Below are 72,089 nucleotides of genomic sequence, written 5' to 3' on the forward strand. Positions count from 1 at the left end.
ATCTCCATTGATGGACCATGTCTGCTGTACATGAGAGAGCATGAGAAGATCTTTTAACAAGTCCAAGCAATGATTAGAGGGAACAAGATCCCCAAAAGAGCATTATTTCTACAAGTACACCCACCAGAGAGGCCAAAAATTTAATAATAACACGAGGCATTTGTTGGGAAGACAATTGTGGAGAATTGCAACTATCCACGAAACTGACCTCGGCACCATTGCATATTCCTGGGCTCCTGGGCAAAAAAATGCATGCCCCTTCCTGGTGAAACTAAACCAATTTGTACAGAATATCTGGACAAACGACTAGTGACATCATCATTCCAGGAAAGCGGGAAATTCAAGCTTTGCACCATGGCATTCATTTACCACCTCTTTCCCAAACAATCCTTATTTCATGGCAATTACCAAAAGATTTAAGCAAGAGCACGACTAAATTTTTTAAATGTGTAAACATCATTGCTAAATCAGACTGCACATCTGTTCTCCCCATTTACTGGAAAAAATGATGGGGAACCCCAATTTCTCTCTAGACATTCAATTTACAAGTCCAGATTATATTTCTCAAGAATGACATCAATGGCCTACATCAAAAGATCTAACAGCCTCCGTTTTATTTAAGGAGGCAATCTAGCATCCAACCTCCTTCAAACCCGGTGTGTGGTCTATGGTGAGTAAAGGGCCAGTATATAGCTTAGGCGAAAATCGATCAAAGTACACAGGACGTGGAGAAAATGACCAAGAGAGAATCAATTAATCAATTATCATAGTGAAAGACATTGTACCCTGTCAGGAAGATTCCTAGGCATGGGTAGAGCAGTGGCATATCTCTGAAGACAGGATTTCTGGGCATTTACAGATGCATCCGAGGATGATGAGCTCTCGGCCCCATCACCTTGACCCCGGCCATGGAACTTCGCAAAACGATTGATAACAGAAAACCTCTCTAGATCTTGGCATTCCACTCTCAGGTCTGAAACTGATGCTCTTTTATCCAATCTGCATGATTGGTGGGCAAATAATAAAACTAATGAGCATATCTCTGTACCCTTAGAAATTCCTGCTAAGGGAGATGCCAAAGAAGACAGACATAAAGAAGGAAAAGAAACACAGGTGAACCAAACTGCAATCATGCCCGCATAAAACCCAACATTAAGCAAGCTAAATCTACATCTGCACAATCAAGTTCAAGCATACTCAATTGTTCACATTCTAATGACCAATGTGCACTGAAACTTTTTTCAAGACGCAACATTCTAGACTGATTGAGCAAAACCTCTTTCAATTTTGTTCAGATTTACACATGATTCCTATGTCATTATTCATAGCATATTAAGTCTAAAGAAAGAGAAAATACTTGACAATTAGAGAAACATCAAAAATGTTTGAATCAGATAAGTAGACATACAGAGGAAGGGTATCTTAACATATACCAGACACCAATATTATAAAGCAGAACAGAATTCAAAGGCAGGCAAAAATGAGATTGCTGCTAAAGACACCAAAGTTTACCTCAACAAATCACTCTCCAGCTTCCTTGTTCTACTGATAAGGTCTTCCATGACTTTTGAGAAGTATTGATCACTAATCTTCTCCGATGTTTTTATCTTCTCAGGCAGGCTTAGAAGAGAAAAGTTTCTTGTTATCATACAGATTGAAGAAAATTTCCCAGCAAAAACTATCAATCTTACTACCAGTAAAAAGCATAATGAGAAAACAAAAGGCCCAGTGCATACTTATTGACCACCAAAATCGAGGTCCTTAATGGAGAATTTAGAGACAGCCCTACCCTTCAGCATTATTTTAATGAAACGACTGCTCATAAGACTCAATCTGCACCCTTACGGTTGCAAGCTCAAGAAATTTACCTTTGTACCAATAACAGCCCCTAAAAGCATGCTATAAAAACCTTAGATAATATTGAAGAAAATCTTACTGGTCTCCACTGTTGGAAGGCGCAGGAGGATCCCTTTCAGTAAAAGAGAGTGAGCTGCACGCATCTCCAAGTGTTGATCTGGCAACAAAGTATGCAGCATTCTCATAATGCAAAACAGCATCAGCAGAGAGAATTGATGCCATGGGAGGGTGAAGGAGCATCTGCATAAGCTGTGTGGTCAATATAAGCCTCCTCTTTGATCTAAGAATTGGCAGACCATCTTCTACCATTTCAACTTCATCTTCAACCTGTAATCGTAAATTAATCCATTTGAACATGAGGTAACTGAAAAACAAAAATAATAAAGGATGAATATAGCTTGTAAAGCTGCTTTAGCCATGAGCAAACCTTCTCTGCCAATCTATTTGTTGCCTGTGCCCAGTCCACTTCAGCTACACTGCAAATAACAAAGTCCACATATGTTATAATCACCAGGAAAGACAAATATAAAATTAATCAAACAAATCCAGCAAATAAAATCAAAGGAAACATATCAATGAACTTCTGCAGAGGGGAAAAAAGATAACTAAAACGAAGATCAATTTCATCAAAAAGAAAGAAAGGCACTCAGTAAATGCATAGTTTATGCCAGCCACCTGATATTCTGAAGCCTTTGAGGACAATGCATCACTTCCTTATGCCATGTTAGAAGCTCAGATATGGAACTTTTACGTTTCTTTGGTCTCATAACCACCAGACTCGCATCAGCAGAATCAGGCTGCAATGACTGAGGGGAAGAAAAATTCTCACAAGCTACTGATGGGCGGGTTGAACTCTTTTGGACTATACCAAAATGGCTAGCAGCAGCAGCATTTCCTCGCTCAATCAAACTATGAGCATGTAATGGATCATCAGGTCTTCCAGTGGTGAAAGGCAGTTCTGAAGTCTTCACAGTGACAGTTCTTTGAGCATCATGCATTCGTAATATCTGTCCATTTTTAAAGGTACCATACTGATCAAACCAGGATGGAGCCATCTGGGGACTAATCTGGGAATGTTCACCTCTAACAGAAACTTCACCGTTGCTATTAGCGGAACTCTGAGAATCATTCCGACTAAATGGAAGCACTTCCTTTGAGGGTGAATTTGTGTCATTAGTGTCAGCTGTTTTTCCTGAAAAGCTTAGCATTTTGGAATCTCCAGGAGGTATTGAAGTGTCATTTGCTGATGCATCTCTGACCATATTATTGAGTCCATAAAACTGCTGATCTCCCTGAGTAGCTACCAGCTGAGGATCCACAGAACCATCAGGACTTTTAAATCTATTCAAACTTCTATCACCATGATTGAACCCTGCATTTTCCATGCCCTGCATTTGATGCAGTAGGGAGTAATTTTGATGCAAAGTATTGTTGGGTTTTAAAGATCGGCCAAATGCTTCAATTTGTTTCCGAGTACTGGCCAGGTTTGAAAGAGATGTTTCAGTAAGATGATTCACAATAGAGTCTTTATCATGTAAAGCACTCACTGTCTTCTGGGCCCGATCATTCTCAGGTGAAGCTTGCCACAAGTTGTCTCCTTTTGGCAGTTGTTCTTTCTCAACAAAACCATGTGAATTCATCAAACAGACACCAGGTTCAGCTTGACTGCTCCCTCCAGTTTGCATAATTTGATCTTCTGGCTTCTGTGGTTGAGAGAAAGATGTGCCTGAACTGTTATGTGATTGAAGATTCGGTTTAAACATATTGGACAGAGCCTGAAAAGGCTGAGAGCCAAATGGACGTAGCTGAGTTGGAACACTGGTCCACATAGTAGGTGATGTTTTTGAAGAAATGGCGTCCTGTGATAAAGCATTGCGCTGAGGAGCTCGAGCTGGTGCAGCTTCCAGCACCGGGAATTGTTGAGCAGAATCTCTTGCATGGTTTTGGTTGTTGCTACTCGGCTGGGACATCTCAGAAGAAGAGGCATTATCATTATTTGAAGTATGCCTAGATGTGTCAACCACCAATGGTATTGCAGATTGATTAGTTTGACCTCTCTCAGAGGACTCCTCTGTCTGTTTTGGTTGAGAAGAAAATCGATCAAAAGATTCATTAACAGATTCACTGGTTGTTGCTTGTCCACCTGTATCAGTCCTGTGCTGAGTGGAAAGATGACTTCTTGAGTAAGGGAAACCAGGGGAAAAGACAGAAGGAAACTTTCTTTGAGCACTACTGCCAGCATGTGTTGAGGTGCTGCAAATAGCATTCCTCAAATGTCCATGAGAAGTTTCATGTGGAGTTAAAGACTGAAAAGAGGGTGTAGGAGCCAACCATGTAGAATTCATCGCATTTGAGGGGTTCTGAGAAGGAAGGGTGTGCTCTGGAATGAGCAACTGTTGGGATGGAGGCGCAAGTTGTAAACCAAAAGCTTGAGAAGCAGAAGATTGATTCTTCTGAACGTGAAAAGATGCATCAAGAGTTTCAGTTTCAGGCATCTCAGTAGACTGGTTGCAGTCGAGAGAACTAAAGTGCATTTCATTTCCCTGTTCCCTTGATTGGTCCACCTTGTGAAGAAGCTCCAGCATATTTTGACTGCTATAAATTTGAACACAAACCATGTACCAGTCATGTCAATGATCAAAAAGTGAATTGACAACACATTTGACTGCTAGCATGAGAAGGACACCATACAATTGGATAGTGAAGTGATTGTACAACAAATGCTCAATGAGTTTTTCATCATCAAGATAAACAGCTAACGGTGACAAAATATATTGATCAACAAACTTCAAAATAACAATAAAGGACAATAACAGAATCCAAAACATTCAACTACCTTGAAATGGTTTTATTTGGTGAGCAAACAAAACTGTCAAAGGGAGTAGACAAGCCAGGTGCAGAATCTGGAAGAATGCTTTTTGGAGGAATCTCATCTAAGCCTTTTGTTTCTGCTTGAAAGCCACATAAATGACCCTGTAAATAAGTGTTGAAAGAGATATTATTAAATAGTATTTGGCTTGTTTTCATCCCATGGAGAAGTCACGCAGCATGACCGAGAAAATTTTCTAAAAGTACAGCAGGAAAAATCTGGAATGGAACTCAAGTAGCAATCTCCAAATTACCTTCTCAATTTCAATAGAATCTCTAGCTACATGACTAGGAAAGTTTGGCTGCCCAATATACTCTTGGTCAAGACCATTTAACCTTTGAGAAAACTGCTGGGGCGTGAAATGTGAATTTGCAACATGTTTTGTTCCATATGAAGGTTCCATGTCAATATCCAGATCCCCCATGGGATGATACTGAAATTTACGAGTTCCAGATGGCTTTCGACCTATATTACTGGATGACTTTTGTTTTTCTCCAGACAAAGAAAAGGAATCATTTGCACCTAACCATGCATTTTCCCTCACACCAAAAGTGGAAGCCTGGCGGGTTGTACTGGGGAAGCTATCAGTTGAGTTTTCATCTGTATTTGAGCTCCGCATTTTGAGAGTTTCAGCTGCCCCATTTGCTAAACTACTATTTCCTGATGACTCAAAAGGTTGATCATTCTTAACCATATGAGGTTGGTACTTTCCAGGAATTTCAGTTCCTTTATGGTTCACTGACAAACCAGCATGTTTCCAGATATCAATATTGTTACTTTTTGGAAGCTGTTGACTGCTTTCTGTATCAGCCCTCTCAGTGCTTGAATCTAGCAATGCAGCAACATTATTCCGGTTAGTATCTTCTTTGTTGACCAATGGGCTTCTCATGGAAGATTTTGCACATTCCAATTCAGTAATTGAATTAGAAACAGAAGTAGCCTTCCATTTATCAGAACCATGACTCATCACCTCAAACAAGGGACTTTTTTTATCGGCATTCTGAGAATCTTGGCATGATTTTTCGTTTCCCTGATTTTTCAAAGCAGCAGTTGTGATGGAAGATGCAGAATCCATGAAGTTCCAGCCACTTGGACCACGTAATGGTTGGCCACTGGAATTATAAGATGGCATGCTCTGTTGATTGGCCCAAGGGCCTTGAATGCTCTTTGCATTTAATTCTGCATCTGAAGAATGGGTAGCTTTTCCATAAAAATGACTGCCTTCAGCAGCTGCTTTTTGTAGGAGGCTCCTATCTGAACACTTGGTTCCATCCCCTGGAAAATGTTGAATATGTCTATGAGGAGAACCAGTCTGCAACCTCTCACTGTGTTCATGTGAAGTATTGACTCCAGATTGATGAGCCCCTGGTATATTATTATAACTCACACCTGTATTGGTTTTATGAGACACGGGGAAGGGTCGGGAGTTTAAGCTAGAGGCTGATTGCAAGCTATTATCAGCCCAATTTGACTGCTGTTTGCTACTATCATTTACAGTGGGAATCTGCTGATTCCCAGCTGGAGATTCATTATTTCGGCAAGTCAGACCACTCCACTCCTCTTTTTGCCCAGTATCACCACTAGAAGTTTCTGCTACAGCAGATTGCATAAGGGCACTCCAGCTCCCACTTTGAACAGAGGGCAATGTACTGAAAAAGTCTGTTCCATCCAGCATATTGTAACCTCCGGAACCCATGCTGGCACCCCTGCCAAAGGTATCCAATAAATTATCATCTGACCCAAACAAAATCATAGCTTCAGTTGGATCAAGGGTAGCCTTGTTCTGGGAAGGAGCAACCTGTACGGCTGTTTCCTCTTGTGATGTTTCTGATGGACCAGCCAGGTCTTGCCTTGAGCAAGTTTCTTGCACTAGCCCATTGCTTTGCTGGGGATTCACTTGCTGCTGCAATTTTTCCAAATTAAATCCACTATCTATACCATGACCATCAGAAGAAGTGATCATATTCTTCCCCTTATATCCCTGTCTAGAAACCAAAGTTCCATCTTGCACATTAACCTGCTCTGGAAATCCAGTATACTGATTGCTTGGTAAGGAGCTACTGCTGCCCAATATCTGCTGCATTGAGGGCTTATCCATTTGGACAGGAGAATATTGACTTGAACTGACTCTTGTTCCAGAGATAGGGACACCATAAAGAGATTGATCCACATGCTGTGGAACCATACCCGTTAAGCTTGCGGTTGCCTGGCCCTGTTCAGGGGAAAACATATGTCCTCTAAAGGATCCTTGCATAACTGGAGGCACACCTCGCTGCGGCCAGTGTGAGCTAGCTGCCATAAGCTCAGGCTGCCATGAAAAATTCGATGTTTCATGAATAGGAATTCCATTGATCAGAGCCTGTGAGTTGCCAGCTGCCTGTTTTGCAAAAGCGGAAACCTGATTCACTGAATTCAGCTTCCTAGCATCTTGTTGCTTCTGAAGTTGCTGCTGCCTCTGCATTTCTTGCATTTGCTTGAGCATGAATTGTTGCTGTAGCAGCTGCATGTCACTAATCCCTGGCTGTTGTCTAGGAAAAGGTTGGAGCATGCCAGAATGCTGGCCACTGATTTGCTGCTGAGCTCTGAAAAAATCATAATTAACTGGAGATTCATTAAAATCCATCCTGGCCGAATTCTTCTTGAGAAAATCAGGACCATTTCCTAGCTGTGAATCAAGCATTGAAAAGCCTTTTGATGACATATTACGCCGATCAGATTCTGGGTCTACTCCCACAAAGTTTGCTTCATTCTGCCTTGACTGGAGAACTTGATGACCATGCATATAGCCATTCAAAGGTGGCTGTTGGCTTTCAGGCTGGCTTCTAGCAAACTCAGGCCCTGTATTTGAATGAGAAAAGTACATATCAAGCTGCACACTTGATGATTCACCTCCTCTCTCAGAATCAGCTTATTTCAAAAGAAAACAAGTGAAAAAAGACATAAAGACTACAAACTTTAGCGCACACAATAACTTCAAACCATAATATCCATAATCTTGGATTATAAAACGGGAAAAACCACACCTGCTTTAATACGATATAACTCTACTGGAAACCACACAGGTCACTGAAAAACAACAAACTACAATATGCATAATTAATACCTGGTTGATGTACATTGTCATTTTTTAAGTTAGAAATAAGAGATGTGCCAATCTGCCAGTGACTTCCAGCCCAGGGATTATTATTTAAGCCATTCCATGTCCCATCAACAGCCTGTGCTTGGTGCTGTCCCTGGGACCAGTTATCCTGCCCAAAGAAATTGTGGATCCTATCTCCAACTTCGTTGCCAGGCATAGATAACCCACCCCACCAGATATTCAGCAGCTTAAATGTTGTCAGAAGAAACTCGCTACCTAAAAGGAAATCAAGTTTAAATCCCTATATTCCAACAATTCCATTAAACAGAACTTTACTGCATGAAAAACTTTACAAGTACAAGTATGTTAACACCTCTTCTCAGTTCATCAATTGTCACCCAAACAGCCACGTTCAAGTCACTCAATCTCATTCAAATCTCATTCTGCATAAAATCAAGATCTGAAGCATCACAATGAAGTAATGGAAACATGTGAGGATAAGATTTGTGTGTTTGTGCATGTGTGCAGAGATCATTTTACAAATACATGCAGTCAACCAAACAACTTATTCAGGATTAAGGAGATGGTGAACTACTAACATTGAAGGTGAATAGCTGTACCATACAAACAAGTTTTACCTAATAAATTGCATAAACAATGATATCTCACAGTTAAAAATATACATATAAAATATTAAATTTAATAATCTCTTGTAGTTAATCTTTGCTTATCTACCTATAGGTAATCAAGGGAGAAGTACATAATATTTTCTTTTAAGTTCAACAATATCGCCAACAACCATCTTTACTGGAATTTGAACTCTCGACTTTTACACTCCTTTTGTTTATCAAGTAAGAGGTGCATCACTCAGTTAAACAAGCAGGTGCACAACACTGATCCTCTAGAATTAAAATATACCCATATGTCCATTCTTTACAAAGATTATTACTAATAGTAATTAAGTTTCTGGAATTAACATGACTTGCAAACAAAATGAGAAATGGAAGGTATGAATGAACACAACAACCTCAAGCTTATTTGCTGAAAAGGAACATAAGGACATTTCTTGTGGTTTCATGTAAATACAAATTTATGTCTTTTTTCTAGATAATTAGTTATGAAGCCTGTATTTTCTCCTCTGTTAGTAAATATTAAGACAGTAGTTGAGAATGCAAAATGAAACAAGAACCTAAACCATCATGAAAAACCAAGTGTAAAGATCTAGCAAGTAATGACCAGCCATTGAAGCATAACATTAAATATCTCCACTTATTTGAGTCTAAAGACCTGCATTGGATGCACCACTTAATAGAGTCTACATGACCTGCATTGGAGGCACCACTTATTAGAGTCTACATGACCTGCATTGGATGCTCATGCAATATCACTAAGCTTGAAAGGAAACAAATGAGATTGATTTCTATGGCTCCATTTGTTTTTGTAGTGCAGTCTGCGTTTTGCCCCAATCACAGATTTGAAAGTGTTTGGTTAATCACAGTCTGACTCTTGAAATTTTGGTTAAGAAAAAGCTAAATTTGTAGCTTTTCTTAAGCCTAAGTTTTCAAACAGTAGCTGCAAAAGCTACCACAACGCTAAACACACACTATGTGTCCAACAACATTTCTGAGCAAATATAAATCCATCTCAATCAAGAACTTCATAATTCAAGAATACCATGTAGAATTATTATTGAACACAGCCACATCCCTTTCCACCAATATGGAGTCATTAAACATGAAAAATTAATCACTGCCAATGTTATGGCAGTTCAGAATAAATCCTCAGAGACACCCACATCTAATCTGAAGTCTCGACACAAGAAAAGTTTTCAGGCGCTTCAATCTTTCTCAAAACCTGTATGAATTTAATATTCCCTTGGGGTGTGTGTGTGTGTAATAAAAAAACTAAGTGAATATCTCAGACATTGTCAACTAATCTAACTTCAAAATGTCACTGCTAGCTTAAAGGAGAGCTCTATAAATTTCTAAGGCAATGGGGCATTCCTGCTACAGAAAAGTGCATTCAACCAACCTACAGAAGATATCCTTCAGCAGCAAGAAGCTTAAATTCAAATTGCAAGAACTTAAAAGATGAACCTCTTCTTTCTGTTGGTTCAAGCTAGGAGATGCTTAAATTCAAATTAAAGATGAAATTAATTGGCGAGCTTCTTCTTTTCATTGATTCATAAGAGATGAATCAGCTGGAGGGAAAGGACCTCTTCAACCAAGGGCCCTAGTAAGCAGAAAACTCCCAAATTCTAATCCCAGTAAACTTCATTGACATGGATGTCCTCCCCCCTCAGAATGCAGTTGTGCAGGCGAAGGGGGCAGGTGGAACAGAAAGCTTTCTGCCATATGGCTTGATGCCAAGCATTCAATTGTAAAAGAGGGAGCTAAATCAGAGAGTTGTTTGAAGTTGGATTACAGGATTTTCTTGTTTGTCAACCTTGAACTGGAAAACTTAGAGGGGGGGGGGGCAACAGGTGAGCAAGGTGTTGCTTGCAGTCTTCCCATAGTGATTGCTGATCTTCTCATAATTGAACCTCTTTTAAGTCACTTTCCAGAACACTGAGGCTGTCGATCAATATTTTTCCAATTATTTGAAGAAAGCAATTAGAAATGTCCACTTTAAGAAGCCAAATTTACCTCTAACTAATATTTTTCCAATGGCTTTGACGTTTATTTATACACAAGAAAATTTATGTATCAATGTTAGAAATCAAAAAAGGTATCATAAGACACGCAAATTCAGATCATAACAAACCAAATGAGAATGAAAATCCCTCTCTCTCACTCACTGGAAGACAAATGCTTAACAAACATTCAAAGCCCAAAGACAAAACAAGCAAATGAAAAAATAAACCAGCAGAAACGAAACACAAAAAACAATTCCCTCTTCTTCTATCAACAACCAGACAATGCCCGAAACCCTAAATTTAAATAAAAACCTCACATTTATAGCCAAATTACAAAAGATCGAGAACAAAACAACAAGACTTAAAGCTTAGATAATCTTTTTTTAGCAAAAAAACAAAGAAACAAGCAGCAATAGAGCTGCTCATCCGCAAAGCACCAAAACCTTAGCTCATATACTGACTCAGAATTTAAGAAAGAGAAAAATAGGGTTTCTAGAGAGAGAATTAGGATCGCACTTTCACGTTGACGCCTCAATTTGAGCTCCAAATCGATCCCCCAAGGGTTCGAAACTTTCTTAATCTGGGGTTTTGAATCGAAAGAGAGATAGAGGGTTTAGGAATGAGAGCTCAGAGAGAGAGAGAGAGATAAAGTTATCAAAATAGTGAGCGAAATTTTCAACGAACAGAGGAACAAAACCGAGGTTCGGGTCCGAGGCTAGAGGTTTGGAGTCCGAAGCTGAAGGCTAAGTAAAGGAAAGCGTTTTCTGGGAGAGGGAAGAAGAGAGAGCAAGTGGAAGTGGTTGAGGGTAGAGGGGAAATTAGGTGGTCCTGCTGTTAAAATCTGCCATGCGGCAAAATAACAGGTGGAGCCCACTTCTTTTTACTGTGATTTGCCATTTCGGTTTGATGGACTTTTATGATTAATTGATCTTGACTTTTTCGTTTGTTGAAGGAAGGATTGCTTGTATTTAAACTTCTTCCTTCTTTTTGGTCCGTGGATTTGGTACACCATAAGAGGGAAAAAAAAAATTTGAATTCCGATGGCGTTTGATATGGTCGAGTTCATCTGCATTTTTTATGAAATATTCACATTCATCACCTTATCACATTTCTCGACTTTATTATACAATGGATGAAAGACGTCCTCTCTGTCTATTAATTTGAAATACAACTTTAAAAAACACAACTAATTTCAGAGCAATGTTTATATATTAGATACAGTGGCGGAGGGAGGGGGGCTGGCAGGGGCCTTGGCCCCTGCAAAGAAATGCCCCTCCCTTATAAATATTTGTGATAGAGGAATAGATTTTCTTAGCTCCCTTCTAATTTATAACCTGGCCCCTCCTAATTTTTTTGTCTTGTTCCGCCCCTGATTAGATAATTGATTAAATTTTTTATTCTAGCTATCTAGTTCTTTTTTTTTTTTTTGGTCAAGATGGCTAGTAGGCGACGCCTATAAAAGGTCCTCTCTTGTTGATTTGATGATGCTTAAACAAGTATTTTTTATTAGAAAAGGGACAATAATATTTTAGAAAAAGACTAAAAATAATTATGTGATAAAGAATGAGGATTGTAGACCTATTTTGACTTAAGGATTCATATAGTCTTTATAGCTCATGAGTCTTCTTCTTCTTCTTTTTTGTAGAGAAGAGGGGTTGGAGAGTTATATTGCCTTGATAACATTAGTGAAAGAAAATATCTCTGACACATGTATTAATATATGGATAAATATCTCTTACATATCATTAATGACAGGTCCTGATAAGACTCTTATACACATAGAGATGCAGAGATAAGTATCATTAACCTTAACATTTTATGTTAAAGATCATGAGAAAAACAAAACAAGTGGAATCTTATGTCTCAATATGTGATCTAGAAAGGTCATCATCAATTCTTTATTCATTTGGGCTCGATATGATGATAAAGTTCAAGGATGTTGGGTTTGGCAAGGCTCAACACGTAGCTGAACCTAAGGAAGTTAGGTTTGGTAGCTCGCTAGACTCACATATATGTAAGCTTAGCTCGAAGCCAAGTTTAAGGATGTCAATCTAACAACTCACCAACCCACGTGTATTTGGGCTCAACGCATAGCTGAGTTTAGGGATATTTGGCTATCACCATGCCTTTGGTCCTTTTAAACATGGGTTTTAGGCCAAAAATAATAACGTATATAAAACATGTTGATCCATCAACCCCCCCTCCCCCAAGTCCTTACATATTAAACACGCGAAGATTTTGAAAGATTACCAACTTCAATGAAAGGCTTTTTACCTAAGAGTTTAATGACCCATCAATAAAAAACTTTTTACCTTCATCATGAGATTTATTTACCCCACATAGAACTATTGGGATTCATCATGGTCAGTATTTGAAAGAGATGGTCAAGTGGTTTATTTTCATCTAAAAGATGTGTTGTCTCTTGGGTAACAAAATGGTGGCGTGCATTCAATATAGTAATTGAATAGATTTCTAGAGATTTAAGATGACATAAAAGGTCATTCATCTAATAGTGAAGGAGAAAAGTTTGTTTCATTTATAACCCTAACCGTTCTAGATTCCATTTTTTCTTATACTTTTACTTTTTCTGTAATTTTTGAAAAAAATCTTTGCTGAAAAATCCTCAGGCCATTTTTGCTATAATTTAAAGAGAAATCATTATGTTTTTTCCACCAAAAACTTCCTTTTTTATTTTAATTTTTGAAAAAAAAAGAACCTAAAAGTAGTTAGATATGTCCCTTAGAATAAGGATCTTGCTGCCTCTAGTAAAGAGTTCAGGTTCCAAGCTAAAACTAAAAGAAGTAACAAGGGAAGGAGGACAATTAGGCTGGGTCCTAGATAAAGAGGGTGAAACCCTAACATCCACCTTTGGTAGGGAGGACAGTAGTTCTCCCCACATGAGAAGTTTTTCTCCTGCTATTACTAGGAAACCTCAAGGGAGAGTGTCTCAAGCCCTTAAGGATGATGCCCTTGGCACTCTAGGTGTAGAGGATATGGAGTTTGTTAATAGTCGATAGCTAGGAGAGTACATAGCTCAAATGTCTGTCGAGTTGGAGTGTATTAGCTAGCCAATCTTGAGCTTTACCTAGGGTCACTTTAAAATTACAACCCCCCTTTTTTTTATTTACGTAGGTGTCCGGGCCAGCTTGCGCGCACCACGACTAATCTCATGGCTCACTGAACATCCTGCAAACCTAGTGAGCATGTAAGGCACCGCGGGGGTGACAGGCGTGCACGGTGAGGTTTGAACCCAGGATGCAGAGGAAGGAAACAAGTCCCTTCAACCGCTGGGCCAAGACCTCAAGTGCTAGGGCATATATGTGTTAGGGCATACCTTCCCTTTTCAAGGGTTTATGAGGGAAGTTTTTAGATACTAGCAGCTGGATCTAAGCTAGTTACACCTAATCAGTGGATAATCTTATCTGTATTTGATAAGTTTCTTAGGCTTGTTGGAATCAAGCCTAGTGTTAATGTCTTTAAGACCTATTACCACCTAGTCACTAACATCGATGATAGTAATGACATGCGTTAGTTATTTACGTTCATTAATAGACCCACAGGAGCCATGAATGGAATTCTATAGGGAAAGCTTGCTCATGTTAAGAAATGAAAGGGGAGGTGACTGATAATGAGGTATAATGGGCCAGTCAACCTTAGAGGTAGGATGCAACATATTTAGGGTTGTTCCTATTATTAGGGAGTACCTCTCCCTGAGGTGAGTTGCATCCCTTCTTTTTTGTACATCTATGATCACTACTAACTTTTTATTTTGTGCAAGACTAACAATTGAATGAGAAGGGGAAACTTTAGTAAGGTTTATAGAGGAGAGTTCACAAATAAAGTCTTCATCTCTTGACTTGAGTTGAGGCAAAGCTAGAGAAAAAAATAAAGAACAACCCCATCATTATAGTTGAACTCTCTATTCTTAAAAAAAAAAAAAAAAAAAAAACAATGATGAGAACCAAGACACTTGTAAAAATAAAAACTAGGGGTAATTGTACTCCCCTACCTAAGACTTAAGCATATCTGACCCTCTTTAAAGTAATTATCGGTGTCGATACATGGTTTAAGAGAAAATAGGTCTTCACTCCTGTGGAGCCTGGTGTTTTAGCCTTGACTATAAAGGCTCTTATAATGGCAATCCATTTGCCTCCACTTTTAGCTTTTTTGTAGAGGCTATAATTATTGGGCCTTTTAACCGGGTAAAGGTTTGAGGATATTTTTACCAACCTCACTCTTAATTAAGCTCCTTTTAGTTTTCCCATTTTAACTGAGGAGGAAAGACAAGTTATGAAGGCTATTGTTAGTGGAAGGTGAGACCTTAGAGGCCTCGAGGTGGTAAGGTAGCTGGAAAGGATTCTCACCATTCCTTCAGACATCTCAATGGTGTTTAATGAGAGCTAGAACTGTTATTTGACATTAAGTGGAAAAATAGCCTTTAATGTAAAGAATTTTCTCGTTTAACTTTTATTTGATTTTATGACATTGTTTATAATAATCTTGTTTTTTTTTAGGCTTTCATGATGTGTGCCCATTCCAAGAGTTAATGGATGGCCGAGAGGAACTGGATATGGGAAGCCATTGCCAAATAAAAGAGCAAGCCAAGCTACCCTTTAATGACTAAGGAAGGAGAAAACTAATGTGGAGGCCGAATTGAGGAGCCTTAAGGTGACCTATACATCGTTAAAGGAACAAATGCAAGGTGTTGTTGATGCAAACCTCTTAATCACTTGGTTTAACAACCCACAACGAAGATGATACAACTCCTAAAAAGCCAAGAAATTAGGTTTTCCCCTCATCTCACATTCTTTCAGCTCTTACAGGATTGGATCCAACACCAAATAAAACCAACTTGACAGCGCAATCCAAATAAATATATACAACTCAAGAAGCAATAAAAAAACATGAAAACAAGCAAAAATGAAACTACAATGATAGTCTTACGAGTAGCAAGTGAATCTATCTAAATTATGAATGAAACTGAAGACTTGAATAAAAATAGTTGGGAAGTATGCAAAAACTATGGAAACAGACACCCAAATATGTTATATATGATGAATATATATTACAAGAATGAAAACAACAAAAACAAAACAAGTTTCAAAGTTGACGCAAAAACATACTCGTTTACAACAAGTTAAGTCTGAATTTAGAATCTAAGGTAAAAGATGTTCGAATGAGCTAAAATTTGATATATAGTGCGATTTCAACCTAAATAAAAAAATATTAAATTTGAGCAATTTACGATAGGGTTTGATATGTGAATGCAAAAACATTATGAATAAGACCTAATCAAATATGTAATTGAAACCCTAAGAAAATGATATCCAATTGACCCTAAAATTAATATATAGTGCTATTAGGACCCCAATAATCATAGTTAAGTTTGAGCTATTTTTGAGTTGATTTGATCCAATTTCTCCTTGTTTGGTTTTTTTGCGGTAGGAGCAAATAAATGTCTATTTAAACAACTATTTATTTCTCTCTTTTTTTTTGAGTTTTTTTATGCTACTAATATATTTTGGATAGCAACAAAAACAAAATAACAACTATTTGCTTAAATGCCGCAAATTCAAGGAGAAGAAAAAGTTTGGACACAAAGTAATTTTTTTTGCGGAATCAACAAGAAACAAAAATTTTAGAAGCATATAACCTGATTAATCGACCAAGTTCTGATACCAAATGACGAAAACTTCTTGATCATGTAGTCAAAAAACTCATATGCTAAAATACCAATTCCTAGAAAGCCAAGGAAACCAGATTTAATATATTTTGTTTTCTTTATTATATTGACAACAACTATAAACCTTTATTTTTATTTTTATTTTTATTTTGGATTTGTTTAATTAAAGGTTTGTGTTTAATTATAAGGGAGCCTTATACAAGTACATAACTTGGGTCTATTAGGGTTTGAAGCTTTAGTTTCAGTATTTATAGCTTTCTTATCAGACGTGAAGGGATTAGACTTTTCAATAATAAACTTGTTATTTTTGCCGCAAACTTTGTTTTGTGTGTTGGTGAGATGTTATCCTTTATTTGGTTCTCTAAAGCATTGAAAATAACTTATCAAAGAACAACTAACTTCATGGTGTTATCTTTATACTTCTCGTTCACAAATCAATATTCATTAGGTAGAGATTCATTTCTAATAATGCTGGTGTCTGGATACAAGTTATCTTTGTGTCACACTCCTATCAAATCTGATTTATTTGGCTTTCCAGGAATTGGTGTCTTATAATGTGGATTGCTTGACCGTATGATCAAGAGGTTCGCATGACTGCATAATCAAAAGGTTCATCTTTTATGTTTAGTTTGGGGTTATTACCCTAAGAAGACCGTGTCAATCTCTGTCAATATAAGTCGTGCAATCATACTAGAGAGACTGAGTCAATCTCATCCTTGATGAATTGTGCAATCACATTGGAGATACCGAGTTTAATCTATGCCAAGATAAGTTGTGCAATCGTTCTAAAAAGACTGAGTCAATTTCATCCTTGATGAGTTTAAGACTATTGTCATGGGGAGACTGTGTTAATCCCTATTAAGGTGAGTTATGAAATTGCACTAAGAAGACCGGGTCAATCACATCCTCGGTGAATTATACAATTGCACTGGAGATACTGAGTTTAATATCTAGCAAGGTAAGTTATATAATCGTACTAGAAAGACTAAGTTAATCTTATTCTTTGTGAGTTTGAGGAGAGGTCCCCAAGTATTACATGGAGAAAATGAAAACATCATCACTTTGAAAAAGTTAATTCATATATAAGAAACATCTATGCTTATCCATTGACTATGGTATATTTTTATTGCCTTCTAAGGTAAAGTTAACTTGATGATTTGGGTATCCAATTTATGCAAAACTCATAGTCTTAGTTCCGTGGAGTTTCTTTAGTAGGTGTCTACATAGTTGACATACTTTCCCTTAGATAATTGCTAAAAAGACTTCATATATTTTATAATTTAAACTAACATTCCATTTTTACTTGTTAAACTCTTTTAAGCTTTTAAGGTTCGAATGATATTTATAAAGTTGAAAAAAAGGTGTAAACCAAATTTGTTTGTTTCACCGAGTTCTCAGGAAAAATAGAAGAAATTATATTTTGACTTAAAGCAATAAAAATGTTGGATAGCCTTTTAGTTCTCTTAAAAACAATACATATCCAATATTCGCATTAGATCATACTTCTTAAGCTAATTTGGAATATTCTGATCATTAAAGTAGTCTCTTCTACTCATGAACGTTATTGGTATCATTAACAAGATCATAAGAATGAACATTATTCTCCTAATTGAGTGATGTTTCAACTTTGTGAAGATTTTATTGGTTGGTATACTAGTGCTAAAAACCGACACAAATTTAACATAGAGGTCACTGAAAACCATGATAGAGGTTGGCTTTAGGTTACTGTATCGGGCTCGTCGGGCCTAACGAATCCCATAAATAATTAGCATTACCTCAATGGGGTGTCATACTTGATTGAGAAATTATCAATGCTTTGATAAAGTAGTTGAGCTAGTAGTCGTATGAAGGTCTGTGACATGTCCTACTCCAGGTGTGTCTAGATTATCTATCTTTGAAGATGATTAAAGATGTCAATTAATCAATTATAAAAGAATAATTAATGACTTTTTTTATTATTTCCCACAGACAACGTCAATGATGATGACAAAAAAATCCAAGTAACTTAGAAGCAAAGCTTATATGTTAGATAATCAATTAATCTCTTGATTTTAACAATAAGATCCATTCTTCTTGGCTAAGGTGTCTAGTAGCTAGTACCTACAAAAGCTTCCATTTGATGGATTTAAAGACTCTTCAATGCTTAAGTAAATATCTTTTTTAGAGAAAAGTCAATGATATTTTAAAGAGAATCTGAAAAAAAAAAAAAATACAATAAAAAATGGAGATTGTGAACCTTTTTTTGCTAAAGGATTCATAAGGTCTTTATAGTCCATGAGTCTTGGTTTTTTATAAGGAGGAAGGGCTTGAGTATCATCTTGCTTTAATATCATCAATGAGAGAAAATATCTATAACATATGCATTAATGATTGATAAATATATACACATCATTAATGGGGGGAAATATTCCTTATACATCAGTAATGAGGTATAAGTGATAGGTTTTTAGAAGGCTTTTATATACCTAGGGGTGTAGAGAGATATGTATCATTATCATAAATAGTTAATTGTAATGATCATAAGAAAAACACAAGCGAAGTCTTGTGACCAAATATGGGGCCTAGAAAGGTTGCCAATTGTACATTCATTTGGGCTCAACATGATGACAAGTACAAGGATGTTGGGATTGTCAGCTTGTCGAACACACATGTACTTAGGCTCAGTGCGTAGCTAAACCCATAATGTTGGGTTATAAATCTACCTTTGATCCTTTTAAACATGAGTTTCATGCAAAAAATAATGTATATAAAGCATGTTGATCCATTATATGCATACATCATAAACATTTTAATATTCAAATCCATACAACAAAAGAAATGCAAAACACATTTTAATGAGAACAATAATCATAAGGAAATGTGATTCTCAATTTTTTTTTCTTGTAAAAACATAATATAGGTTAATGGTTCATATTATAACACTTTATTTACAAAAATAGGAAGAGACAAGTACTTTATTTCATCATCATTCTTTCTACGGTTTTAAAAGTCTCTCGAACTTTTCCTTAACCATCACTTTTAATGGTAGTGTGTTTTTCTTTCCTTTCTTAATGTTTTCTTTCAATAATCCTAGATTTAGGCTTTTGCCTTCAGATCTTATGTTTTTTCTTTGCAATAACCAATTTAAATTGTTTTTTTTAACCATTATAGGTCTTTTGTTTAAAGGTTATGATTAATTTCTTTTCTTTTTTCCCATAAAGTTTAATATTTGTATGAAGTTTGTGGAAATTTTAAAAGTAAATTTAATATATGTATGTTTGTTAATGTCATAATGTGATGATATACATTTTATTCTAAATTCGTAGTATGCTTATTTTTAACATGTTGTACATGTGTTCCTTAAAACTAGACTGGCATAAACTATTTCGCTATAGGATTTCCACATTTTATGATATTTATGTTGCTTCTTAAGAGAATGTAATACACATAACTATTGAGTATTCAAGGATTATTTATTTATTATGGTAAAGCTATAATAATAACTATATATTCATTCTTTTCATTATTAATATGAAATTTTGATGTTTTATATTTTAAGTCCTTCAATTGTATGACTGTATTGTAAAATGTTTTTGTGATATTTTGATTTGAAAATATTTATGGATGGTTGTCATAACTCAATTTTGGGTTCCCCCCAAAATTATCATTTTCTTTTAAAACTAAAAATAAAAAAATTTTAAAAATAAAAATAAATTGCCAACTTGGCAAGAATATGCTGGGAAGAGTTTCAAATGCATGGAGGAACCAAACTGAGAGTTTGGACAAAATCAAGAACCTAATTATACCCAAGATTAAAAGCTAATGTAGATTTAAGGCAAATTAAATGATTATTGGATGACTTTACATAAAAAAAATAAGTCTGAGGACTTAATTAGACTTTTAGTATGCCAATTGGATTTAGTTATGAGCCCAATTAAAAAGTTAATTAAGTTTAAGAATTAATTTAAGTCAAATAAAAAGAATTAATTAAGTGCAAAGTCTTAATTAGACTTTTAAAGGGTAAAATTGATTTTATCATGGACTTAATTGTAAAAAAATAAGTTTGGAAGCTTAATTTGAGCTTAATTGAGATTATTGAAATTTTAGAGGACCAAATTTATTTTTTCCAAACTTGATTGGGTGAAATCAACGACAAAATTGCAAGAAAAAACAAAATGTAAGGGTAAATTAAGGGTCAAATTAAAGAAATTTAGAACTAATGACTTTTTTGCAAAAAAAAATAATAGTACCTACGACATCTGACATTGTTCGTCATCTTCTACCTTTATACCAGAAAAAGTTTCTTGTGAAGCCACTTTTAAAGGTCATTTAATACTTTATCTCTCATCCAAACAATACAAAAAACATTTATCCCCACCCTTAACTTTGTAGTACACCACTAGTCCTTTTCTACTTTGTTCGCAGCCTTGTAATCACTACAATAAATGGCTAAAACGTCTAAAATGATCAATTTTGATAGTCTTGTTTTGTAGTACTAGATTGTTTGTTTCTGGCTAATGGTTGAGATTATTCCTAATGAAATAAATGGCTACAAACCATGCCCAAGAAACACTCCATATTTTTCTTTCATCTCCTGTGAATAGGGGTGATTTTCATGTTTTATGCAAATAAAAAAGAAAAAACAAAAGCCAAAAAAGACTCCTACACTAGTCTAAAAAAAAAACACAACCTTCCCCTATATTTTCTAGTTTGATTACCTCAATAGATAACACCACCACCACCTTGTAAGCATTAAACATGCAAAATATGAAATAATTCATGTTTTGCAGAGGCTATGCAACTTGGTCACTAGGTTGGGCTAGTGACCAAATTATATGGGCTGGACTTATGCCCAACCCATATGGCTTGATAAACTAATTATGAAATCCAATCCATAGTAAACCTAATATTGAGGATAAAATTAAAAATAAATAAAAAAAAGCATTTTTCTAGTGAACCATGCTTTGTAAGGTGGTGTATAGTGAATTTACCTCCTCTTTTAGTCAGGCTACAAATAAGTTTCGGTTTGATTTGGTTGTTTTAGAGTAAAAACAGTTCAAACTGACAGGTTCTGGTTCGGTTTGACTTTATTTTTTTTGGTTTAGCTCGGTTTTTTATGGTTTGACTTATTTTTTCGGTTTAGCTCGGTTTTTTCCAGTTTGACTCGGTTTGGTTTTTTCAGTTTTAGGCTTATAAAACTGGAACCGAACCAAACCGGTCAATTTTTTTTCTAATCGATTTAATTAGTTTTTTTTTCACAGTTTGGTTTTTTCGGTTATTTTTTTTTTCAATTTTCTTGGTTTAATCAATTTTTTAGTTTTTTTGCTCACCCTTAGTTATCCTAGTCTCATGGGCCGTGAATAGTGTTTAATAGGTTACCCAAGTTTACTCAAGTTGTTTTTTGTATATTTGTTAATTGATTTTTTTCAATTTTATCATTCAACATTGGATTAGTTAGAATTGAGTTGCATAATATGTTTTGATTTGCTTTTTATGAGAATATCTTTGTCTCACGAGTTTTGGCATTTTAACCATAGTTAAATTATATTGGTCTCATGACCCGGGCTATAGGTCTTTCAACATCGGATTTGTTTTTTATTGGGTTATCCCCGTCTCATGACCTGGGTTGAGAGTGAATCCAATTGACTCATTTTTCTCTGTTTTTTTTAATTGATTTTTTTTTTCAATTTCATCAAATTAATATTGTATTTGATTGGAAATTAGACTTTATGATTTATTTCAATTTGTTTTTTATTAGGTTATCATAGTTTAATGACCTAGAAATAGTGTTTAACGGTTAACTCAGGTTGATTTAGCTTATTTTTACGTCATTTTTTTAATTAAAGTTTTTATAAATTTCATCGTTTAATATTAGATCTAACAAAAATGATTGATAATCGAGTTTTATAAATTGTTTTGACTTTCTCTTTATGGGGTTATTTTAGTCTCAAGATCAAAGATTCAGATTTGACATGTGAACTTGAGTTAAATCATGTTATTTTTTTATATATATTTTTTCTATAAGGTTGTATCCGTCTGATGACAAGTGTCATCAATTTGATGAATTGACTCAGATTTTTTTATATTCTTTTTTAAATTGATTTCTTTCTTAATCTCATCCTTTAATATTGAAATGGTTAGGGATTGAAATAAAGTAATTTATTTTGATTTGATTTTCAAGAGGTTATCTCAGTCTTATGACTCAAATTGTAAGTTTGACATGTTAACTTGAGTTATTTTTTTAGATTATTTTTTAATTGATTTTTTTTTTTAATTTCATCATATAACATTGAATTGATTGAAAATTAGACTTCATAATTTATTGTGATTCACTTCCTTTATGATTATTATAGTCTCATAACCCGAGTTACGAATTTTACTCGTTAATTCGAGTTGACCCACTTCAATATAATATGTTATTATTTTAATATTAAAAAAAAACATCTTGAAATGTTGTTTGGTCAAATATTGTTTTTACTAGTTGTATATGTTGTTTTTGAACCAATAAAATAAACCAGTTTACATCAGATAAATCTTTATATGATATTTTTTTTCATTAGAAAAAACATATTAGCAATATTTAAATAATTTTTTTACGTTAAAGAAAAATTTGACTTGGTCCGTAGCATAGTGCGAAACAATCATTTAGTATTATATAATATATAATAATGTTTTTAAATTTAAATTTAAAATTAAATTAATTTAAAATATAAATTGTAATTTTTAAAGGAAATGAGACAAAATAAAAACATAACGAAACTACATTTAAGAATATTAGAGACAAGGGAATTTATATTGAACAGTTGAGATTGCTCTAAAAATGATCCAAAGGCTTATACTTTATGCTATATACACATGTTCTTCTGTGTTGCCGCTGCGGTTCAGTAGGGTTTGTAATCAGAGTTCCCCAATCAGTGATTTTTAAACTAGAGAACTAAATTGGATTGTATTTCTCTGAATCTGATATTGAACATCCCTGAAAAAAAAAAAAGAAAAAAAAAAAAGAAAAATAAAGAATGTTGATGCAACTTCCTCGGTTGACAAGCTCTCTCAGAAGCCCATTCGACATCGACCAAGCCTATCTCCAGAGAAAAGTCATCCTTCAAAACTACCTCAAGAAGCCTAACAAGTATATACCAGTACTCCCCCCCCCCCCCCCTAAATTGAATTAATATTGTTTTAAATTTATGTTGATTTTTTTTTTGGCTTGATTAGTACTGCAAACTCGCTTCATGAATCAGAACTCGCGAGGAAGATTCTTGATGGATGGGAAGAAGGTAGTGTTTCTCATATAAATATTTATAGGAATTTCTTGTAATATTTGATATAATGAGATGATTTTTAAAGTTGATTGGGAATTTATGGAGCAGCCTCAACCGAAGTGCGACAAGCGTACAGGCAATTTATTGGAGGAGTTGTGGAGTTGATAGATGGAGAGGTGCAATCAGAGGAGTTCCGCGAGGTGGCATTGAATGTGTATCGCATATTTGGGGAAGAGGAGAGTGCCGACAGCAACTTTACCCAAAAGAAGTAAGAAACTTGATTCTCCAACACCAATAGAAACACTTTTGTTTTGTTTTTTTGAGTCTGTGGTGTGCATGAGTTGAGTGCATCGGATTTTGTTTATGCTTCCTAATGAGATGGTGACCGTAATTCAGCAATTGTTGTTACTCGTTCAAATGCAGGTCGAAATTGCAGAAACTTATTGGTCATGCAGTTTCAGATGCTAGGTTGCAGAAAGTTGCCGCTCTATCACAGAGGCTTTATGGTTTGCAACCAAGAAACTCTGGAGCTGCAATTATTGTAGAAAGTCATGTCATTGGGAGTGGGGATGATCTAGAGTTTGGTGCTGACCTTGCTTTCCAAGCGCCAGCTAGGTTTCTGGTAGATACTACTTTGGAGGATGGGGAAATGTTGGGTGAGGAAAGTGCTGCTCCTCTTTCTATGTTTCATGATGGATGGTATGATCATGGTGACCCGGGACAGAATCATTCCACTACTGATGGTGGAAATTTCGATTTAAGTTGGTTAAGAGATGCATGTGACCAGATAGTTGGAGAAAGTACTTCACAGCTTTCCCAAGATGATCTTCCAATGGCTATATGCCGTGTACTTGATTCAGACAAGCCCGGTGAGGAGGTACTAGTTAATAGTTATTATGTTCGTAAGCTATGGATGTCGGTTTTAGCATGGCAACCTAATTCTTATTTACTTCTTTCCCCCTTGTAGATAGCCAGTGATTTATTGGATCTTGTCGGGGATGGTGCTTTCGAAATTGTACAAGACCTTCTACTGGTATGCTAACTATTGCTCTAGTTTCGCTTTACTATCCAGTAAATCATGAAATTACAAATTACAATTAAAAATTAAATTAATGAAAATTAAAAAATAAACTAAAAGTTGTTGAGATTTTACTGTTCATGATTGACTGCACGGTCTCACATTTCACTTTGGATTAGAACAATTCTCGTTCTCCAAATTTTTATTTTGGTTCTCAAACTTTTCCCCCTTCATTGCATCCTTTTGAGCCCAATTGAAACCTAATTGTTTTTTATTTTTTAAGAAAGGGTGAAATTGAAAGATAGAAAACCAAAGTAAAAAAACGGAGAAAATAGATAGCAACTTTGAATTTCATACCAAAAGATCAATTTGGTCCCCATATTTTTTAGTTAATAAATTATCGGTCCCTTTATTTATTGGAAATTCAATTGTCATAAAAAACCTTTATTTTCCTTGTTTTTAGTCTCTAGTTTACAAGAGGAGAGGGAAAGCTATCAAAATCCAGTGTAGAGAGAGAAAATCATTATTGATACCGATTATAACCACCAAAATAGTTGGTTTTGGTCTCAACAAGTTCCATTTAATGAGAGGAGTTAGACAGTGGCTGATTAGAACCTTAATATTGCAAAAAAAAAAAAAAAAGAAGATTGAAAGTAAGAAATATTTTACGTGGTTTGATTTTGTGTTTAGGGACGGTTTTTCAGGTTTCTTAGTTTGATAAATTGGTTTCTAGATACTATAAGGGTGTTTATAAGGTGTTTTTTGATTAAAATGGGTTGAAAAAGGGTTTGTAGGGCAAAAAATACTCTGCTTTGATTTTCCAACCACTATAGTGGTGGCTAGAATCTACGTAGATAAGCGACATGTCGTCTGATTATTTTTTTATTTTAAAAAAGGAGCAAATGACTTGTAATTCACCCTTTATAAAGATTAAAAAAAATAAAACTAGGTCTAGGCGCATGGGGTAGGCCTATGCTCTTTTTTTGGCTTTTTCGTTTTATTTATTTTTTATTGTATATTTAGGTAAAAAATAAATTAAAGAAAAAAAAATTAAACCTAATTAAGTCCATGAATCAAGTCGCATGTTTGACTGGTGAAGCCATAATGTTCGAGTTGATCTATCATCTCAATATTTTCTTAAAAATAATATGCCATATTGAATTTTTTTTTTCAAGCATTTAGCTTATTTCGAATTTATCTTCGTGATGTGTTTGATTTTTTTTTTCCCTCGTGGGATTAATTGTTTAAAATTGCTTTTTACATGATTGTCACTTCCAGGTCGCGGGTGTTGCAGGTTAATCGAAGTTGACCATGTTGCTTTAATATGTCACCATGTACTTTTTTTTTCTTCTAAAAGAAGTCATCTTATAATTTTTTTTTTTAATTTGTTTTTTTTCCAATTTCATCATTTAGCTCTTTTTTTTTTAGTCCTATATTTAGGATAAAAAAATCAACTTCAAAAATAAATAAATTATTAAACCCAATGGATTCCAAGACCCGAATTGCAGGCTTGGTAGGTTAGGCTACAAAGCTTGGGTCAATCAAATATGTTGGAGGCTCAATTGTTTTTGAAAAAAAAGATGCTACACTGAAAAGTTTTTTACACATTTGGTTTATTTTGAATTTGTCTTCATGATATGTTTTGTTTTGGTTTCTGTTTGATTAATTGGTTTCGATTTGCTTTTTACAGAGTTATTTTGCCCTCTTGAATTTTTTTTTTTTTTTAAATCCATGCCACATTGTTATTGGTCATCCAGGTTGTGGGGTTGTGGGTTTAATGATGTAGCTTAAAAATTTCCTGCAATCTTGATTTTTTTTAAACATTTCAAAAAAACTTGGTTCGAAGCGCTGGTCAATGGACTTTTATGTTTCTCTTTGCTGATATATGATGTATGATGTTTCCTTGAGAAGTTAGAACATTGCTGTTTTAAGTTTATTCAGAAGGTTATTATAGATTAATTTCATCTGAAATCAATGCAATGTCTTCCACTGAATTGTGACTCCCTATTGGGTTCATCTGTAATCTATCACGACCTGTAATTTTTTATGGTATCACTCTTCTAGGTTTCTAGTATGTTTATCAGTGAGAGATGTGCACTAAATTGCTGGAACAACTTGATTGGAAAGAATGCATATGTTATGTTTCTTAAATTATTATTTCCCTATCTGTCTCTTTCTTTTGATTATTTGATGGTTCAATGTCTAACAAACCTATCACTTATTTCTCTGGGGCTATATTTGAAAGTTTCTATTACGTTTTCCCCAGCATCGCAAGGAACTTGTTGATGCTATCCATCGTGGATTGTCTCTACTTAAATCAGATAAAACGGCCTCAAACACTCAATCACGCATGCCTAGTTATGGTACTCAGGTACAAAAAGAGTTATATAATTATATCATTAATTTTTCTGCAAGTAGTGACATATCAACTTCTTTTTTTAGGTTACCATCCAAACAGAATCTGAGAAGCAAATTGATAAACTCCGGCGAAAGGAAGAAAAGCGAAATAGACGCGGAACAGAACATGGGGTTGAGAGTGATGTGTCAGTTGCAAGTTTTTCATCTTTACTTCAAGCAAGTGAGAGGAAAAACCCATTTGACAATCTTATTGGGTCGGGACCAGGACCCCATTCATTGTCGGTGACTGCTCTTCCACAAGGTACTGTCAGGAAACATTACAAGGGGTACGAGGAAGTCATTATTCCCCCAACACCAACCACAGAAATGAAACCTGGAGAAAAGCTGGTAATTTCTTGTGGTGTAGATTAATCTCTTTCATGATATATTGTGAAGATATTCTGTGCATTCTTGCTTCTGTTTTCCTTGATAGTGATAACTGTATGTCATGTTGGTGATATTGGAACTAAAGGTGTTTTTCACAAAAGAGGGGAAAGAACAAAGATAGAAGAAAAAACAATAGAATCAAATACAGTTGATTATCATTGTCTGGCAAAATAAGATAGTTGAAGTAATTCTCTTTGCTTATTATTATGTCTAGAAACAAATGCTGAGATGATTGTTACAAGTTCTGAACGATACTTTGTCATTGAGAGCATTTGTTTTTTGTATTGATGATGAGAGGAATCATTCCATTTCTTTTCTGGCAAGCTTCATGATGGCCTCTTAATTTAGGTCCATTTGATAGCTGTATGAACCAATTTATGAATACCCCTTCCATTCTCAAACTGTATTGATACTGAGGAAAATGTATGAGCTTCAAGCTGCCAAGAGAAATTGTTTGCATTTCATGCAAAAGTGATGCCAAGTTTTAATCATTGATTTGCAACACCAGTGCTTGCTTCGATTTGAAGAATATACACCTGTTTTTCCCAAGGATAGACTGTTTGAAGAAACCAGGCATCATGTTTCGAACTCTTAGAAGTTTAACTGTTCTGAACTCCTAGATTTCTACACTTTACTAGAGGATGGAAGGTGGTGATTTGTCACATATAAGCAATCACTAATGACATAACAACTGAGACATTCTCCAGAAGTGTTGTCGCCATGCTTTAGATGTTTTCTTGATTTTGGATGTTTGCATTTGATAAGAACTCAGGACTACAGTATGGACGCAATGGAAAAGGCTTTATGCACTTGCAGGTTGGAAAACTGGGACCTTCTCCAAGAGAGGGCAGTTGTCAAGGACTTGGAAGCTTTTTATGGTAGCTAAATGAAATCTGTGCAACTTCTTGTGTAGAAGATTAATGATAAGTAGTGTGTTACTCTGGGGGTTGCAGGATAAAGTTGTTTAGTGACAGGACAGTTTGTGATAATGGTGTCTCTCTTTAGGGTGGGTATGGTGATTCATTGTGGAACACTTACTGCTTAATTCTCATTTGTTTGTGTTGCTCTCTGTATCGCTCTCTTTATGTGCATTGCTTGTTACAGGAAGGTTGCTGTTACTGTAGTAGTGTACTGCTCATTGATATTGATTTGTCTCTCACAATGTTTCTGTCATCTTGATATTTGGTTAGATTGAGATAAAGGAGTTGGATGACTTTGCTCAAGCTGCTTTTCATGGTTATAAATCTCTAAACCGGATACAGAGCTGGATATTTCAAACTGTCTATTACACTAACGAGAATATACTTGTGAGTAATCTGTTCTGTGGTTAACATTTAATCATTTTAGCAACTAGGTTAATTATGTATTGCTGATCTGTAAAGCCTTTCTTTATGGAAGCCAGTTATGTAAAGCCATGTATTACTAAATTTATTTTATTTCATTTCAAGTCCGTGGACCCCTAGCACATATAGTTTTCCTACTTTTAGTCCCAGTCTCAAAATATAGTCATTTTTATTCTTCTATCTGGTTGAATAAACTAGAGATGGAGGGTTGCCAAACTGTAATGGCTTAATATGAGTGGTGGGATTTTTTATGGAAAAGGGGGGAGGGAAGGGTGGGGGGTAAGTGGGGGGAGATAAAGTAAAGTTGGAGCTTCCGTTATGGTTCAAATAGTTTGAGAATAAATGATAATCTGAAACTAAAATTTGAAGTTCTAATGGGTTTCTAAGAACCTATGAATTGAATGATTCTAGATGTTTATGACAGAATTTGTTTTGATGTCAATGGGGAAATCCAGCTGAAGAGATAGGTTGTTCTTGATGGCAAAGCAATATATGGCTTTTACTCACTGCTTGTTATAAAACATGATCAACCATATGTTTGATTTCATTGCATGAAGGATTGCTTTTAGAATGTCTGAAGTTTCTATATATTTGCAGGTTTGTGCACCGACAGGAGCTGGCAAAACAAACATAGCTATGATCTCTGTTCTACATGAGGTATTTGATCAATGGGCTAATACTGTCTTGTGTTTTTGTTTGAGACTTTGGGCAGACTGCTTATGGTTTACTAGAGAGGGGCTGTATGGCGCCACAGGAGTGGGAGAAATTACTTTTAATGCCTCTTAGATATATGTCACCTTATTTTTTTTTTATCGGTAATAGATGACTTTTGAATTTAGTCATATTCACATGGACGATTCTATTCTTTTGGTTGTTTTTTTTTTTTTTCCTCTAACTATAAGTTACTGGTTATTTAAAATCCTATGGTGATATTGTTGATATCAAGTTTCTTTTTTTTGCTGTACAACATATGATCTTTTTGATCTTTCTTAAACAATTGAAAGTGTAGTCTAAAATACCGCACAGGATGATATATATATTTGAAATTTATGTGGTTAGTAAGTTGGCTTCTTCTTCTTCTTCTTCATTTATTTATGTCTTCAGATTGGACAGCACTTCAAGGATGGGTACTTGCACAAAGATGAATTTAAGATAGTTTATGTTGCTCCTATGAAGGTATAGCTCACCTGTAAGACATCTATTGTCCACTTCTGTGTGTGTGTTTAGGGTGAAGAAGGGGGTGGGGGGGGGTGTTGGTTTTGTTATTTACTTCTTGGATCTTCCTTTTCTTTTCAGGCGTTAGCTGCAGAGGTCACATCAACATTTAGCCATCGCTTATCTCCATTGAACATGACTGTGAGAGAACTTACTGGGGACATGCAACTATCTAAGAGTGAACTTGAAGAGACTCAGGTTTTATTTCTTTCAATTGTTTTGTGCTTTTATGCAGTAACTGCATGCATCCTATAATGGTTTCTCTCTTTGACTTTCTCTGAATCAGATGATAGTGACAACACCCGAGAAATGGGATGTCATCACTCGTAAGAGCAGTGATATGTCTCTCTCAATGCTGGTGAAGCTCTTAATTATTGATGAAGTACATCTTTTGAATGATGATAGAGGCCCTGTGATAGAGGCACTAGTTGCCAGGACTCTGCGACAGGTGAAATTTTCTTGAACCATCATTGCATTGTAATTTTGAAAAGTACTTCCCTGTGATCATATTCATCTGTGGGATTATTTCTATCAAATTCTTTGTAATTTGGCAATGCTTCTCTGGAAAATGATACACTGTCTTTTTTCCTTCCCTTTGATAGCTTTTGCCTTTTTTAACCACAGCATTGCAAATTGGATGCATTACCTTGATTTTGTTTATGTTGAGACTATTTTAGTCATGGCTGGAATGTAATTTTCATATTTGTATGTATGTGCTAGAGAATTCCTTATTGATGTTACTGCACTAACATTCTTTCAAATCTTTCATATCATTATAAACCCTTGTATGAGTGGGTTGAGAACTGATCAGTCTTTTCTTTCTGTCTCCTTTTCTGTTTTGGGTGACAGGTTGAGTCAACACAGACAATGATACGCATTGTTGGACTTTCAGCCACTCTACCCAATTACCTGGAGGTCTTCTCTACAATACAGTTGAAACTTTCTTGTATATATTTCAGAGCTATTATCCAAATCTTTAAATCTTTACTCTTGAATTTTCCTAGGTTGCTCAATTTCTCAGAGTGAGTCCAGAGACAGGTCTCTTCTTCTTTGATTCTAGTTATCGTCCAGTGCCTCTTGCCCAACAGTATATTGGAATTAGCGAGCAGAACTTTGCAGCTCGCAATGACTTGCTGAATGAAATATGTTATAAAAAGGTATTTGTTTGTAGATGGACTCTCTTCGGAAGTTTATCAATCTTTACACTGAAAATTAATTGGAGCAATGGTACTCTTTGTTTCAGGTTGTTGATTCATTAAAGCAAGGTCATCAAGCAATGGTATTTGTTCATTCCAGGAAGGATACAGCAAAAACAGCTGAGAAACTGGTACATTCATTTTTTTTATAACTTGTGACGTTTGTTAATAACAGCTATTGCTTGTAAATGTTGTTGACATTTACTTGCTAGATCAGATTGATTGGTTTAGATGGCTTTCTTCTTTGACACTACTGGTTCTGCAGTTTTCTATTATCATTTGTTATTTTTTTTCTCAGTTATCTACATGTTTTTTAATGTTTTCCTGATATTTACATGTGTTTTAATATCTATTTGTCTTCTGCTGCTGGTGAATGATGTGCAGTCCACTAAGGAATAATCCTCTTTGATGATTTTTTTTTATCGGTCAGTTACATGCACATACTATTTTCTTTCCTTTCCTTTTCTTATTTTGGGTGGGGTGGGGGGTGGGTTGGTGGTGTTTTGCCAGTTAGCTAACCTGACTGACTTACAATTAGACACCAGAACTATTATGACAACCAATGAAAGATGATATTATGATAAAATTTGCACGATCCTGTCTGTATTGGATTATAGATATGTAAGTTGACAACGTATTTCATCTGAATTTTATGAAGAACCTTCCCATCCTACTTGATTTCTGATTTCTAATTCTTCTTGGAAAACCACTGTGCCTCCAAAGTTTGGCCTTTTATCTAGACTGGGGTTATTAGTAAGATTAACACTAATGACTTGTTGCATGTTAGGAGGCTTCATAAGTTGAGGATGTCAATCTTGGGCCTCCATTTTAAAATTTTTAATCCTGTTTTAGTGGAAATTCTCAAAGCCATCTAGTTCTTCATTGTCAAATTTGTGGGAATTGTAAGTAGGCTATTTGGTATTGACGGTTATACCCGGGTGATCCTGGGTGGGATGTTAAATTTGTTGCCAGTTTGTTTCATGGGTATCTGTATGAAAAATTACAAGGCTGTACAGTCAATCCCATTTTGGCAGTTACATGATGTGTTTGAATGGAGATAAACGCTATAATTTTGTAAGGATCACTTTTCCTTGACAATTTTCGGGACAGGATACTGTTTCTTGCATCTTTGTGGTTCAGGATTTTGGGGATGTTACCTTGCTAACATCAAGCAAGACTGGAGTGCTATTTTATTTTCAGTTTGATATTCTTCTTGCATCTTTGGGAGGATATGCTATCTTGAAGTGTTTCATGTACATCCTTTCTCATTAATAATGCACTCATCCTTTGACTGAGAAAATAAGGAACAGGTCTTGCAACACTTTGATTTGTGGAGTGTCAATGTGTATCGATGTCTAAACTCAATGCTCATTGAGTCATGGAAACAGAAACTTATGCCTCCACAGATATGCATGGAGAATGTGTATTTTTGACCAATACTGGTGCATAGTCATAGTTGTTAACATTATATTTTACAGGTTGAACTTGCACGGAATAATGAAGATTTAGAGCTCTTTAGAAATGATGAACATCCACAATTTGCCTTATTCAAGGTGGGAACTGATGTATTTCGTTTTTTATTCTTGGTGCTTGTGAGGTGTATGACATTAATAGCTATCAAATTTATGCATTTCAGAAAGAAGTCATGAAGTCCAGAAACAAAGATCTTGTTGAACTCTTTGGAAGTGGGGTTGGTGTTCATCATGCTGGGATGCTAAGAGCTGACAGAGGTCTAACCGAACGGCTTTTCTCTGGTGGACTTTTGAAGGTAGAGTTCTGCTTTGCACTTTGAAATTTTGCCCAACATCTTTGCTGAAATTAGATCATTTTCTGTTCTAGGTACTTGTTTGCACAGCAACTTTGGCATGGGGTGTAAATCTACCTGCTCACACTGTTGTGATTAAGGTTTGTGCTCATTATCACATGTATGTTCATTGGTTTTACTGTTGCCTAAATTCAATCCTTTCTGCAACCGTTTTCCATAGCTGCAACCATAGACAAAATGAAATCAATCTCAATGTATGTAAATTCACTTATTTGAAGTTCTTAACTTAAAAGACAATTGGTATCTTATTAGTTAGAGAAAGTAAGTGAGCCTTTCCTTCAAAATAAAGTAGAAATCACACTTGGAAGTAAAATTTCATTTCGACCAGGTGAACTAAAACCTTTGAATTGACATGAATGCAACATCTCATTTGACATGCGGCTCATTAAAGTAAATATCAAAGTGACATTGTTTAATAACAGAAAATGCATTGATGGCAGTGCTATGCGCATGAAGTTGTTCTTCATACTGGCTAGTTTCAGGAATACAATGCATAAGATAGCGTTTTTACATGGATAAATCTCTGATATAGTTTTCATTTGCATTCCTCTCTCTATTAACCATTCTGATGTTATTCTCCAGGGGACCCAGTTATATGATCCAAAGGCTGGTGGGTGGCGTGACCTAGGCATGCTTGATGTTATGCAGGTTAGACTCGGAGGAAATGTATCTAATTTCTTTCTTGCTTATTATCGGGGTCGTCTTTTTACAGTTCTCATGATTTCATGTATACAGATCTTTGGAAGGGCTGGGAGACCTCAGTTTGACAAGAGTGGTGAAGGCATCATAATCACGTCCCATGACAAACTGGCATACTATCTAAGGTTGCTGACAAGTCAACTTCCTATAGAAAGTCAGGTAGTTATTTGTAGTTTGACTTCAGGATGTCCAAGCATAATATTAGACTCATATTATTGGTGTGCTAGAGTTTCTAAATATGATTTGGAGTTGGGTTACTATGGAGCAGGTAACTTGGGTATCATCTTCCTTTGTCAACTCTGGAAGACCATCTTTTCGTTTGAAGTTTGGATTCTTTCACTTATGGCAAGGAACATCACAGATTATTGAACAGCTTAATACAAAATATGGACTATGTTTTACTTGTTTGGAGTCTATTCTCCCATGTCTGTTACAAGATTTTATGTGTAGCTTGTCTGCAAAATGAAGTTGTGTTCTGTATGCATCTACGCTATTTGATCTGATATTACATTTGTTGAATTGTGATGAAGATTTTCATCTCTCGGTTTCTAGTAGATTGTAGTGACTCTGTTAATGAATATGGTTTAGGTATTTAATACTAGATGATAGTTACACTAACAGTAAAGCCACTTTATTTGCAATCATTACAAACGGTTCTAGTTGCAAATTTATCCACCTAAATAAATTAAACCTCTTAATCAATATGCTGGGTAAATCCTGGGTATGCATGAAGCATGCGGGAAAAAAGGTAACCTCATAATTAGGCAATTTGTACGGAAATCTTATATCCTTAATTTGCTGCAGAGTTGGATGGTCTGACCATCTGTTGTTGTTGAAGCCATGATGGAAATCTATTGAGTTCACAAGTTCTGTCTAGCAGGATAATGCAAATGGTTTATGTTGGGTTTTGCTATATGGTTTTATGTGTGGTGATGGTGCTTAAAATATCTTATATTCTGATTGTGCATTGAAATATATTCCATTTTTGCACTGATTCTATGTAGTTAAATGGCTGGTTCACATATTGGTTGTGATTTTTCCTTTGTGTTTGCAGTTTATTAGCTCTTTAAAAGATAATTTAAATGCTGAGGTCGCATTGGGTACTGTTACCAATGTCAAGGAAGCTTGTGCATGGCTTGGTTACACATATCTTTTTATCAGGATGAGGCAGAATCCTCTGGCATATGGTATCGGGTGGGATGAGGTATGTCGTCTATTTTATTAAGTTCTACATCTACCCAACTGGCACTATCAGATCTCTACAAACAATGTTCACATGGTTCAACATGTTGAAATTGGGTTATCTTTAATGATTTACTTGATATTTTAGGATGCATTTTCATTGCCATTGAAGTAATTATCCATGTTGCAACTTGATTGTCTTGAGAGTACTTTCTCAAACTCACTTTTAAGGGTGGTCGCTAGTTGGGCTTCAATAGAATTTTTAATGAACAATTGTGATATTGGCCCATTATTGCCTTTAGGATAACCAATGAGACCTCCCAGGGGATGCAGGACATACTGATGGGCTGTTCTGGTACTGGTTATAGGATTAAGCTTGAACAGTGTTTTACACCAAAGAGAAGATTGCATCACACAATCAAAAGCATACGGCTGGAAATCTTATTCAGAAAAGCCTTTTCTGAAAACAAAGCATACAAGCATTGGTATTTATAGAATCAACAACCTCTTAAAGCTTTATGTAGTTGAATTCCTAATCCAACAAGAACTTAGACTCTTAAATAGGAAACATACTGGCTTGACTTCTTAAAAGAAGATCCTTTTCAGAACTACTATCGTGTTACATATTATTCCCAATAAAAATCTACTTAATTAAGGATTAATAAGAGAAGAAAACATAAAATAAAAGCCTAGGCCCCGAAAATTTCCACCTAATCTGGAATTTAAGAAATTCCCTTGTCTACATTAACCACACAGAAATACAGGAAATCAGCTTGTTTTCTTGTCTACATCACCAGGTCTGGCTCATGTGAAAGCATATTGGATATGCTAGCAAATTACTATCATAGACTTGTGTGGCCTAATAAGTTCTGTGCTTCTACAATAATCCTAATTCCCTAGGTATGCTAAATGGGTTCCTGAAATTATTTGCACCAGTCCTTAGTTGTAGTTCCCAATTGAATCATCAATGAGACTAACATCAATTATTTTACCTGCGTCTAAGAGTTTCTTTTGCATATCAGCACCACAGACAAAAACAAAACTCAAGCGCTGGTGTATCTTTTATTCACCAAAATTAGCTAATTATGAATCTTGAGCTACTGGTATAAATAAATTAAATCTGAAGATAAGAGCTCCATAGACTTTGTATATAAGGTTAGCTAGATAATCAAGTTCCAAGGGCAGAAGTGAGGGAAGAAAGACTTATAAAAAGGCCCCAAGTTCCCCTCTTGGATCGAGCTAGGGAGTTTCTTGAAATGGACATTATGAGCCTCAAGATATGGCTGGAGACATCACAAAGAAGGGTGAGTTGAATTTTACAGATTTTGATGGTAGACTTGACACAACAACCTTCTCTAATTGGTTATCTGCAATTGAGGAGTATTTTGATTGGTATGAGATATCTGATGAGAGACGTGTTTAAGCTTTGCTAAGATGAAGTTAGTAGGCTTAGCAAAAGTGTGGTGGACTGGTATTGAAGGTGATATCTAGGGCAGCCACCAATTGGCACTTGGCAAGAAATGAAGGCAAAACTTCAAGAAAAGTACTTCCCTTCTGATTACCATGACAAGAATTGCAAACAACTTGTCAATTCAAAACAAGGCAGCATTTCAGTTGTATTTATATATGCAGAAATTTGATGAACTGAAGATGCAGGGTCAAATTATTGAAGATTCTCGTCTCACATTGGCAAGGATCCTTTTTAAGGGCTGGCTGGAGAAGAGAACTACGTCAACAACCACTATATGGCATAACATGCACTTCAAGTGGCACTGGACATGGAAGAATACTTGAAAGTGCCAATTACCAGGAAATTGCAGCCTTAACCAAGGGATTCAATAATGCCAAGGGTCAAAGATAATTGCAGAACTTTTTGGACAAATCCTACGACTTCTAATCAGCCTTATGATCCTAGAGGGAAGAGGCCATTGATAGAAGCACCTAAGAAGCCCAATGATCGAGACACTTATTTCAAGTGTGGAGGTGAGGGCCATATGGGATATCAATGTTCCACTAAAGCCACTTGCATATTGGAGGTGAGCATGAAGAGCTGAATCAAGATGTTGAGGGAGAAGAAAATATAGAAGACTCAGTGTATAATGATGATGATTTAGCTGATTTGGATGGAGATACTTCTCTTACTATGGTAGCGAGATGTATACTAGCTACTCATAAACATGGAAAGGAAGATTGGAGAACTGCAATTTTTCAAATGTTAGGGAAAGAGTTACACAAGCTGGTCATTGATGGGGGAAGTTGTATGAATGTTGTTTCTGCCCCTACTACGGGAAGAGTATAACTTCCCACAAAACCCCATCCACAACCATATCAAGTAGCATGGATTGATAGCACCACTATACTAGTAACCGAGTGTTTGGTTTCTAAATCTTATGATTAGTATAAGGATTCTATTTGGTGTTATAGTTCCTAAATGTCAAACGCATACTCTTGGGTCACCAATGACTTTATGATTATGGAGGAGAGAACACTTACCAGTTCAATTGCAATGGTAAGGAAAATCACTCTTCATCATATGAGCACTAAAATCAAGAGGGCCAAGCAAGCTAAATGAAGGCACCAATTCAATTTATGTATGTGTGTGGATGGTCATGCAATCAATAAGATAACTATCAAATACTACTTTACAATCCCAAAGCTTGATGACATGATGAGTGGAGCTACCATATTTTCTAAGCTAGATCTTAATAGTGGTTATTGTCATATATATGTAAGCCCTTGGGATGAGTGGAAAACACTATTTAAGACAAAGGATGGCCTATATGAGTGGCTGGTCATGCCTTTTAGCTCATGCAATGCACCAAGCACCTTCATGTGAATGATGACAAAGGTAATTCACCCTTTTCTCTCTCCAAGATGGACATTTTGTTAAGTAGCGTTTGAGATAAAAAGAGACAGAGATGGAGACAGTGGGATAGATGAGACATGTCTCACTATATGTGTAAGTACATGAATTCACTCCAAAACTATTCTATAGGCAACCAAATGTTGGCTTCAGTAGTAGTATGGAAGCGGCACACCGCGCTATCCCAAGTTGTTCAGTGCGTGTCAGCTAAGGGTCTTTGACAACCTTGGTTTCTTCTCTTCCCTTTTCTCTCTCTACTTGGGATTCAAGTTAGGTCGCCAAAATTAAAAGGAGTCTTGTCATTTTGTTTTTTGTATTAAATTTGGTTTTCATTAGTTTTATTTTTATTTGTTTTCTTTGAATTCTTTTTTTGATTGATTTTTTTTTTTTTAAATTTTGGCTCGCAGCATTTGGTTTCATTTTCTTTTGACTGCTTTTTTTATTTTTTTTATTCTTAATTGAATTTTTTTCTTTTTATTTTATCAAATTTGGTTATCTTTTAAGTGATATTTATTTTTTAGATTTTTTTTATATTTTTTTTCAAGTTGATTGAGAATTTTGCCTCGTAATTTTTTTGAGTTTGACATCTATGGGGTTAGTCAAGACCTTATGATTGGGTCACGAGTTTCAATGATTAGCCCAAACTGATTTCAATCCTTTGTAGATCATTTTTTAAAGTTGACATTTTTTTAAAAAAATTTCATCATTCAACATTTGGTTAGTTGAGAATTGAGCTTCATGATTTTTTTTTTCAATTTTCTATATATGGGATTATACTAATCTCCTTTTCTAGGTCATGAGTTTAGCAGGTTAATCCGGGTTGATTCAAATATTTTTTTTTCATTGCTTTTTTCATAAAATTGATTTTTTTATTTCAATTTTGCCATTAAACATTGGATTGTTTGAAAATTAAGTTTCATAATTTTATTTAATTTGTTTTTGATCAAGATATCTAGGTCTTACGACCACGTAACGAATTTGGCAGCCTGACTTGCATGGACTTGGATTTGTTTTTTTTTTGTCCTTTTTTTTAATTTGATATTTTTTTTCAATTTTTTCCTCCAATCGAAGGTTAAAGTCTATTTTGTAATCACCTTTTCATTTAATTTTTGCTCTTTATCAAATGTGATCATCGAGGGACTATTTAAAAGTATTGGGAGGATATATTTTTGTAATATTGTCAAGCGTTATTATTTTGAGTCGATATTTTTTTTAATTCGGTTTATTTTCTGTTGTTGCCTATTTTTTTACTTATGATATTAAATTAATTGAGTTTATGGAATCCTATCAAGTTAATGACCGAGTCTTGGATTTTTCTTGCTTCTTTAAAAATACTAGCGTTGCCGAGCATAAATTTTTTTTATGTTGAGAAAAATTTTTGCCCTGCGATGTAGTTCGTGCCACCAATCTAGCATACTTATGTTTGAGAACAGTACTTATGTTTGAGATCAAGATATAGGAGAATTGCATAATAGAGTTTTTTTTGGGAGTAACAAAACAATAACAATGGTTGAAGAGAGGTTTTGTGGACCAAGCTCAAAGCATGATGCTGCCAAGCTAGCAATCCAATGCCAAACTTGCCAATTGGCTAAAAGGAAGAGAAGAATATTGGTATTTACATGCCTTTTCCTACTTCACATAAGCTTTTGACAAGATCTGAGCATGGACTTTGTTCTTGGATTGCCAAGAACAATTCAAAGGCATGACTCTTATTTTGTACTCATGGATCACTTCTAAAAAATGGCACATTTCATCTCTTATTCCAAGTGTGTGTTTGGTAAAGCAGTGCAAAATGCTTTTCAATTGAAAATATATTAAAATGAAATTATTTCATGTTTTTTTAATTTTTTTGATATTTGCACATCAAAACATAAAAAAAAAAAAAAATTTTGATGTTTTTTCAGGCGAAAAACACTTTGAACAACAGGTTGAACAAAAAAAGCAAACACATTCTTTAAACAACTGACAGGTTCATGTTGCAAAATTGTTATTCTAAGAAGTGGTAGGTCAGACTTCATGGGCTTTCTCTAACTATTGTCTCAGACAAAAAGGTTACAAGCTACTTTTGGAGAACCTTATGGCGATTAGTAAAAACACAATTGAAATTCTTAGCTGCCTTTCATCTTTAGATGGACACAAACTGAGGTCACCGAATAACTATATGGAAGGGACTTAATGCTACCTATTGCAAAATTCAAATACAATAGATACATTAATCGCACTTTGGTTGTAGCGCATTAGAAGTTGTATTGGGTTTACAGCCAAGAAAGCCAATTGACTTGGTATCATTACCTGTTTCAGCCGGTACTAGTGTTGAAGAAATTCATTTGCGGAGCATATTCTTGGCATACATGCTGATGTACATTTAAAAATTGCTTCAAGCAATAAAGGGTACAATAACCGAGTGGATTTGCATTGTCAACATGCTAAATTTGAAGCTGAAGATCAAGTTATGGTGCACATTTGGCTAGGAGGCTTTCCATCTAGCAAATACAAGAAGCTTCAATAGAGGAATATGGGCCCTTACAAGATTTTACAGAAGATTAGCTCCAATGCTTCTGTGTTGGACCTACTTGAAGATATTGGTACGAGTAACATCTTCTACATAGAAGACCTCACTCTTTACCTAGGACATATAGATACTTCTTCCATAGATGCTCCAACACTCCAACCCCAGTTCCCACAATTCAAGAAGAAATTGAACACATTCTGGACAATAGTATTGTTTCAACTCGTATATGTTACAACCAAAAATATTTGGTGAAATGGAAGAACAAATTGTTATTTGAATCTACTTGATTTCTGATGCGGAGTTTCAATGCCTAGACCATGATTTTATGGAAGATACAAGTCATTTAACTCTCTAGAGTCAAATTTTCTTAAGATAGGGGTAGATGGTGCAAATATCACCTAGAAAGTTTATAGAACAAGAGGGAAATCGAATCCTACAAGTTTGTCAATTTGCCTTCATCCTAATTGGAACTAATCTAGACTTTTTAATAGATAACACAACATATTTTGGGTGCTCTATTTGCTAGGGGCAGCTTTTTAATTTTTGTTTTGTTAGGGGTAATCTTATAATTTTAGGAAGTAGATTAGTCAACTTCTTCAGCATTATGGAATTGACCTGCCAACTAGCACTTGCTATTGTGCACCTTCATAGACACCACTTTAGTAGCCGAATTATATTTTTTGTAACCCCACTTCAGAGGATGGTTTTTAGTGAAACTAAATTAAGATTTTAGCCTTCAAGGTTTAGATGTGTGATGCATCTTATCTTAGGTGTGATGCCTTAGAATTCTTAGGAATGATTTTGACATGGTGTATAACGTGGATAAAAGTTACAGTTCTCAATGTTACCGACCTAAGCTGTAAAGGAATCTAGAGAAAACTCTGGTATTTTATTAGAAATCTCAATAGTCTGAATCTCAAAATAAACTAAACATTCCTATTTATATTAATTAGACCTAAAATCCTTTATAGCAAAAGAATTCCTAGTTAAAACTATAATTCTTTATATAAAATGATTACTAATTAAAACTTAACTAATAGAATCCATCTAGTATTAGGATTTCTAAATAGTAAAATAATAATTAAAATAAAATTAAGAAAAAAAGAATCCAATCACAACAAAGTAAATAAAGACAATCCTGCATAGTAAATTCCAAGCCTTATTTTAATGCTTTTTTGATCTAATCATTTTGAAATTTTAACATAATAGGAAAAAGATTCTTTAGAATTTTGTATTAAACTTTTAGCTCGATTCAATGGTTGGATTAAAAGTTATGCTTGATTTACCAAACTGCATTTTGAACTCTTCTTAAACCCTTCAAAACTTAAAAATCTCAACCATTAATAAAATAATGCAATAAACATTATTATGCCAAGAATATTGAAGAACTTTCCCCACTTCAGATTTGTATGAGCCCTAGGGTGATGCTAGGTTTGTTTTCTCCCTTTTAGATTACTTGATCCTTAGTTCATTGTTGTTACTTGCCCAAACCACAAACTTAAGCTAAAGACACCACAATACCCACCTAAAGCCAATTTTCCATTTCCTAACCTATCAATTCTTTTATTGCTTGTAAAACTTAGTAGTTAGGTGCTGTAATTGAAGATCTTGCATAAGATTGAATTGCACTTCAAACCACAGTCATGCACATTTTGATTAAAAAAACAAGATTCATCTCTTGATTTTGAAGATATAAGGTTAAATTCTCAATGCTTTTACAAAATATTGTTTGGATCTTCATGTTTATGTGGTACCAAAAACACTTTGTGATACTTGTTACAATTGTTTGAAATTATGATCCTTCTTAATTAGGTTGAGAGCATAAGCATCATCCCTTTCTACTGAAATGATTGAGAAATTTGGCATTAAAGACAATATTGCTAGAAATTGCTAATATTTCACACTCATGATAGCCACAAATATTATGAATTTGCTTGTGATAGTTCCCTAATGTTCAATCACCACTGCAACCTCATGATTTGATTCTCTTGTCTACTCCGAGACTTTGCTCAAACTGAACTTTTGCATTAATGTATGCATGGACTCATGCATGCATATAAGTTTATTTGTTTGTTTTACTTCCATGACCTTGATAGAGCATGAACTTTAATGGTCTTGAATCTAAAAAGACGTCCTTGTTGTACTTTGTTTCCACATGACGCTTATGTCAAGAATCTTTATGTGCTTTTAGGTCATTGAAGACCCTTCGTTGAGTTTAAAGCAGAGAGCTCTTGTAACAGATGCTGCACGTGCACTTGACAAAGCTAAAATGATGCGGTTTGATGAGAAAAGTGGCAATTTTTACTGCACAGAGCTTGGTCGCATTGCAAGCCACTTTTATATACAATATTCTAGCGTTGAAACTTACAATGAATTGTTGAGGCGCCACATGAATGATAGCGAGGTTATTTTTTACTATCCATGGTTTCACCATGAGTAACATCAGTTTACAAAATGTTATGGTTCTTTTTTATATTCTCTTGAGTTTTGTGAAAAAAAGCTGTCAGAATTTTTAGTGTACAAGGTTTCCCAGTAATGACTTAGTGATTATATGTTAAGTCAGTATTTTCAGTTGCACTGGACTGTGATACCATCTCTCTAATCTCTGATCTCTAATTACTATTTGCCTTTTCCTTTCCATCATCTTATTTAACAACCTTTATGTTGCTTTGCTCCTGTGGTAGGTTATTGACATGGTTGCCCATTCTTCTGAATTTGAGAATATTGTTGTTCGAGAAGAGGAGCAGAATGAGCTGGAGATGTTGCTGCGCTCATCATGCCCTTTAGAAGTTAGGGGCGGTCCTTCAAACAAGCATGGGAAAATTTCAATTCTTATTCAGGTTTTTAGCTTTTCTTGTGTTATTAATTGTCCCTACCATAGTTTAAGAAACTATTCTATCTGACTCTTGTTTTGTTTATGTCAACTTGCAGTTGTACATATCTCGTGGCTCGATTGATACCTTTTCACTGGTTTCTGATGCTTCATATATCAGTGCAAGCTTGGCTCGTATCATGCGGGCATTGTTTGAGATTTGTTTGCGCAGAGGCTGGAGTGAGATGTCTTTATTCATGTTGGAATACTGCAAGGCAGTAGATCGCCAAATCTGGCCTCATCAACATCCACTTAGACAATTTGACAAGGATCTTTCAGCAGAAGTTTGCCTACTGAACTTTGATTTACGTTTTTTATCCCCAGAATGCACCTGTGGTGACCATTGTTTGACATCACTTTGTACCTGGTCCAGATATTGCGGAAGCTAGAAGAACGAGGATATGACTTAGATCATCTGCAAGAGATGGAAGAAAAGGATATCGGAACACTTATTCGTTATGCTCCTGGAGGAAGGGTAATCTTTTTGTATGGAGTGATGTTCTATATTGTTTTGTGTTGGTAGAAATAATACTGACTTTAACTATATAATTTATTATTATTTTGTTATTTTTTGGGGATTGGTGAACACTGGAAGTTGGTTAAGCAATATTTGGGATATTTCCCACGGATCCAGTTATCAGCAACTGTAAGTCCAATCACCAGAACAGTATTGAAGGTAATTATAGTCAATTGCTTCCATATATCTCCAGGATTATAGATTCCATTCTATCAATATGGATACATCATTATGATGTTTAATTTCAAAATGCAGCTGGATTTGCTCATAATTCCAGAATTCATATGGAAAGATCGTTTCCATGGTGCTGCTCAACGTTGGTGGATTCTTGTTGAGGTGTTGTCGTATATCTCCCAATGTGATTCCTATGTAGTTAGAGGATGAAATTTTGATGATTTGCTTCACTCTAAAACTGGAAGGGGCTTTAAGGATAAATTCTTGTCTTCTAATATGCATTTTGAACTGGAAGTGTAAAACCTTTTAACTCTAAATTTCAGTAACTATGCCATCTCAAATATTTATTTGGCAACTTAGTTTCTAATCAATTTTTTTAAAACATGAAAATTCTATCGGTAATTTCTCCATAGAGAAATATTACTTGGTGCGTTTTATTCTCTTGTAATTGCAAGATTGGGTGTAGAAAATGTTGGTAAACAGGCTTGTTACACTGACTTATTGAGCTCATGACTGCACTATCACATGATGATTGATTTAAATTTTGGACTCACAGAAGTTCTCCTTTACTGGGTATGCATTGCAATTTCCTGTGTTGAGAGGTCATGATTTGACTAGTCTTTTTTACCTTTGACATTGTTTCTAATGAGTGCAACTTTGACATTGTCTCTAAAGAGATGCACAGTTTTTTTCATATGTAACTGAGGCCTAATTAACTATTCAAACAGGATTCTGAGAATGACCACATCTATCATTCCGAGCTTTTAACTCTGACAAAGCGGATGATTCGTGGGGAACCTCACAAGCTATCCTTCACTGTGCCAATTTTTGAACCACATCCCCCACAATATTACATTCGTGCTGTTTCTGATTCTTGGTTGCATGCTGAATCTTTCTACACTATATCTTTCCATAATCTTGCGCTACCAGAGGTACTCATTGTACTTTAGATGATCATTTGAACATTTCTTTATGGCAATTTTCTTCTCTTACCAAATTCTGTCTGTCCAGGCTCGTACTTCACATACAGAACTTCTAGATTTGAAACCGCTTCCTGTAACTTCACTTGGGAACAACACTTATGAAGCCTTGTACAGCTTTTCTCATTTCAATCCTATACAAACGCAGGTTTAGTCCATTATATATAATTTTTGTTGGTTTATTTCATGGTTTTAGCTATTTTAAACTGTTCATCACTTTTGACCTTATGAAAAAGTATTCTGCAGTTGTGATTTGATGCTTTTGTTTGTGAGTTGCAGATCTTTCATATTCTGTATCACTCTGACAATAATGTTCTGTTAGGAGCTCCCACTGGAAGTGGGAAAACAATAGCTGCTGAACTTGCTATGCTTCGCCTCTTTAATACACAGCCTGACATGAAGGTACTATTTTTCACAGTTTTTGCAATGCAAAAGACATTATGTGCAAACATAAGTTATTGAGAAAATTGCAAACCTAAAAGGACAAGGGCTGTTTCCAGCTAAACATGCGTTGCTTTTTGGTATGTTCTGGAAGCACAAACCACTATGACCAATATTTTGTGAAAGAACAAGAGACTAAGGTCCTTGTTGGATTTAATTATGCTCTGAAAATAAAAAATAAGTTTCTTGTTATACCAACTGATCCATTATTTGGAAGATTTTTTAAGTGTTTTTGACCCAGGAATGCAGTATGTTTAGTTATTTCTCTGAATGCAGGTTATTTACATAGCACCTCTGAAGGCTATTGTTCGAGAAAGAATGAATGACTGGAGAAAGCATCTTGTCTCTCAGCTTGGGAAACAGATGGTGAGAACATTTATTCACTTGCTTTATACATATACTATGTATCAAAGCATGAAGCCATAAAAAAATTCTTCACTTGAAAAATATCCTTAGCGTAGGTGACTTAATAAGAGACATGTTAATATGCTAATACTATGCACAAACTCAAATATTTTCCAAAATGATCTCTATAACATGTAATTATAAGTGACCTAATGGTGTGTTGGTACTACTAAGTTATTTAAAATATTAAAATTTTATTTTCTTCAAAATAAATTTTAAAGAAATTAAAGACAGTATTTTCTGGAGATGTGAATCAAAATAGTCTGTACAAGGTTTCTATTTAAAGGAGAATAGAAATCAGAAATTAAATCAAATCATATATCCTTAATTTATAGGAGTTGACTAATACTACCACATTTATAGACAGCCTAATATAAAATTTTCTATTTTACAACACTCCCTTTCAAGCTAGCTTAAAGATATCTTCCATGGCTTGCTAGCTGATCAAGTAGTCAAATTGTAACATTTGTACCATCTTTTGTTTGGGGCATATCCAATGAAAACACATTTTTCAATTCTGGGATTAAGTTTAGATTGGAATTTGTTTGCACGTGAACAAAGACTATGCAACAAAAAACTCTTATTGGCAAATCAGATTGTGTTCGTGTAGCATGAAAAGATAGTTTTACACCCAACATGATCTTGTGTGATCATCTATGAATGTAAAACCATTTTTTTAAGATACATTAGTGATCTTTGAAAGGCCCCATGACTATGAATTAAATAAAATGGTTTAGAAGCACGATAGGATTTTGAAGGATATGTAGCACAATAACTTTTTGATAAATTACAACTTTCACATTGAAAAGATAAACAATTCAATTTTTTAAAAAACTCAAAAAATAAATGTTTAAGACAGAGAAGACTAGGATGTCCAAGCATAAGATGTCAAAGCATTATTTGTTCACTACCAGACATTGAACTTATACTACTAAAGCCTCCAATTTTTTTTTTTTTTTTTATTGCCGAAGAAGTTGTCATTAAGGTAGTGAAGCCTATCTATCATCCTAGCCCTGTCCATCATTTTCTCTGAGCTCCGGTCATAAAATATACAAGATAGAATCATAAAAAATAACATGACAGTGACAATCTTTGGTTAGTTTACTCATGGACATAAGATTGCAAGCACGTTTAGGAACATGGAAGACAAATTTAAGATTCATACTCTTAGAAATTGTTATTCACCCTTTTCCTTGTAATAGGTGAGAAACTACCATTTGTAATTTTTATTTTCTCATTAGGATGGGAATGACTAGTCATATAATCGGATACACCTGAATCATTGATCTAAGAAGCAAAATTTGAACAAGAAGATAAGGCACAAGGATGACTATCTATTTGAGTCAAGGAAACACTAGGAATACCATTTGAAACAAGATAGTCGGTGATCAAATCCTTCCTCTGATATTATGAAAACAAATTACTCTGGAAATCAGTATTTTGACTTGAATCAAAATAGTTTGTACAAGGTTCCTATTTAAAGAATAATACAAGACATGAAATCAGGAGCCAAATCAAATCATATTTCCTAATTAGGAGTGACTTCTAATTTATAGGTGTTAACTAATACTATCAAATTTATAGAAAACCTAATATAAAATTTTCTATTTTACAACAACAACAATATAATATTTTATTTGTTTTGTGATCAAGTCTTGGAGATAGATTATTTTAAAACAAGTATACATGTAAGCTAGTAACTGCAAGTGTTTGTTTATTTGTGTTCGTGTGAGTGTCTGCTAGACATTAACTATGCTTATGGAATTAAGATTATGTTTTTCATCAGGTCGAAATGACTGGAGATTATACTCCCGATTTGATGGCTCTCTTGTCAGCTGATATCATTATATCCACTCCTGAGAAGTGGGATGGCATCAGCCGTAATTGGCATAGTAGAAGCTATGTGACAAAGGTGCATTTCTGTTATATTTGGCTGCTACTTTTGAATGAAATTGTTGTTTCTCATTCAATTATTATTTACCTCATTAGACATTTGCTTCAATTTCATTTATAGGTTGGACTTGTGATCTTAGATGAGATTCATTTACTGGGAGCTGATCGTGGACCTATCCTTGAGGTATTAATGGCAAATTTCTGTTTCTTGTTCCTGAGCATTTATTGTAATAGAACCTCATAATTTTTCTTCTCATTTATTATTTCAGGGTTATCTATTGATGAACGAGATTATTATTTTTTTTTTTTTGGATTTTATTCATATGTTTTGTGTAGCATTTTATTTTATTTTTGCACTTGTCCCTGTTTTCTGTCAAGTTACTACTTTTTCAAAAAATTGTTCTAATTCTTCTTTTACTTGGGATTAATTCATATATTAAGCGGTGGCTCAAACTGATTGCACATAGTTTGTGTTTGAGTTCCAACAGAATTTTATAGGGGATGGTAGATTAGGCAACTTCTTTTTCTTGTGATTGTACTTTAATCTTATCATGGGCTTGGCATTCTAATCAGAAGGCCATTGATGATCAACTGAGTTGTTTTGACAATTCCTTGGTTTGACAGCTTTCGAAGTGGTTTCAAAGTGAAGTTTTTTTGCCAAAATTTGTTAATTTATTCGGTTAGTTGAGGGGAGTATTGAAAAAAGAGGTCTAGGCAATTAATTGTTTAAATGCTTAGAGCCAACTCAATATTACATTTTATTTCATTGGTCTATAAATTGCTTGCTGTTCCTTTGACAACATTGAACTTTTTGCTTCCAGGTTATTGTTTCTAGGATGAGATACATATCATCACAAACGGAGCGTGCGGTGCGTTTTGTAGGTCTTTCAACTGCTTTGGCAAATGCAAGGTGTGTGGTCTGATTCAATCTCAAGCACCTAATTCTTACATTATTGGTTCATGATAACTTGCTTTCTGTTTAACATCTAAGAAACTGAATTTGGTCTCTTTTTTTTTGGCCTGTCTACACCTTTTTAACATTAACATAAATCCCTTTATTGGGTTAAATAAAAAAATTTCAATTAACCACAAAAAGGAGTATCAACAACTACTAAGAGAGAGAAAAATGTTTCAACCAAAAAATGAGGAAATAAAATCCAAGATGATCTCAACTAGCCTGTATACCATTGTTGCACAAGATTCTTTCAAGATATTAGTACAAAATCAAAGTGACAATAAATAAAAAAAATATGAATCTCATGTATTGATGGGCGCAAAAAACTCCCAAAACATAACAACAACAACAACAACAACAATAAATAAATCATGTACCTTGAGAACTAAACTAAGAGTGGAGCCCAAAACTCTGATAAATGTTCTTCCCTTTGCGGCTGATAAAAGCTCAATTGTTCCCATATAAAATTTTCTGTATGTATTATTGAGAATTGTTGCCAATGATTTATTCTTTGATAGATGCATTAGGTCTTATAATAAAGACAACTATTTTTGCTTGCTGTTAATGGTCCAAAATGTTGGGTTGATGCTTAAGTATCTTACTTTCCCACTAATATCTTGTCTTTTTTCGTCAATTCATTAAACCTCAACAGTGATACCCTTTCATAATCCTTTACCTCCTTTTTCTCAAAATCATCAAAGAATTTGTTAATATGTTTATTAGAATTGATATTGAAATGTGATGAAATTCACCAGTTATGCCATTGGATATTACTATTGCCAAATATTATTCATGCAGTACCAAATTAAAATGAATACTCTTTCTCCACTCTTCAGGCGTCTGCGTGGTTATTCCTTCATCTTACATGGTTTCTAATATCTCAAGTTTTTTTAAGTTTTTCTTCTAATTATTTTCTGCATCAAATGTTGTCAATTCTGAAATTTTCTTAAGGTTTTTATTCTTTTTAATATCTTTTAATCTTGTACTTATTATTTATTTTTTTTTTTTATCATCTTTACTTCTGCCAATGTCCTTTCATCTGTAATTGCTTTTACTCTTTTATTTGTAATCTACCTTTTAAATTTAATTCTTCAAGAACATTAAAAAAAATTAGCCAAACAGCATGAGAAATTGACCATTTGACATCAAGAGGTGTGTAGTCCTGCTTATACAATTTATAGAATAGTTTAGTGTTGAGGCTTAACTGATTTGAGTTCCATGCTATTAACATCGTCTCTTTTAAGAAGTACAAGCCATCTTATATGTAATTTGATCAAAAGTCCATTCTATTGTTTCCTAATTTAATATGAAATTTCATTTCTTTTGGACTAAAGATGAAATAAATTTAAACTAACTTTAGCATAATATTTTATGTAATATAATTTCAAAAAACATTTCTCATGTGTATTGCTCATGGATAGACAATTTCTTTTTTCCTTTTTGACAGAAAAATAGACTAAACTCACCATGCAAACATGTCTTCCATGATACAATTGCAATTGAAGTTAACTGAGAATAAGAAAAAAAGTAAGATTTACAGTGCCATATAAAGGAGGAAAGGGGATAAGAGGAGTTTTACATAATCTTATATTATTGTTTTGAAAGTGAATTGAGGATGGTTATGAAAACATTATGCTAGTCAAATCAATCTACTTTCAGAATAGGAAGGAACTAGTTTGAGAAGTTCCTTAAAGTTTTGCTATTGTTTTTTTGCTACTAAAATTTCTGATACTTGTGTACTCAGCTGTATCACATTGATTATGTCATTAGTTGAGTTTTCCAAAGGAAAAAAGACCACATAGCTGTATTGCTCTATTGCTACTATGATGTCTATTCCACAAATGCTAATCGTTAGTGCTTTAGTAGCCTTTTCTTCATTGGTTTTGGTGCATTTAAGATGCTAATGATAAATTTTTTTATTGTAATTCTTGTCTTATGATCTTTATTTATTTAGTGATTTGGCTGATTGGTTGGGTGTTGGTGAAATCGGGCTCTTCAATTTCAAGCCAAGTGTGAGGCCTGTGCCTCTTGAAGTGCATATCCAGGCAAGTAGATGCTATTTTTTTTATGGAAATTTATCTTGCCACTGAAATAATGTCCTTTTCTTTTCTCTTTTGTTTAAAGAAGAGTGTTTCATTAGAAAGAGAAGATTATGCAAGAAATGGGCCTTTTCAATCTTCAGTCATCTTTTGATTGTATGGTAGCTAAAAATATTTTGTCGTCAAAGCTTTTGATTATCATAGTCAGTTTTGTAATGAATTGGTTGTGATGATTGAGATAGGAACTGTAGCCCTAATTTTTGTCCGTAAACTGTAGTGTTGCTTTAATAGGAAATCATAAAATCCTATATTGATCTCCAACCCCAAGTGCCTCTAGAGTACATCTTAGCCAACAATCTAAACTATACAGCATATCAGGTGGTGTGCTTCTCCGCATACCAAGATTGTTGCCTCTTCCTCGACTTTTCACACATTGTTTTAGGCACATCCTATTGGAAGCAAAACCACACTTTACAGACAAAATGCTGTGTTAAAAGTTGGAAGGGGTGTCAGGAAGAGGCAACAATCTTGTTATGTGGACAAGCAAACAACCTGGTATGCTGTAAAGTTTAGATTGTTGGCTGAGATGTATTGTAGCCACTCGGTGTTGGAGATCAATATAAGGTTTAATAATCTTCTATGCCAGAGTTTTTTTTTCTGGTAGATGCATTAGGTTTAGGTATTGGACCTTTGCCTGCTTATTTATTTTTCTTTTTGTTGCTGCCCACTTTGTTCACTGTGTTTTAGAGTTGGTCTTTGTGTATATATTACATATGTGAAAAATTGGTATTGCTTTCGTTGCACTTCTTAGTTCAGGATGTTATTGCTGAGATTACCTAAAATTTACGTAATAACCTTTGGTCCATAAGACTTGTAATTGTAGAAATTATTGTTCAACCTTATGTAGATCTTTTTGTTGATATGGAAGCGATTTTGCATTTGACAAGTAGTTGCTTTTTATGGACAGGGATATCCTGGAAAGTATTACTGCCCAAGGATGAATAGCATGAATAAACCTGCCTATGCTGCAATATGCACCCATTCACCGACAAAACCAGTTATCATATTTGTTTCATCTCGTCGCCAGACAAGGCTCACCGCTCTTGACCTTATTCAGGTGAAGTGCATCATCACATCATGGCATGTTGAATAGTCCTATTACAATACATTTTAAACATTGTGTTTTTATGTTATGTAGTTTGCAGCTTCAGATGAACATCCTAGGCAGTTCCTCACTATGACAGAAGAAGTGCTGCAGATGGTTCTCTCTCAGGTCACTGATCAGAACCTCAGGCACACCTTACAGTTTGGGATTGGGTTGCACCATGCAGGTCTGAATGAAAGAGATAGATCTCTGGTTGAGGAACTTTTTGCAAATAACAAGATCCAGGTTTCTATCACCTGAATGATCTATTTTTTTTTTTTCCATACCCAGTAAGCACATACTCCAAACAGAAAATGAGAGTATTGATTCGCAGGTATTGGTATGTACTAGTACACTGGCATGGGGTGTAAATCTTCCAGCCCATCTAGTTATTATCAAGGTGAGACATAAATATGCATATATACTCTTATGTTATATTATTACAGATTTCATTGGAACTTCACCACTAGTTTGTGAATTTTTTTTTACCATTTTCGTGCTCTGCACCATTACTGTACTTGGATTGCACATGCTGGCACTAATGTAAATTTGGCAAGATTTTATCTGGCCTTTGATTTATCTGTCATAATATTTCTTATGCTTTGGGGTCATTAACATTTTAAGCTCGTTTTGCTCTTCACCAGACACCACAACTCTACCAGTAGTTGTTAAGTGGCTTGAAATTAATACTTCCATACATGTCTCATTCATTATGTAAACCTGAAATAATACTTGTGGAGTTTGTTGTTCTGTTTGGTTTCTGAATCGATCATGTGATGGTGTAGAAATCTTTATAAGCTTGATTGTTAATGGTGTGCCATGTTCAAAAGCAAAGTTGAGGCATTCTGCCCTCTGTAGTGTATTATGTAAACTTCAAAAAGATGCTGGCATCCAACATCCAAACTCGAACTGTAAAAAGTAGTTTTATGGAAAGTCATAGGAAAAGAAAAAGAAAATGATGAGAAGAAATATGACAAAGTAATAAACCTCTGACTGCTAATCAGTTTATTGTGATTCCCTGAATGCCTTTTAAATTACCAAATTCAGATATCTATATCTATATAGTCTCCAGGGAAAGTTCCTTCTTTGCAAACTATGGATGTTTATTTCAAAAAAATGTGCATCTCTTTTCCAGGGAACAGAATATTATGATGGAAAAGCAAAGAGATATGCAGATTTTCCAATCACAGATATCTTACAAATGATGGGTCGTGCTGGCCGTCCACAGTATGATCAACATGGCAAAGCTGTTATTCTTGTTCATGAACCCAAAAAGAGCTTCTATAAAAAGGTTAAGAGTACCATTAGTAATTTGTATGTGTTTTATGGTAATTTTAATTGTACTCTTTTTGGAAGCTGGGCTTAACTCTGATGTTCTTTAATTTCAGTTTTTGTACGAACCGTTTCCAGTTGAGAGTAGTCTGAGGGAGCAATTGCACGAACACATCAATGCAGAGATAGTGACTGGCACAATTTGCCACAAAGAGGATGCAATGCATTATCTTACATGGACTTACTTGTTCCGTAGATTGGTATGATTTTGATGATTCTCACTATGAGGAAGAAATATTTACTCCGATAAGAGTTTGCCTTCCTATATTATGATCTTTCAGCTCCAGCTCTTCATTTACAAGTCAGGTTATTAATAGTCCAAAAAGTATATATATAAAAAATACTTGAACTCAGTGGTCTTTCCTACCTGCAAAATTTCTGTGGAAGTCTCTCATCATGTAGAAATCTTATTATTAGCTTTTGGAAGTTAAATTTTACCAGTTTCTGTTATCTAGATTGCTATTAAGTGTTAAAATTTTTCAATATCTTGTTTTGTACTGTTTCTTGGAAAAGATTATTATTATTATTAGATAGATGGAATATTGATATTACACGACTAATGGTTGACTTATTTAACAAGTTACGTGGTCAATAGTCATTAAAATGAGTTTGAATTAAGTCTATTGTTCACTTGTGCTGTGAAAATTGGGTAAAATTATTTGAAGTCCGTGAGGTTTTAGTGAGATTCAGCTTTAGTCTCTTAGCTTCTAAAACCTTGTTCTTGAGATTTTGTTCTGTGCTAGAATATAACTTTTTTTTTACTCTAATTTTTCAAGTAAAAGCATACACCGCTTGAAATATAGTGTTGGTTTTAAAAATTACCCTGTTTTCACTAAAACTGTAAGACTTGAAAGTAATTTGCCCTATAAAAAATTTGAGCCTTTTTTCATGTTGTCTTGGTCATTTCAGTAGTCCTGGCATTGCTAGCATTGGCAGATTTGCCTGAGACTCAAATAGCAACATGGAAAATGTTGGAAATATATATAATAAATTTAGGAGTTAATAGAGACCACAAGGTTTGTGGTCAATCAAACTTCTAGGAATTAAATAGCGTTCATCAGGTGTTTAGTCACCACATAGGCTTGCCTGCACTGTCTCTATAACGTCATGAATCAAAGTTTTTTTTTTTTTTTTTTTTTTCCCACATAAAACACCACTATTAATGTATAATGTGACATTATAAAACATGTAATGCATTAGTAGCACTATTAATATTGAGATGTCCACAACTCCATTTCAAGTTATAGTCAACTTATTAATATTAGTACCATGTTTAACTTTCAACCCGTTGCCTTGGAGAGTTTTATCCTCTGCAGTGAGCATAAAGGAGAGGATAGTGAATCAAATAGTGATGAAATCACACAAAATACATCATAAATATAAGTAAAACAGAAGGTAAACTATGATTGATTTTCTTTTAATGTCATAAAATAAAAGTATGTAAATAAGAATCTTCTTGTTTGTGCGTTTTGGGTATTTTATCTGTGCTATGGCAAATATCCAGGGCACATAAATTGCCAGCTTTTGTTGGTGGCCATAATTAAAACAAGACCTGTTGCATTAATATGTGTACCTGATAAAAATGTGCTAAGCTTGTAAAGAAATGAAAGGCTTTGGGTTTCTCTATTTTTCTTTTCCATTGCTGAATGACGATGAATAAAATATTCTTTTACGTGACACTCTGGAATGATTAACTCTGTAGCATGACGGTATTCCCTATGTAGAAGCCACAATATCAATTATATATTATATTTTGTTTTTAGCAGCCATGTATTATACTTTGAGCATTATTTTTGTTGTTGTTGTTGTTGTTGTTCACCTGCAAAAGATAAGTCATAAATCTCTCTTGCAGATGGTTAATCCTGCCTACTATGGGTTAGAGAATGCGGAGGCTGAAACTCTGAATTCTTATTTGTCTAGGTAATAAGGACCTAGTTATTTCTTTTAAGAGTATTTCAGCTGATTAAATCACCAAATTGATTCTAGTTTTACTTTAAAATTCATGATCGGTTACACAATTCCTATAATTCAAAAGATGTTCTACTCGAAAAGTATTTTTATTAATGACTTGTGCGTTTCGAACAATAGCATATGCATTGCAAACATTAGCATATTTTAGAAGTCAATGCTAAACGATAAAGAATTGGTGTTTCTATGATAAGAATTATAAATGTGAATAATAGTTAGTTTATTTATTTTGTGCTTACTTTCTTCTCATTAATTTTTTTTATAAAAGAGCTTATAATGTTGATTATAATAACATCAGCAGGCCTTTAAATGGACCGCATCATTTCATGGGATCTGTTCTGTTACAATTTGTGATTTTCTTTCGGTGACATCAATAGGAATTTTTGGCAGATTAGTGCAAACCACATTTGAAGACCTGGAAGACAGTGGGTGTATAAAGATGGATGGGGAAAATGTTGAGTCCATGGTGTTGGGTACGATAGCATCACAATATTACCTTAGCTACATGACTGTATCAATGTTTGGGTCAAACATAGGGCCAGATACATCTCTTGAAGTAAGCACTTTACTAAACTGTTGATGTGATGTTCCTTTAATTTGGGTCCTTAATCTTAGAATTTTTCCTTTGTCATAGATGTTTTTGCATATCCTATCCGGTGCTTCAGAATATGATGAACTTCCTGTGCGGCATAACGAGGTACATGGCCCTTTAGAGATTGAAGCAGGATAATATTGTTATAATGACAACCATCTCTTCATTGATGTCCCATGATTTGTCATTTCCAGTTATCATTTGATAGTTAATGTTGTGCAACAACCTATTCATAGGAAATGTATCTGTTATGATTGTATATATGATACTTGCTATTGTTTGGTGAGAAATAATTTTTTGTGGTAAACCGTAAATTATTCCTTTGTTACAGGAAAATTACAATGAAGCATTGTCTGGAAGAGTTCGATATATGGTGGATAAGAATGGCTTGGATGATCCACATGTGAAAGCAAATCTATTATTTCAGGTAAGACTTCCCATTGCATACTACCTCTGTTTTTGTAATGATTGTTTCTTTCTTAATAATCCACTTTCCCATTAAAATAACACCTTGTTTCTGGCTTCCAGGCGCACTTTTCCCAGTTAGAGTTCCCAATCAGTGACTATGTAACTGATTTAAAATCAGTGTTGGACCAAAGTATTCGCATCATCCAGGCCATGATAGATATTTGTGCTAACAGTGGATGGCTTTCAGCCTCAGTTAATTGCATGCATCTTATGCAAATGGTCATGCAGGTATTTCTCTTCTTTTTACCCAGATCTTTACTAGAAATGAAGGATTTAACAAGCCAATGGAGAAGCTAAATCAATGGTTTCAAGATGTGCCATGCACATCTGACATACGATCCTAAATTTTTGAAATCTAGCAAGTTTCAAGTATAAAAATAAAATTTATTTTATTTAAGCTTATCAACTAAAAATTTATAGTATTTTGCATTTATGTAAAATTATTAAAGCTATGCTAGAATAAAAAGGATTAGCAAAGATTGTACAAGTGAAAAAAAATAGCTGAAGAATGAATATAAGAACAAGTAAAAAGAGTGTTTCCTCTGTTGCTCTTTGGCGGAAGGGAAGATATGTTTTATTTTGTGAGACAACATGCACACAGAGAGAGCTAACCTAGAAAGCAACAGACATGGCTTGCATAAGGTCCTGCACATGGCAATTAGAGAGCAGAAAAAGTGTGAAGATGGATGGAAAGCAAAAATCACGGTTTCTGGAGATTCTCAGCGGCATTATTCTGCCAACAATTGTAGGAACAGATGTGCCATGTGGTAGATATAAAGCAAAAATCACTTGTTTTCTTCATCCATGCTGTTGCTATTTATGATTCTTCTTAACACAATTGATGTGATGAATTGAAAACATTGCTTTCCTCATCCCCCTTTTGACACACTTGTGTTTTTCCCAGGGCTTATGGTTCGATAAGGATTCTTCATTGTGGATGTTGCCATGCATGAATGAAGATCTTCTGCAGTCACTAAGAAAAGGAGGAATATCTACAGTGCAACAACTATTGGATCTTCCCGGGGCACCTTTGCAGGCCATGATTGGAAATTTTCCTGCTTCAAGATTTTATCAGGTTAGCAACCATTTAGATATTTGTGTAACCTTTTTATGCATGGAAAATACAACTCGTACACAGGCCCTTTTGGGGATGGGGTCCATTGCCAATCACATTTCTCTAAATGCCCTACTATTGGCAAACTCTACAAGGGGCTGTTTGTGCATGGAGCCATGGAGGGCTTAGGGATACCAGGTTTGCTCTTCTTGACTATAGATTTATCAGTATGGCTGTACAGAAACCATCCAATCCACTCTGATTGCATCTCTGAGGATGTGACTGATCTCATCTAAGCAGAGGTTAAGTGGCTAACTTGGATGTCCACCAATCCACTACAAAGTTTTTTACATGAGGATGATTTCTAGGGCTATTTTTGTGTGTTCATGATGACAAATGGGAAGATTACAGTTGCAGAGTCCGCTCATCTAAATTCTCTTCCCCTGCAACCATCACTGGCTCTCTTAAAGGGTTAAAATTGGTTTTGATTGATACGGTTTTTCATGCATGATGAGAAGTTCATATGCCTATTAATTTTTTTCTTCACCAGTAAAAAAAAAACAGAGAGAGACATCCATACATGGGCAGCATAAATTTGTTGCTGCTTATTTATCATAGACAATTAGGAACGGGCACATTGAGGTCAGAGATGAAGTTATTGAGCCGGTAACTTGTTAGACATTCCTTACAAGTGTCACCTGTTTTAGAAAGTTGTCCACGTGAGGAGTGCCATGTTGCAGATAGGAAGGCAGCCATTTACCTTTAGTAATGGATATTGGAGGGACATGGCATAATGTTAGCAAATTAATGTTAAAAGTTACTTGGAGAAGTTAGACCTTAAATAAATACACATTCATATGTCTTGAATTTCTTAATTATATACATCAGTCACACTTTTGTCTGACTGTAAACATTATGCATGCAACCAACCATTTTATTCAACCTTTATTTTCTTTTTTTTTAGGATCTGCAGAACTTCCCCTGCATTCGATTGAAGTTACGAGTTGAGAAAAAGGACATTGATGGCAGAAAATCTCTCTCTCTGAAAATAAAATTGGAGAAGACCAATCGCAAGCAAAATAGATCAAGGGCTTTCACTCCCCGATTCCCTAAGGTACATGGTTTGCCTCTTTTCTGTTCATTAGTTGGTAGAACAGACTAAGCTTGTTTTTATTTTTACAGCTGAAAGATGAAGCATGGTGGCTAGTTCTTGGTAACACATCCACTTCTGAACTATATGCTTTGAAGAGAGTTTCTTTCACAGATCACCTGGTGACCCATATGGAGTTACCATCAACGTTAACTTCTGTCCAGGTTAATTTTTCTTCCTTTAAAGTCAAATTAATTGGCATTCTTTTTGTATGTCGGGAGCCTTCCTTTAAAGTCATGGCTTTTTACTCAATCGTGTATGTAATTGGCATTTTTTTTATTGTTGGGATCTGTTTTTGTTTCCCTCTCAGGATCTTGTTTTTCAAAAAAAAAAAAAAAAAAAAAGTTGGGTTTATACTGTTGAAAAAAAAAACTCAATGCTTAATCCACGCCCTTTCTCTGCAAATAAAAAGAACTACGAGGAGATCATGAAATATTCGGTGATTTGCACCATTCCTAGACCCTGATTGGCCAAGACCGGTTCTAAGTATCATTCTTTACGATATAGCTCAATGATTATGCTGAAAATATTTCCGTAGTGAGTTTGTGTGGAGGTAGTTCCATGCTATGTTAGTGTGTTGTTTGAAACACCCCCATGTGAGCATCTTGAAAGACTATTGCACTCTTCTGACTTCTGCCGCATATTCTTATATTTTTGTTTGTGAATTCACTGGATATGTTGGCTTTCTCAGGGGATGAAATTGATGCTGGTTTCAGATTGTTACATTGGTTTTGAGCAAGAACATTCAGTTGAAGAACTTATCAAATCTCAACAAACAGAAGCAGGTGATTGAATAAGAATTTTCTCAATCCAACACATTCGTGAATTTCCTACCAATATTTGTGGGAGTGCGTTATATAAACTGCATCCCTTCAAAGGCGGATACCATGGAGTTTTTCACAACTCGAGGATTTTTTTTTAATAAAAGAGTGCTTTATTTTAGTTTTTATTTGATTTTCAAATCAATTTTCATTTTATTTTTGGTATAATAAGGAAGGTGGATATAAAAAAAAGGAGAAAAGAAAAGAAAATGAAGAGAACAATTAAAAAGTAGGGAGAAAATCAGAGTTCAAGGAAAAAAAATTGAGAGATGAACAAATAAAATAAAAAGTAAACGTAATCATGATAATCTCTACGTACGGATAAACATATTAGCATGTAATGAAGGCCAAAGCCAAAGAAGTTCAAAAAGCTTGAATGACATAAATCAATATACATAACAAAAGTTAACCAAATTTCAATCATAAAAATTAGTGAATTCATGATCGGTTAGGTTTAAACTAAAATAACTAACCGATTGAATTAGATTAATTAATTATGAAAAATATAGGTTGGACTTTACCAAAATCCGGTTCATACCAAACTAGATCGGTTTGGTTCATGTTTTCTTAAATAAAATTGGTGAACCTAATTCATTGAAACCTAATAATATGCTAAAATTAAAATTTTCTCTTCAAAATTTTCATAATGTAATTGATAAGATTTAGTAGTATAGGATTCCTTTTAGTACAGTATATTTGTTCAAATATTTTATGCCAGTCAATTTTTCCATCTTTTCATTAAAAAGACTTCATTAAGAAATATTTATTGGAGGAGACCATTAACATATTCCTTTTGTTTTCGTTTTCATGCCTAGTTAGGTGGCAAAAACATGAGGTTACAAATGTTTGTGATGGACAAATAGTGTTAAAATTACATTTAAAGTTCAAACAAGAGGAGAGAAATGAAGAGTGAAGCCAGGGAGATGGAAAGGTCGGTTTGTGTTCAGCTAGGTAACATGGGAAAGGAAGAATGAGATGGAGGTGACATGCAGAGCAAATGAAAAGGAAAGGCCAGTAAAAAAAGAGATGGGAATTTCCCATAAGTAATTTAATTAATTGATCGTGAGAGCTAAGAATGAGAAGGGGATGAGATACAAAGCATATGAAAAGGAAAGGAAGAATGGGAGAAGTATTCTTGAGCGGCAACTTTTTGTGAGGGGCTGAGGGTGAGTTATGTTAGGGTTAAGTTAATATGGGTGAGTTATGTTAGGGTTAAGTTAATATATATATATATATATATATATATATATATATATATATATATATATATATATATATATAAAAAGTTATTTGGGTTGGACTAGTTCGGTTTACTGGTTTTAGTTGTAAATCCGAAATCGAACCGATTAAATTTTATGGTTTTGAAAATCGGTTTAATTGGTTTTTCATCTCGGTTCAGTTTTTTCGATTAATGTTTCTTCGGTTTTCTCTGTTTTTCATCTCGGTTCGGTTTTTTCAGTTAATGTTTCTTCGGTTTTTCTGAACACCCCTAATAAGGATGGTCGAACGTAGACATGTATTGTTGGGAGTTGTTGGAGTTGTCAAAGTTGTCACCTAATTGTTTAGCTCAGGGTTATTAGGAAACTTGGGTATACTAGTTTTATTAAAGATTAAGGGTAAAAAATTGATTGTGGTTGTTAAAGATACTAACACCCCTAATACACTTTACTTGAGGTCAATTGTATTGTATTGTTAAAGATACTCCTGATATTTAAATATCAATTTTACTTGTAGGTTCAACATTTATGTCAGAATATTGACCATTAATTCTTATAAATTAAAATTTTAGTAATTATGTATTTTTTGAACAAGATTTGATTTATATATTTTTGACAGACTTGATCGTATGCAATTAAAATGTTTAATTTTTTTTGTCTTTTAGGTTTTCAAACATTAAAAAACATACAAGAAAATACAAATACACAAACATTCCTTTTTTTACTATAGTTTTTTACTCATGCATCCCACAATTATATGTTTACAAACAATAACAATTCAAAATTTAAAAATAAATAACACACATTAGAATTTTAAAATTTGCAAAAATAGGCCACCCAAAATTCACAAAATAATATGGGAGAAGTCCTTGGAAACTCAAGGACAGTGCCGAGAAGCTTTTAGAAGTGGTGGAATTATGTCAGAATAATGGCGATGTGTTTGCTCTATGCGACACCACCACTAGCGGTGCATGGGTTCACGTGTTGTCGTCAGTGAACAAAATGGGTGGATTTGGAGCAATTTCCCCTCTTCTTACTCCCTATGCTGATGATGACTCTCACCATGACTTGCAAAACGAACAAAACACAACAAACAATTGATTTTTTTTTAACTTTTTTCACAGATTTATTTCCCAAGTCTGTCTGTCATATTTTTTTTCTTTTCTAGTTGCTTCAACCATAAATAGTGGGGGAAAGGTGTGGAAGAGGTTAACGTTGTTGCTAGTAGGTGGTTACTACTAATCCTGTTGCTACAGTGGAAGTGGATAATGGCAGTTGTGAAGGGAGCTATTAGAGTGGGTTGTTGGTGGTACTTGTGGTTGTGGAGAGAATTCATAATGGTGTGAGATGACTAAACAAAGAGAGGGGTTGTGCTTATATTTGTGTAGGTCATGGTGGGGGTGTTACTATGTAAAGAGACAGGGAAACCATGAAGCTAGAGTTGTCAGGTCTAGTACAAATCGATAAAAAAGTGAAGTGTGTGTTTTTAGCTACTGGGTTGGGTTGAGAGTTTTCGTTAGCTAAAAATGTGAGGGTTTGTTATTGCAGTCATAATTATTAAACCCGAACCAACCCGACGAGTCGGCCTGGGAACTAGTCGACCCGGTGGCTGGACCGATCAGGCGAGGCGAAAGATGATAAATGTAAGAAAACAACAAGACCTGGTCAACCCAACGAGAAGACCTGGTCAACCCAATGAGTCGACCTATGACCCGGGCGAACCTGGGTGAGACTCGATACACACACACACACACTCACACTTTGCTAACAATAAAAGCCTAAAAGGAAAGAACATTGTATTATGCCCTAATTTTGTTTGAGTAGAAGAAGAAAGCCAAAGCCGTTTAGTGGTGAATCGGTCTCATCTAGCTTCTACAAGTGGAGAATTAATAGAATTTTCAAGCCAAGGTAAGAACCATAGATCTTTTTTGCCCCTGCAATTTTCCTGTCTAGTTCAGGTCATTTAAATGTTTCTTGCCTCTGCAATTTTCAAGACTTTGCCTAGTAGATAGAAAAACTATGAATTAACAGAACAACTTGGTTTGTTGTGTGTCTACTTATGCAAAACAACATACCCTAATAATCAATAATCAGACTGTGTAGAATCAGACCGCGTTCAAGTTCCTCTACCTGTCGTTTTAGTTGATATCGAGTTATCTACTGACCCTGAAATTGTTATCAATGGCTCTAATCCATCGGAATGACAGAGAAAGGAGAAAAGGTTTCCTTAATCCAAAACTTGTATGTCCTTTGTTGGTAGGGTTCAAATATGAAATAGAGCTTGGGCTAATCCATATTTGTTCTTACGTCAAGAGAAATAAGAACATAAGGCTAGAAATAAGTAAATAAACTCACTATAAATAATTATAGAGAATAAACATTAGCTAGTTTATTTGGTAATAACACCTAGCATTTCTAGGATGGAAGAACTGATTGTTTGGTCATTTGCAGGCACTTGATCAAATTGTCTCTTGTTTTCATTGCCATTTATGAAGTTATTTGTCTCCTGTTTTCACTGACAATTTATTTATCTCATGTTTCTCTATCCACACACTTTATTAGATTAACTTGATAAAATTTTCCTCAATTTTCTTTGCCATTTGTCAAGTCAATTTAAATTGGTCACAATAATTCAATGTTCTCGAAATGAAATGACTAATAGTGATTTATGTTTTGGTTATGATGAAACAACAGTACTCTCTGTGTGTGTGTGTGAGTGTATTCAAATTTTGATATGTTTGTTATTGTTGTAACAACCCGACTTTTCAAGTCTAAAACAACAATATCTTTTTTTTACTTGACACACATCGTGTCGGTAATCGACGAACTTGTTCCCTCACATCATCAAGATACAATCCATACATCAACAACAATCAACATTTAATTTAAAAGTGAATCTTAGATAAACTCATTATATTATGTTTGCATGATTAGGAGTTCAAATTAAAAATATACATGCATAGACATGAGTTTGTATTTTATCCTACAAATAGTCATCACGAATTTAAACAAAACAGATCTAACAATAGTTATACATTCAGTACATTGATTCATACAAAATACATAATGATTTAGAATGCAACTACATGATTCCTTGTAAAAGTAGGTTCTCATGTATTGGGTTTTCTAGGCACCTTGTTGGTGTGACGTCCCTGCTGCAGTACAAAACATTTACAAGAATGCAATTACTTAATAATAATAATAATAATAATAGGAAACGGTTTTGGCAATTTAATGAAGCATTAACATTATCTTATGTTTGAAGCGTGATATTTGTAGTTCCTTCATGTTTTTGGTATAAACAACTTGCAGTACATATAGATGCATCGATTCTTGCAATCAGCCATACTCTTAAATCCGGCCATTCTCTTAAGATATCATTTGTCGAGGTTAAATGTTTACTCACCCCAGCCATCCTCTTCGAATATCGTTAGCCAAAGCTAATCAACCGTTTGTCCCGGTTGTCCATTCAGATGCCATTAACAAAAGCTAATCAATCGTTTGTCTCGGTCATCCATTCAGATGCCATTAGCCGAAGTTAATCATTCATTTGTCTCAGTCATCCATTCGAATGCCATTAACCAAAGCTAATCAATCATTTTTCCTAGTCGTCCATTCAGATGTCATAAGCTGAAATTAATCATTCATACGCCCGGTCATCCATTTAGATACCATCAACTGAAGCTAATCATTCATTTGTCCTGGTCATCCATTTGGATACCATCAGCCGAAGCTAATCAACCATTTTTCCCGGTCGTCCATTCATATGTCATTAGTCAAAGCTAATCATTTGTTTGTCTTTGGCGTCCATTTGGATACCATTAGCTGAAGCTAATCATTTATTTATCCCGGTCATCCATTCGGATGCCATTAGTCGAAGCTAACATTCAGATGCCATTAGCCGAAGCTAATCAATTGTTTGTCCTGATCATCGCTTAGATGTCATTAGCCCAAGCTAATCATTCATTTATCCCGGTCATCCCTTCAGATGCCATTAGCCGAAACTAATCATTTCTTTATCCTAGTCATCCATTCGGACACCATTAGCCGAAGCTAATCAATAGCTTGTCCTGGTCATCCCTTCGGATGTCATTAGCCGAAGCTATCACCTATTTTTCATCATTTAAGCATTTGGCAATCTGATATCTGAATTAACAAAATACAGTAACATTCATGATAAAGTATTTCATTATTCAATGTTATTAAAAAGGAAGGTGAAAGTCACCTACCTGTAGTAGAAGTTCTACTCATGCTCCCCTGTTGCTGTTATTGCACCACACCAGTGGTCCCTCCTACAGTCACAGGCACATCTCATAAATTTTTCTCATTTCAGGATATGTTTTATAATAATCATATCAACAACAACTAATAGATCTTTCTTTCAATCATTTCTTTTTTATATTTTATAATTTTCTCATTACACTCATTCATGTTGTCATCCTTTATCCAACCATAGTTATCATTCCTTTCTTTATATTTGAACTATTACTGTTTAGACATTGGATTGTTATTGTCCAACCGTTATTGTATAGACATTGAACTATTACTGTCTAGACATTGGATTATTATTTTCCAACCATTATTGTATGGACATTAAACTGTTATTGTCCGACCTCTCCTTATATTTTTAACTATATCTAGAGTTATAAAACTCCGTTTCAAGCGAGATTGGTCTCATTGGAAAGCTAAGACACGAGACTACAAGTTCTATGAAGGAAGGAGAACCCAATTCTTCCTCTAAGACAGTTAAAGTTGCTCATCAACAAACATTGAACTGTTATTATCCAACTGTTACTGTCTTGATATTGAATTGTTACTATTCAACCTCTTTTTAGATTTTTAACAATATTTAGAGTTATAAAACTCCATTTCAAGCGAGATTGGTCTCGTTGGAAAGCTAACACACGAGGCTACAAGTTCTCTAACGAAGGAGAACTCGGTTCTGCTCTAAAGCAATCAAAAATTGCCTCATCAACAAACATTGGACTGTTATTGTCCAACTGTTACTGTTTTGATATTGAACCGTTATTGTCCGACCTCTTCTCATATTTTTAACTATATCTAAAGTTATAGAACTCTATTTCAAGCGAGATTGGTCTCGTTGGAAAGCTAAAACACGAGGCTACAAGTTCTCTAAGGAAGGAGAACCCAGTTTTGCCTCTAAGATAGTCAAAATTGCTTATTAACAAACCATACCTACTGCCCTACAGGGTTTTTCAGAACCTAATCTCGGTTGGTGACCCATAACTGGGGTTATGCAGCTCCATATTGAGCAAGACCAATTTTCTTAGTTAGTTAACATCCAAAACTACAATTACTATGAAGAAACTTCATCCTAATTTTCTCATCCTTCTACTTGAATTCTCTCCAAAAGTCAAGAGATGAATCTTTCTAGATTCATCAACCTTTCCATTTACACGCAATATCCATATTTAACTCTTACTATTCTATCTCAACCCCTAGCCATATTACATATCATTTAAGAGTGTCAAAAAATATATTTTTAAGAGCCAATTTATCTTATTTATTTCAATCTTCCCTTTTAATGTCAAAATAAAACATTCTTATTGATTTTAAAAACTTTCCGAACAATATTCTTCTAAACACAATCCTTGACAACAGTTTTAATCAACCATAAATAATAATAAAAAAATAATCCATAAGATCAAGTTATAATGCATTATTATGCGTATAACATATCCAAATATCAATTTTATCAAATGTTGAAATTTTTAGAACTGTGGGTTTAACTTAACTAACCTCGAACTTGTAGACCTACTATGCGAGAAGCACAACTTCTATACCGAGTGTTTGTTTCTAATCTCTAGCTTTCAGAATATAGATAGCATCAGGAAGAACATATCCAAATTATAGCCTAATCCAACGGTAGCCAGAGGAGAAACCAGTCAGCGAAGAAGATTGTCTAGAAGTGTATTTTCCTAGCTATTTTCTTTCTACAACATCTCTCAAATGGGGACTGATATAGAAAACTCCTCTAGTGACAATGTACATGACATGGAGGAGAACAACATATCCAAATATCTTTATGAACCAACGATGGAAGGTGGAGTTATAGTTATCAGATGTTCTGCCATCAATATGTCTTCTCTCCAACCTCTCTCTAAACTCTCTCTTGCTCTTGTAAGTCACTCCAAGAAAGAAAATAGAATAATATTTATAGTTCTGTCATCTTGTTAATTGCACATTTATCCCTACCCCTTTTTATCATTTATACACATAAACTTCCAACCTTATGTTATTTGAATATTGACCTCTCTTGGTCTTATGTATTCGTTTTATCCTCACAAATGTTTTTCTTTTCAACAATTTAGTACTATATTCACTTTTCATTTCATTAATTTCACTATTTTTATCTTGATTTTAGTTTCTTTAATTTAATTTAACCCATTTTACTATTGGTTAAATTTCTTATCTTTTAATAACCTAGAAAAATTATAACCAGGGGTTTACAATTGCCATAGATTATAAGAATTAATTTGTGAATTAAATAGTATTAAGGACTTAAATTCTTAGTATAGTTTATGTGGATGCTTAGTTATTTAGTATGTACTCTTTTTTGCTATTTTAATAAGATAAATTTAAATATCTTTTAAGTAATATTTGATTTGGTTTATTACAGGTCTTTAAAATGTCTTCTCAATATCATAGCTCTCCAAATAGTGATCCTTTAACTACTTATTCATTTGAACCTTCAATTTCCATGTCAACATCAAGTGATCTAAGAGGAAAAACAGATTTGGCATGTGGCCATTGCAGAGAAGCTCCTGAACTTAGTATGGGATGTAAGAAAAACAAATTAATATGCTTATATTGTGCCAAAGCAACATTTAGCTGGAATGAAAGGAGAAGTGGACTAATGTCGCAAATGTCCTTCGGTTGTTCTTCACCAAATGCTTTTGAATCTTTAAGGGAATCTTGAAAAGAAAAGGAGAGATAGAGAAATAAAAGTAGATTTCAATCCATATAGTGTTGAATAAAGAGAGGATGATTTGACAATTAGAAGATGATAATAAAAGTGAAGATGATGATTTGACAATTAGAAGATGATGATAAAGGTGAAGATGATGATAATGACAATGATGATGTTGAAGCCAATGGTAAGAAGCAAATGTTACCACTGAAGGTTACCAATAAAGAAAAGAGTAGAATTACTAGTATTGTTAAACAATCAACTACAAGTTATGGAAAATAAAAAGAAAATACAACATTAGGGGCACATTTTATTCCAAGATCAACTCATGGTGCTCAAAAGTCTCTGCAAAGTTGTTGGAAAAACAAAGAGGTTATCGAACAATGTGATTTTGCTATAGCAAAATGGTTGGTTGATACATATGTGTCATTCAATGCTACTAACTCTGTTTACTATCAACATGCTATAAATGATATAACAACTATGGGTCCTGGTTATAAAGGTCCAAATTTTCATGCTCTTCGTGGTTATTACTTAGCAAAGGTGGTTGATGAAGTGATGATTTTTGTTGAGAGTTATCAAGAAACTGGGAAGAAGCATGGTTGTACATTGATGGCTGATGAATGGACAAATTAAAAGAGAAGAACTTTAATTAATGTCTTAGTATATTGTCCTAAATGAATTATTTTCTAAAAAATAATAGATGCATCAGAGGCCTCAAAGATTGATATGTTATTGTATAAGCTATTTAGAGATGTTGTTTTACTTGTTGGGCCTAAAAATATTATGTATATGATGACTGACAATGCTTCTAATTATGTTGCTACTAGCAAGTTGTTGGTGGAAGAATTTCCTTCAATAATTTGGCCTTCTTGGGCTGCTCATTGCATCAACCTCATACTCCAAGATATTAGTAAGCTACAATCAATTTGTTCTATTGTTGATCATGTTTCTAGTATTACAAAGTATATTTATAATCATTGTTATCCATTGCATTTGATGAGAAAGTTCACAGGAGGGAAAGAAATACTTCGGCCAACTCACTTTGCTACTAATTTCATTACTTTGAAAAGCATTTTAGTACACAAAGATAATTTGAGAGCTATAGTGACATCTAGAGAATGGGTCTCCTCTTCTTATGTTAAAGATAGCAAAGGAAAAAAGGTTCATTGATAGTGTGTTGAACTCTACATTTTAGGAAGAATGTGCATCAATTGTACGAATGACCGAACCATTAGTTCGAGTTCTAGGAATTGTTGATAGTGATGATAGACCTGCTATGAGATATTTATATAAGATGATCCATTCTACAAAGGAAGAAATGTTGAGGAGATTTCAAAGGAAACGGACTAAGGTGCAACCTTTCCTAGACATCATTAACAATAGATGGGATGGACAATTGTATAGGAAGCTTTATGCAACAAGATTTTGGTTGAATCCTCAATTTCAATATGATGTCAATCTAATAGATAGATATACAAACACCATTTCTAGACTTCGAGATGTTGTTGAGAAGTAAGCAAATGAAAATGCAATTCTGCTCAACAAGCTTACAAGTGAAATGAAGTTGTTTAGGAATGCAGAACTTGACTTTGATAGAGTGTCCGCGAGAAATGATTGCACCCTTTTACCTTCAGATATATTACTATTTTCATAGTCAATGTAATTTAAAAATATTATCTTGATATAATCTTACTTGTTAATTTTGTATATAGATGAATGGTGGGTGTTATATGAAACTTGTGCTCCAAATCTCCAAAAGCTAGCTATATGAGTTTTAAGTCAAACTTGTAGTTTTTCAAGATGCGAGAGGAATTGGAGTATTTTTTCGCACATTCACTCTAAGAAGAGAAATCGATTGAAGCATCACAGACTTAATGACGTAGTTTACGTCCACTATAACTTGAGATTAAAACAAAAGGTATTTTTTTCTCTAATTCTTCAAAAGTTATTTATATTATTAAGTAGCATCATTAATACTTATATTTTGTACCTTAATTTTGATTTTGTACAAATTATTGGAAAGGATGAAATTATGATCCAATTAATTTGGAGGTATTTTCTATCATTGAAAATTGGGTAGTAGAAAATAATCCATCATCTTTAACAACCAAAGAAGTATAAATCTTTCACCATGACCATTCAAGATACTTTAAATGAAGGTGATGGAATATTTGATCCTTTAGTTATAACTTTGTTTGAAAATAAATTATTGTTTAACATGTAATGTTTATTGGTTAATTATGTTTCAATTGTAGATTTGATAAATATAAATGAGATTGAAGATGAATGTGATAATGAAGATACAAAGAAGGATGATGATGTTTCAATAGGCATTAATGAGGTTGGCTCAATTCCATTGGTATTTGATTCAAATTTTGTTCCTATGAACATTGAAGAACTTGATACATATATTCAACCAATGTAAAGATTTTGTTATGTTAGAAAAATGTAGTCATTCCAATTATTTTTGTTCTAAAATCTTTTACTTTTGTATATACAGCTGAAGATGTTGATTTATGGATTCTAATGCAAAGTGGAGTTATGATGTTGATTCATGGATTCTAATGTAAACTGGAGTTTGGATGTTGTCATCTTATATCTATTATGCTAAATTATTTATTTCTAGAACAACTCGTTATTGTATTATTCTTGTCTTTAATATCTTTAAATTATGTTAAAGGTTTGTTTATTTGAATACAAATGCACTTTTTAATCTATTGATGCTAATTAATTATGCTAGTATATATATTAATGTGATATTTTCTTGATAATTATACTAGCATTTATGTTAATGTGATATTTTATGTCAAAACAACTATATTGATATGTGTCTTGGTTTTTTACCCCGAGTTGACCCACAAGACCCATGACCCGGTCATTTTACTAGGTCAACTATCGGGTTGAGTTTTGTAACCATGGTTGCAGTAAGAAAGAGGAGATGATGGACTGTCACGGTAAGGAAAAAAGAGTTGAAAAGGTGAAATGGATTTGGGTTTTATTGTCAGTGCTGGTTGATAGATCTGTTGATGTGGCTGTCTTGAGAAGTGAGAGCAGTTGTCAGTGGGTGATTAGGAGAATGGTAAGAGGGAGTGTTGGATCAAGGGAGGTTGGCTAGAGCTGATAGGGAGGACGAATGAGAGGGAAAAAGAGATGATACCTCTCCTCCCGAACTAGATTTTTAGGTTTAGGTCTTGGGGGTAGGTTTTTTTTATGGGAAATTTGGAGAGAAAAATGTGTGAATCTTTTTTTTTTTTTTGGTTCCCTAAAATTTCATCTCTTTTTTTGTGTGATATAACCACATATTTATAGGTAAATAATTTTTTTTTGCTTGAAGGCAAAGTAAATCTCAATCATTGAATTTCAAGAATAAATCTCAACCATTTATTTGATAACTTGGAGACAAAGTAAAGAAAAATGGATCCTTAGATTAAGAGAATGATTGTAGATCATTTGATTAAAAAAATGGATTGCTTGGTGAGAGGGTTCTAAATTTCAAATTGGTCCTCTCATTTCCATAATCATAACTAGATCACTAAAAAATAAATGCATTTTTCTTTTTCCTTTTCTTTCTCTCTTTTTTATTATGTAAAATTCTTTGAAAAAGATACCGAAAACAACACAAATGCATCAAGAACATATTTTTTAGGTTTTTGGTTTACTATTTTTTATTTTTTAAAAAAAAATCAAAAATAAGGTAAAAACATTAGGTAGAAATAAGGATGATAAATTGGCTAATGATCATCAATAGATCATAAAATGATTTTATCACTTTGGATTAATATTTCTTGTAGAATATAAGGTTGTAATAATAGGCTTAGAAATACTAACAAAATCAAGGAGAGATTTATTATTTATTATCAACCAATTATATGGAGAATATAGGTTTAAACACTCTAACCTAATTTTATACCATAATGTAGTCACAAACTTTTTTAAAGTTCTAATCTTTCTTTCTTTTTTAGTGGGAGGAAACAATACATAAGTCAATGACTTAGCTTAGCATGAATTAGGGTACAAGATGCCTTAAATAGTAATGGCATTATCTCTGACAAAATCTATGATCGATCATCCATAAGTGATATCCAATAGAATTGTAATGATAAACAAAGTAATGTAGATTCTGTGGTAAAGAATGATAAAGATAATAATAATATAATTGTTACTACATTTCAAATAAGTACGAGCAAAACATCTTAATGATACTAGTGCTCTTGATCCATGTAAGGATTAAAGAGATGATTTTATAACTTTTTTGCAAGATCATTCATATAAAATTTAAGGTCTTTCAAAATAAAAGTAGTTAATTATATATTTCTAATAGATATATCATACAAAAGATATAAAACTAAATTTTTTATATATGCTTAAGACTAAAAGAAGTTTTTTTTAGTCATGTTTAAGGTTCATGAAGGGCTTTATGGAGCTCAATAATCGAACAATAAAATGAGGTGGCTTATCATGAACTGTGGCTTTCATTGGCCAAACATAACCAATGATTGTGTTAGTTATGTAAAAGAATGCCAAGAATGTCATCAATCCAACACGTACCTTCTAATGAACTCAATGAAATGATCAAACAATGATCATTTAAAGGTTGGACAATGGATTTTATTGGCAAGATACATTCTCCATCATCAAGTGGACATAACTACATCTTAGTTGTCACCGATTACTTCAACAAGTGAGTTGAAGCTTTCCTTATTAATTGATTAATTGAGAAATAGTTATCGAATTCATTAAAGAATAGATCATCCATAAATTTGAACTCTTAAAAACTACCATCATTAACTAAGAATCAATGTTCTTAATATGAATCAATTCACATAGGATTATGGATTAAAAATAGTCCATTATACTCCTTATTATGTTTAAGCCAATATATAAGCAAACTCAACCAATAAAGTTATGATCCTTGACAATTTGAAAGCTGGTAAAAAACAATTTTGAAGCTTGACATTATATTTTGTTAAAAGTACTAAGAACATATAAAACTTCACATAATACTTTTTTAGGGACATTACTATTTACTGTAACATATGGTTATAATGTTATTTTAACTATAAAGCTCAAATTACAATCACTTATAAGATTGCATGATGTAACATGGATGGTTTTGATTATCAGTCAACCAT

The 72,089-nt window shown here is 34.3% G+C and overlaps 2 protein-coding genes across 6 annotated transcripts in view; one reads left to right on the forward strand and one right to left on the reverse strand.

The window, feature by feature from the left end:
* LOC118033390 (uncharacterized) overlaps nt 1–8,248 on the reverse strand; it is an 8,324-nt gene extending 76 nt beyond the window's left edge. The window contains exons 1-10 of one of the 3 annotated variants that reach the window (XM_035038353.2): nt 8,179–8,248; nt 7,830–8,081; nt 4,980–7,564; nt 4,694–4,830; nt 4,189–4,452; nt 2,533–4,110; nt 2,285–2,333; nt 1,937–2,184; nt 1,513–1,620; nt 1–999 (exon numbers count right to left, since the gene is read on the reverse strand). The exon at nt 1–999 is cut by the window's left edge and continues 76 nt beyond it. In XM_035038353.2, coding sequence (XP_034894244.1) covers nt 765–999; nt 1,513–1,620; nt 1,937–2,184; nt 2,285–2,333; nt 2,533–4,110; nt 4,189–4,452; nt 4,694–4,830; nt 4,980–7,564; nt 7,830–8,081; nt 8,179–8,236 — 5,514 coding nt within the window. In that variant the 5' untranslated portion in view covers nt 8,237–8,248 and the 3' untranslated portion in view covers nt 1–764. Of the gene's footprint in view, nt 1,000–1,512; nt 1,621–1,936; nt 2,185–2,284; nt 2,334–2,532; nt 4,453–4,693; nt 4,831–4,979; nt 7,565–7,829; nt 8,082–8,178 lie in introns of all 3 variants that reach the window. The other 2 variants (XM_035038351.2, XM_035038350.2) reach the window with 2 other exon arrangements.
* A 14,688-nt stretch (nt 8,249–22,936) lies between these two features.
* Nucleotides 22,937–58,932, forward strand: LOC118033389 (DExH-box ATP-dependent RNA helicase DExH14). 3 transcript variants are annotated; one of them, XM_035038348.2, is made up of 49 exons: nt 22,942–23,231; nt 23,318–23,379; nt 23,473–23,632; nt 23,788–24,241; nt 24,332–24,397; nt 26,649–26,753; nt 26,825–27,127; nt 28,357–28,473; nt 29,107–29,166; nt 29,614–29,685; nt 29,806–29,922; nt 30,011–30,172; nt 30,574–30,639; nt 30,729–30,881; nt 30,968–31,051; nt 32,399–32,473; nt 32,557–32,688; nt 32,760–32,825; nt 33,328–33,393; nt 33,481–33,603; nt 34,499–34,648; nt 42,193–42,405; nt 42,686–42,841; nt 42,933–43,157; nt 43,247–43,348; nt 43,469–43,549; nt 43,646–43,726; nt 44,293–44,496; nt 44,576–44,692; nt 44,824–44,946; nt 45,262–45,351; nt 47,177–47,302; nt 47,405–47,467; nt 48,105–48,193; nt 50,193–50,283; nt 51,245–51,394; nt 51,476–51,667; nt 51,756–51,821; nt 52,557–52,712; nt 52,810–52,953; nt 54,606–54,673; nt 55,112–55,277; nt 55,356–55,418; nt 55,645–55,740; nt 55,842–56,009; nt 56,686–56,856; nt 57,800–57,949; nt 58,018–58,149; nt 58,677–58,932. In XM_035038348.2, the coding sequence occupies exons 1-49, from the start codon at nt 23,119–23,121 to the stop codon at nt 58,776–58,778; spliced, it is 6,291 nt and encodes a 2,096-aa protein (XP_034894239.1). In that variant the 5' UTR covers nt 22,942–23,118; the 3' UTR covers nt 58,779–58,932. The 3 variants fall into 3 exon arrangements, with proteins under 3 accessions (XP_073260954.1, XP_034894239.1, XP_034894240.1); XM_035038349.2 differs by lacking the exons at nt 22,942–23,231; nt 23,318–23,379; nt 23,473–23,632 and having other exon boundaries at nt 24,038–24,233; XM_073404853.1 differs by lacking the exons at nt 55,356–55,418; nt 55,645–55,740; nt 55,842–56,009; ... (2 more) ...; nt 58,018–58,149; nt 58,677–58,932 and having other exon boundaries at nt 22,937–23,231; nt 55,099–55,271.
* Nucleotides 58,933–72,089: the final 13,157 nt, after the last annotated feature.

This window comes from Populus alba, chromosome 15 (assembly GCF_005239225.2).
Source record: "Populus alba chromosome 15, ASM523922v2, whole genome shotgun sequence".
NCBI lineage: Eukaryota > Viridiplantae > Streptophyta > Magnoliopsida > Malpighiales > Salicaceae > Populus > Populus alba.

Bases quoted from the DNA above. Each gene is read 5' to 3' on its own strand.
- LOC118033389 (XM_035038348.2), top strand. From the start codon at position 23,119: ATGTTGATGCAACTTCCTCGGTTGACAAGCTCTCTCAGAAGCCCATTC. The intron at 32,826-33,327 runs GTTTGTGCTCAT...GTTATTCTCCAG, and splicing joins CTCACACTGTTGTGATTAAG to GGGACCCAGTTATATGATCC. The intron at 51,668-51,755 runs GTTTCTATCACC...ATTGATTCGCAG, and splicing joins TTGCAAATAACAAGATCCAG to GTATTGGTATGTACTAGTAC.